This window comes from Scyliorhinus torazame, chromosome 24, assembly GCF_047496885.1.
Source record: "Scyliorhinus torazame isolate Kashiwa2021f chromosome 24, sScyTor2.1, whole genome shotgun sequence".
Classification (NCBI taxonomy): domain Eukaryota; kingdom Metazoa; phylum Chordata; class Chondrichthyes; order Carcharhiniformes; family Scyliorhinidae; genus Scyliorhinus; species Scyliorhinus torazame.
This window is the reverse complement of record NC_092730.1, coordinates 38,997,173-39,063,795: the sequence shown is the minus strand read 5'-3', so window position 1 is coordinate 39,063,795 and position 66,623 is coordinate 38,997,173. Positions and strand designations below refer to the sequence as shown.

General features: G+C 46.0%; 6 non-coding genes across 6 annotated transcripts; 4 read left to right on the top strand and 2 right to left on the bottom strand.

The window, feature by feature from the left end:
- Positions 1–10,079: 10,079 nt before the first annotated feature.
- On the top strand, positions 10,080–10,151 carry trnag-ucc (transfer RNA glycine (anticodon UCC)). Its single transcript has one exon. It is a non-coding gene; the product is annotated as a tRNA-Gly (tRNA).
- Positions 10,152–10,434: 283 nt separating this feature from the next.
- On the top strand, positions 10,435–10,506 carry trnaw-cca (transfer RNA tryptophan (anticodon CCA)). The gene has a single exon. It is a non-coding gene; the product is annotated as a tRNA-Trp (tRNA).
- A 3,211-nt stretch (positions 10,507–13,717) lies between these two features.
- On the bottom strand, positions 13,718–13,789 carry trnam-cau (transfer RNA methionine (anticodon CAU)). Its single transcript has one exon. It is a non-coding gene; the product is annotated as a tRNA-Met (tRNA).
- A 7,790-nt stretch (positions 13,790–21,579) lies between these two features.
- trnal-cag (transfer RNA leucine (anticodon CAG)) lies at positions 21,580–21,662 on the top strand. Its single transcript has one exon. It is a non-coding gene; the product is annotated as a tRNA-Leu (tRNA).
- A 7,374-nt stretch (positions 21,663–29,036) lies between these two features.
- Positions 29,037–29,119, top strand: trnal-cag (transfer RNA leucine (anticodon CAG)). The gene has a single exon. It is a non-coding gene; the product is annotated as a tRNA-Leu (tRNA).
- A 37,130-nt stretch (positions 29,120–66,249) lies between these two features.
- Positions 66,250–66,331, bottom strand: trnas-gcu (transfer RNA serine (anticodon GCU)). The gene has a single exon. It is a non-coding gene; the product is annotated as a tRNA-Ser (tRNA).
- Positions 66,332–66,623: the final 292 nt, after the last annotated feature.

Below are 66,623 nucleotides of genomic sequence, written 5' to 3'. Positions count from 1 at the left end.
TTTGTCTCCAATAGCACTCAATTCGGAAGACCCAGGAGGCAGCTTGTGTTCTGGGTTTGTGTGATGCGATTCAGACTTGCAAGTTGGTTAAAAATAAATAATACTATGCCTACAAATGCATCTCGAGTTTTATTGAGTCGAGACTGACGTGTATAGAATTCAATGTTTTGTCAAAGCAATTCCACTATGCTGCCGTGCTGCCCTTACCTTGTCCTTATTACCCCTCTGTGGGGTATTCCTGGACGTTATTGTATACACTTTTCCCCTTCGCTCTGTTAAAGGAATTGGAAACATTGAAAAACTCCTGGTTCTATCTTTATCAAATGATATGACTGTGTTAATAAAACATAACCCATTTCTGTCAGTGGAGATGTGATATTGGCACCAATAAAACTCACACACCACAGCAGATGCTGTCTGTTTCCCTCAGAGAAAGTCAATTGAAGAGCTTTAAGATTTCGTTACTTTGAGCTTCACAGTGATGTGAAATGACAAATGTCCGGATCACACTGGAAGCAACACTTTGATACTAATTTACTGAAAAGAAAAGGCGGATGCACGGTGATAGCGACATGTTTACTTTTGGTGTGAGTGAGAATATAAATAGCAGAGGTTGGTTTATGGGTTATGGGCCCAGCACGCTTCCGCTGCGCCACTCCGCTCCTTAGGTCCGCCGTGTTCGCAATTACTGCTCTGAGGCAGCCAGATAACTATTTTTTTAAAAACGAGAACCCAAGTGTTGTGAAGCTCACTTTGGCTGGACAATAACCCGGAGCTTCAGCACGGCTGTAACAGACAGAGGAAGACACACAGAAAAGCAGGAAGAGACTAACAGGACACACACACACAATGACACACAGAAGAGGTGCAGTGCAAACTAGCAAGATACTGAGATGGACAAACTGGTTATTTAGGAAAACGGGGTTTTCTGTTGCACAAAGATAGGCAATTAAATGTATTTCTGCTGTGTAACTGTGCTTTCTGCTGTGTAACTGTGCTCTCTGCTGTTCAATTGAGCTCTCTGCTGTGTAACTGTGCTCTCTGCTGTGTAACTGTGCTCTCTGCTGTGTAACTGAGCTCTCTGCTGTGTAACTGAGCTCTCTGTTGTGTATCTGTGCTTTCTGCTGTGTAACAGTGCTTTCTGCTGTGTAACTGTGCTCTCTGCTGTGTAACTGAGCTCTCTGCTGTGTAACTGAGCTCTCTGTTGTGTATCTGTGCTTTCTGCTGTGTAACTGTGCTCTCTGCTGTGTAACTGTGCTCTCTGCTGTGTAACTGTGCTCTCTGCTGTGTAACTGTGCTCTCTGCTGTGTAACGGAGCTCTCTGCTGTGTAACCGTGCTCGCTGCTGTGTAACTGAGCTCCCTGCTGTGTAACTGTGCTCTCTGCTGTGTAACTGAGCTCTCTGCTGTGTAACTGAGCTCTCTGTTGTGTATCTGTGCTTTCTGCTGTGTAACTGTGCTCTCTGCTGTGTAACTGTGCTCTCTGCTGTGTAACTGTGCTCTCTGCTGTGTAACGGAGCTCTCTGCTGTGTAACCGTGCTCGCTGCTGTGTAACTGAGCTCCCTGCTGTGTAACCGTGCTCGCTGCTGTGTAACTGAGCTCTCTGCTGTGTAACTGAGCTCTCTGTTGTGTATCTGTGCTTTCTGCTGTGTAACTGTGCTCTCTGCTGTGTAACTGTGCTCTCTGCTGTGTAACTTAGCTTTCTGCTGTGTAACTGAGCTTTCTGCTGCGTAACTGTGCTCTCTGCTGTGTAACCGTGCTCGCTGCTGTGTAACTGTGCTCTCTGCTGTGTAACGGAGCTCTCTGCTGTGTAACCGTGCTCGCTGCTGTGTAACTGAGCTCCCTGCTGTGTAACCGTGCTCGCTGCTGTGTAACTGAGCTCTCTGCTGTGTAACTGTGCTTTCTGCTGTGTAACTGAGCTCTCTGCTGTGTAACTGAGCTCTCTGCTGTGTAACTGAGCTTTCTGCTGTGTAACAGTGCTTTCTGCTGTGTAACTGAGCTCTCTGCTGTGTAACTGTGCTCTCTGCTGTGTAACTGAGCTTTCCGCTGTGTAACTGAGCTCTCTGCTGTGTAACTGAGCTCTCTGCTGTGTAACTGTGCTCTCTGCTATGTAACAGTGCTTTCTGCTGTGTAACTGAGCTCTCTGCTGTGTAACTAAGCTCTCTGCTGTGTAACTGAGCTCTCTGCTGTGTAACTGTGCTCTCTGCTGTGTAACTGTGCACTCTGCTGTGTAACTGAGCTTTCTGCTGTGTAACAGTGCGTTCTGCTGTGTAACTGTGCTCTCTGCTGTGTAACTGTGCTCTCTGCTGTGTAACTGTGCTCTCTGCTGTGTAACTGAGCTCTCTGCTGTGTAACTGTACTCTCTGCCGTGTAACTGTGCTCTCTGCTGTGTAATTGTGCTCTCTGCTGTGTAACTGTGCTTTCTGTTGCGTAACTGTGCTCTCTGCTGTGTATCTGTGCTCTCTGCTGTATAATTGTGCACTCTGCTGTGCAACTGAGTTCTCTGCTGAGTAACTGCGCTCTCTGCTGTACAATTGTGCTCTCTGCTGTGTAACTGTTCTCTCTGTCCTGGAACCGTGACTGTGCCGGTGACAGATCTTAACCGTGGTTGGGTCAAATCATTCCCTGTTGTGTAAATGTGTTCCCAGTTGTGGAAATATGATCCGTCTGAATCAGAACCTTTCTCCGCCATTACTGAGAAATTTCAATTCCAGATTCATCAAATCTTGTCATGAAAGATTAGTTCAGGCCTGTGGATTCCCCGTCCCGGGACAGAACCTTGTATTCCTGTTATCAAAACAGTTCGGTCAGCTCAAAATTCTCAGATGGAAGCGCCCAATATGGGGCTTGAACCCAATATGAAACAATATAGGGCTTGAATCCACGACCGTGGGATTAAATGTCCTATGCTCTACCGACTGAGCTAGCCGGGCTGCTGTCAGAAATATTATTGACCCTCTTCCTGAGGAGATTAGAATTTGCTAAGCAGCGAACTTTGTGTCAAACCTTTTTCTAAAAATCGATTAATTCTTCAATCACAGTCGTTGGGAGCAGGGCTCGAACCTGCTGGGTGAGTCCAACACCTTAACCACTCGACCATCGCAGCTCGGTTCAATAGGTCATTCATTAAACATTATAAAACATACAAAACATTATAAAACCGGCCAGGAATCACTCCAGGAAGGTCTTGCATTCCTGCGATGAACGGTGCCCCGGTTTTTTAGTGAGGAGCGGTTGAATCTACCTTACAATTGACCATTGGATTTGGAGAGAAGCCTTGAGAGACTCGAAAATCCCAGTTCCCGAAACGCACAATTTCACTGATTCAATTGTATGCGGAAGAAAATCAGTTACTTTGGAAATATCCTAGAAGTTCATTTTTGCTTTAAATGGAACAGCACCGAACTTCCCAGTCCAGCTCCAAATTAAAGCAATTCAATCACAGAAACTGGCAGCACAGAAGGAGGCCTGTGCAGACCGAATGGTCACGTGATTACGTGTCCCGCATCTAAAATGATCAGGTGTTCTCCCCGGATCGCGCTCAGAGCACAAGCCTGGAGCAGCTGCTCAAACAGTAAATAAATTATTTTTTGTTACACGTCCTTGGTCGCCAGTCTTTGAGAGATCAGAATTTCTCCATGGTGTCAGGAGTGGGCAGTATGGCACAAGCGCTTCGCCACCTATACCCGCTGCTGACATAGAATCAGAGAATCCCTATTGTGCAAATGAAGACCATTCGGCACAACGAGTATGTACTGACCCTCCGAAAGCTCACGCACCTGCCCTCTACTGGAATATTGGGTCCGATGGAGCAACTCTGGCCCCCATTCCAACACCTGAAATCCGTCCCTCCCCTCTCATGAGTGGGTGCAGGATTGGAGGGTCAGTGCAGACTCGATGGGCCGAATAGCCTCCTTCTGCATTTTACTGGTTTCTATGGAAACAGATATGATCACAGTATTTATTCACATGGGATAAACATTGGCTCGCACGCCACTGGCGGTGGCCGCGTGGCCTAATGGACAAGGCGTCTGACTTCGATGAATCTAATGATGATATCAGATACCTGTCGCGGTCGTTTTATACAGAAATCCGGTGGAACTTGCTGACAGCCGAGTTTCCCCTCTTCAGCTCATAGTTCCACCTTTCCATCCAAGCATTGCAGGGCTTTTTATGGAAATTAATTCCTTCTAACATTGTTTTCATTCAATTCGCTCTCATCCTAGTATTTTGTTTATCCCCTGATGAATCCACAGTATCTGTTTGACTTGGATAAAGAATAGAATAAAATATTATGTATCAATCGGTTCACTACAATTCTGTGGAGGAAATTCTAATGTCGTCAGGAAGACAGACAGAGTCATAGATGTTGGCAGCATGGAAAAAGCCCTTCGGCCCAGCTTGTCAATGCCGCCCATTTTCTTTCACGAAGCTAGTCCCACTTGTCCGCATTTGGCCCATATCCCTCTATACCCACCCTGCCCATGTAACTGTCGAACTGATTTTTAAAAGATAAAATGATACCCGCCTCTACCACTGCCAGAGCCGTTCCAGATGCTCCTCATTACCTTATTTATGCTCCTCATTATTTCATAGACCTCTATGACATCATCCATAAGCCTCCTACGCTCCAGGAGAAAAAGTGCCAGCCTATCCAGCCTCTACCTTTCACTCAGACCATCAAGTCCTGGTAGCACCCTTGTAAACCACTTCTGCACTCTTTCTAGTTTAACAATATCCTTCCGAAAATAGGGTGACCAGAACTGAACACAATATTCCATGTGTGGTCTTACCAATGTCTTGTGCAACTTGAACAAGACGTCCCAACTCTTGTATTCAACATTTTGAGCTTAAAACCTCGCATTCCGAATGCCTTCTTCACCACCCTATCCACCTGCGACACCACCTTCAAGGAGCTGTGAACCTGTACTCCGAGATCTGTTTGTTCTGTAATTCTCCCCAACTCCCTACTAGTAACTGATTAGGTCAATCCCTGATTTGAGCTACCAAAATACATCACCTCACATTTATCCAAATTAAACTCCATCTGCCATTCATACGCCCACTGGCCCAAGATGTTTAATAATGAGCTGAATCAACTGTTTTTTGTTCAGAGGGATGAAAGATTATCTCACTGGATTGGGAGTCCAGAGGCCTGAAATACTCTTTGGGACAGGGAATAAAGCTCACCGTTCAAATTCACTGATTCAGTTGATTTTCAGGGGCGTTGACAGGGTGGATGCTGAGAGGTTGTTTCTCCATGTGGGAGAGTCTAGGACCAGAGGGAATGATCTCAGAACAAAGAACAAAGAACAAAGAAATGTACAGCACAGGAACAGGCCCTTCGGCCCTCCAAACCCGTGCCGACCATACTGCCCGACTAAACTACAATCTTCTACACTTCCTGGGTCCGTATCCTTTTATTCCCATCCTATTCATGTATTTGTCAAGATGCCCCTTAAATGTCCCTATCGTCCCTGCTTCCACTACCTCCTCCGGTAGCGAGTTCCAGGTACCCACTACCCTCTGCGTAAAAAACTTGCCTCGTACATCTACTCTAAACCTTGCCCCTCTCACCTTAAACCTCGGCCCCCTAGTAATTGACCCCTCTACCCTGGGGAAAAGCCTCTGACTATCCACTCTGTCTATGCCCCTCATAATTTTGTATACCTCTATCAGGTCGCCCCTCAACCTCCTTCGTTCCAGTGAGAACAAACCGAGTTTATTCAACCGCTCCTCATAGCTTATGCCCTCCTTACCAGGCAACATTCTGGTAAATCTATTCTGCACCCTCTCTAAAGCCTCCACATCCTTCTGGTAGTGTGGCGACCAGAATTGAACACTATACTCCAAGTGTGGCCTAACTAAGGTTCTATACAGCTGCAACATGACTTGCCAATTCTTATATTCAATGCCCCGGCCAATGAAGGCAAGCATGCCGTATGCCTTCTTGACTACCTTCTCCACCTGTGTTGCCCCTTTCAATGACCTGTGGACCTGTACTCCTAGATCTCTTTGACTTTCAATACTCTTGAGGGTTCTACCATTCACTGCATATTCCTTACCTGCATTAGACCTTCCAAAATTGCTACCCTCTGCCTTCTATGGCCTAGCCAGTTCTGTATCCACCTTGCCAGTTCACCCCTGATCCCGTGTGACTTCACCTTTTGTACTAGTCTACCATGAGGGACCTTGTCAAAGGCCTTACTGAAGTCCATATAGACAACATCTACTGCCCTACCTGCATCAATCATCTTAGTGACCTCCTCGAAAAACTCTATCAAGTTAGTGAGACACGACCTCCCCTTCACAAAACCGTGCTGCCTCTCACTAATATGTCCATTTGCTTCCAAATGGGAGTAGATCCTGTCTCTAAGAATTCTCTCCAGTAATTTCCCTACCACTGACGTAAGGCTCACTGGCCTGTAGTTCCCGGGATTATCCTTGCTACCCTTCTTAAACAGAGGAACAGAGTAAGGAGCCGCCCAATTAAATCAGAAATTATGAGTAATTTGTTCTCTCAGAGTATAGTGTATCTGTGGAAACATTGTTTCTAAGCGAATACTTGTCGAGGCTGGGGAAGTTACTATGTGCAAGATTAAATCAGTAAGGGAATCAAGGGTTATGGGGATAAGGCGGGAAAGTGGGTTTGAAGATTATATCATGTCAATCATAACCTCTTTGAATGGTGGAGCAGACAGGATGGGCCGAACGGCCTACTTCAGCTCCTCCGTCTTACAGTGTAATGAGATCATCTGATGAACTTGTTTTCACGGCTGGGCGTCCGGTTCTGGAAAGGCAAAATCTGCCAGCAGTGCCCCAGATGAAGCTGGCGTCTGTTTTGGAGCTTCTGAAGCCGCAAGTTTTCATGGTGCCAAACTCCTGCCCAAAGCTGGTGTCGTGATTTAAATCGATTATCAGACAGAGGATTAGGAATGTCGGTATAGAGATTGGTGCAAGAAGATTCACTTCTCAGGCCTGTTGAACTCCGAATCTAAACTCCATCCTAGTTCCGGATACACTGAATGAATCATCAGGTCACCCTCAATAAGTGACCCAACACGGAGATGCAGGAAATGGATCATCGAGGAGGATGGATTCAGACCCGCAGATGCAAAGCACAATGGATTAGCAACGCATCACCGTCACCTCTCGGCCAACTCGCCAAATGACCTGACTTCACCAAACCACCTCATGGACCTTTAACATCTGCAACAACTAACGGAAGAAGGTTGTATTTTTCCATTGATCCAGATGTGCAGCCAGTTGTGAAATGTTGGAAATATAGTCTCTGTCAGCAAATTACATTTCCAACATATCAGCTGAAGGATTGTTCTGAACGGACTGATGGGAAACACTTCAACACCATGGGAGTGGGCACGTGAGCAATAGGTCAGAAGGTGAGAGCATTGAGGGAGAACTCACACACTGTATCAGAGAGAGACTAAATCCCACACTCACACACTGTGTCAGAGAGAGACCTCTCCTGTGGAAATGTGCTCTCTGCTGTGGTACTGTGTTCTCTGCTGTGAAACTGTGCTCTCTGCTGTGGTACTGTGTTCTCTGCCGTGAACTGTGCGCTCTGCTGAGAAACTGCGATCTCTCCAGTGGAAATGTACTCTCTGCTGTGAAACTGCTCTCTGCTGAGGAAACGTGGACCAGATGTGATGCAGCTGAGGATGCTGAGTGATGTAACGTGGACATGGTGAAGTTACTGGCCAGAAATTTCCGAATTCTATTTTTGTTTTTAATGGACTGCTACAATCCACGTGTTTATTCTAGGACACAACAATGAATAAAAATGAATCAGTGCTGAGCAGATTCTAACATCCCACACCTCCAGTTTGTTTTAATTGAGAACCCCGTCCTCGATGGAAGCTTTTGCTCTCCGGATCACACCACGCCACCTGGCAATACAGCAGCGATACCTCCAAGATCTGATCTGTAACAGAATCACAGAACAATAGTGTCCCCTTGTGACTGAGGGGAACAGGTGCTCCTTATCCGCCCTGTCTATACCTATCATAATCTTGTATACCTCGATGAGATCACCCCTCAGTCATCTCTGTTCCTGCGTGAGAGAGAAAACAAGCCGATCCAACCTCTCTTCATATCCTAAATGTTCCATCCCAAGCAACATCCTGCTGAATCACCTCTGCACCCCATCCAGTGCAGTCACATATTTCCTATAATGTGGTGACCTGAATTGCACACGGTACTCCAGCTGTGACCTCCCCAACATTCTATACAACTCCACCATGACCTCTCTGCTTTTGTAATCCATGCCCCGATTGATAAAGACAAATATCTCAAATGCCTTTTCCACCACCCTATTAACCTGCCCTTCTGCCTTCAGAGAACTCTGGACAAACACTCCAAGGTCCCTTTGTTCCTCAGGACTTCCCAGTGTCAGGCCATTAACATTAATCCTATAATAATAATATAATATTCTTTATTGTCACAAATAGGATTATATTAACACTCCAATGAAGTTACTGCGAAAACCCCCTACCAAATGATCACATCTAATTTTTCAGCGTTAAATTCCATCAGCCACTTTTCTGCCCATTTGACCATCCCGTCTGTATCTTCCTGTAACTCAAGACACTCAACCGAACTCTGAGCTTGAAACTCAGTGAAAGGATTTCACCCTCCTCTCGGAATCTGATCACCACCTCAATCCCAACATTCAGCTTGGGTGGGCAGACAAGACAACGTCCTTCCCGCAAGCCCCCCAGCACAGACTGGATAATATCCCAAACTCGTATCCTGGTATTGTCACATTGCTCCACCATCTTGTTCTCTTCACAAAACGCCAGGAATCTCAGACCAATTCTTCAGACCTTTGATTCTCTCTTCAAACAACATCTTGTCCCTGATTAAGTCCATCCTGGGAAGAGGGGCTCGGTATTCCGAGTTTCTCTGCAGGCATCCGGTTGCTGCTGATGGACCAAACGAGGCCTCACTCCTGAAAGAAAGCCTCTCTCACAGCCCTGCGAGCATGTCTCCATTCGATGGTGTAGTCAATACCTGCAGAGTAGATAACAATGGAGAGAAGTGTGAGCAATTTCAGCGTCACAATTCTCTGGACACAGAGCATTCAAAATATAATATTACTGAAAATACTGAACTGATCCTCTGGGAGCAGGACTCAAGTCAAAGGGAAAAATCCAGTGGGTTTCTAGTGGAAAGATTTAACAACTGGATGATGGCAGCTAAAATCAGTACTTGCGTTGCAATCTCTGTAGATATTCTACTGAATTTAAACCTGCAAAAGGCATATTTTCCGACTAGAAATCCAACACATTTCCCCCTGTTGTGGAGGAAGTTCTCAATCGCACAGGTGGTCAAACGGAATAAGGCTGGGCTGGGATTTGAGTCCAGATTTTTCTTTAGGGAACAGACACTTTACCGGACGAAGCTACAGAGTCTGAGGATGTTCAGCTAATCACAAGGGCTCTGGCTTTGATTGTCGCTGATTCGGCCAAACATTTACAATCTATCATTAATTGACCGTGAGAATGGGCGGTGAGGGGATTCTGGAACCGCTGCAAGTCCATATGGTGTATGTACACACACAGTGCTGTTAGGGAGGGGTTCCAGGTTTGGATGGTGCCTCGCGGAGGAAAAGTCAATTTCAGGAGTGGGATTCGAGCCCTGACCTCCAGAGGAGACTGCGACCTGCGCTCGGCCATCCTGACGTATTCGAAAGGTTAGGTGCGTTTCGACCGAAATCTGGTGCTCTTTCCGAGGGTCGGTACCGGTTCCATGGGCCGAATGGCCTCCGTCTGCACTGGAGGCATTCTATGATTACTTAAACAGGGTGAAAATGGCAGCATCAGGACACAGGACAAGTTAAGGTCTAAGGCCAGAGTAAGTGTCCTGTGTAATGACACATAGAATGTACATTTATTGTGGACTGGTGCCATCTCCTGGCTGAACCGGAGCCGTGCGACACGGACACTTTCATTCAGGAGCATTTTAAATTGGAGTGAAATAACTGACGCAAAGTAAGTACTTGATAAGAAACAGTTAATCAAACTGATCTCAAGAACCAAAAGGACACGTCGGCAGTCAGTGAGCGATGGTGGTATAGTGGTGAGCATAGCTGCCTTCCAAGCAGTTGACCCGGGTTCGATTCCCGGCCATCGCAATAATAAATTATTATTTATTATTTATCCTACCTTCCATCTCCTATTACAGTGGATCACCACAACCCCATGAGGGGACCAAACAGAGACACAACAGACACGTTTCAGACCAGGATTGGATTTGAAGCCACGTGTACAGAGCACAATGGATTGTTGTGCATCCACAGCTGCTTTACTTCAGGGTCCTTTAATATCCCTCAATCGAACTTCTTTGCGTTTCTTTCGCACAGTTGGGTATAAATAAAACATAAATCTATGAGGAGAAACCCGCAATGGTCCGCACTTGGGCTTGTGGCGCAAATGTAGCGCGTCTGACTCCAGATCAGAAGGTTGCGTGTTCAAATCACGTCAGGCTCAGGAGGATTTTCTGCCGCTGGTTCCAGGAATTTCTCTCTGTGGGAATGTTCCCGAAACGACTCCGTTCAAAGCCACAATGCTGGTAAATGTTTGCGGATATTTCAGATTGACCCGCTCAGTTTATATTTTTGAGCAGTTTAATCAAACATGCGGAGACTCGGATAGCTCAGTCAGTAGAGCATGGGACTCTACCTCCCAGTTGGCCGCGTCCATATTATTATCTGAGAATATTGAACCAACTGTGCTAACATTGTGCTACCGTGCTGCCCAAACAGTTGGTTCAATCTCACTGCTCGTGGATGACACCAGAACAACTGGGCAGTTAAAAACAAGGATGTCGCTCTTTTTCGGGCGGAGATGAGGAGATTTCTCCCTCTCAGAGAGTTGTGCGACTTTGGAACTCTGCCTCAGAAGGCCGCGGAAGCGGGACATTGATTATTTTTAAGGCGCAGATGGGGAAATTCTTGTTCAGCAAATAAATCAAAGGTTTATCGGGGTTGCATACAACCATTGCATTCAGCCAGTTACCTGGGTGCACAAGCGTGCGGTTTTTTAAAAATGTCGTTTTCATTTCTTTACTTGTTCTCCACTGATATATTCGCTGCAATAACCTCTCTAGGCACAAAGCACGGTAGCACAAGTGGCTAGCACTGTGGCTTCACAGTGCCAGGGTACCAGGTTCGATTCACTGTCTGTGCGGAGTCTGCACCTTCTGCCCGTGTCTGCGTGGGTTTCCTCCGGGTGCTCCGGATATCTCCCACAGTGCAAAGACGTGCATTAGGTGGATTGGATAAATTGCCCTTAGTGCCCATATGGGACCAGTCTTCATAAATAGAAGCGTCATTCCGGCCCTGGGTCACTGCCCGCCTGGAATTTGCTCATTCTTCCCATGTGTGCGTGGGTTTCACCCCCGCAACCCAAAGATGTGCAAGGTACGTGGATTGGCCACCCTAAATTGGCCCTTAATTGGAGAAAAAAAATAATTGGGTGCTCTAAATTTATACAGAACTAAATAAATAGACACGCCGAGCACAAAGGCAAGGCCGCTCTGGAGATTCTTCATAAAATGCTGCAACAGAAATAGACAATGTTGGATAACTCGGCTGGTCTGGCAGCATCTGTGGAGCGGGAAACAGAGTTACAGTTTCCAGTCCAGTCTGACCCTGCTTCCCATTCTCTGGTTCCCGCTCCACAGATGCTGCCAGGTCTGCTGAGATTTTCCAGCTCTGGGCGACTGACATGGGCACGGTGGGCGGAATGGCCGCACCCTGTGCTGGAACCATTCTATGATTCTATAATTCTAATCTGTTCTCGTAATTGAAACCTTCTATGTCTGTATCATTCTGGTGAATCTGCATTGCCGCCGCTACATTAAGGTTCTGAATACATTTTTGGACTCCCCTCATTCCCTCCTCCAGCAGATTTTTGCCGGGTAAATATCCTGATTCCCTAAACTCCTCATTCTCTCGAACAATGAAATGTCGCTTGGCTTTGACACTACCCAATAGACAGAGTGGTTCCGACCTCACTACCCGATCAATGCATCTCAATCCGAACAAGACGGATTTTTATTTCTCGCGCTTCCAACACAACTCGATGCAATCCGGCCTCACAACTTGGACTGGATTGTCACATCAGTGATTGCAGATACTTTGGAAAAATGAGTCCCACTGGGGGAAAGCAGGATGAAAAATCGACAATGATGGGTTTCAAACCCACGCACGGAGAGCTCAATGGATTAACAACCCGTCCCCTTAACCACTCGGCCACCTCATCCCGCAAGCGCGTTTGTCAAATCAAACGTTTATCAGGTACAAATAACCATTGTATTCAGCCAGCTGCGCGGATGCACAAGCGTGCGTCTGTTTTTACTTGAGGAGAAATTCAGAATCCCACACCATGATCAAACGACCTTTAAATACCCTGTCCGTTTCTTCACGTGTTCTGCACTGATATATTCGCTGCAATAACGTCCCTGGAGCTCAAACCTCCTCCCGATTTCAGTCAATGACACCATCCGGGGTCGTCCGGATTTTTGAACCCGGGACCTCTGGCATTTTATCGCAGCTGAGAATTAATGTCAATGTCAGGAGTGGGATTGAACCCCCGTCTCCAGAGGAGACTGACACCTGATGTATCCAAACGGTTCGGAGACGATTGGGCCGTGTTGGGGTGCTTTTTCCGAGGGTCAGTGCAGCCTGGATGGGCCAAATGGTCTCCTTCTGCACTGGAGGGATTCTATGATTACTTAACCAGGGTGCAAACGGCAGCATCAGGACACAAGGACAAGGTAAGGTCTCAGGCCAGAGCAAGAGTCCCATGTAATGACACACAGAACATCAGAAATAAATACTTTTATTGTGGACTGGTGCCATCTCCTGGCTGACCGGGAGCCGTACGACACGGACACTTTCATTCAGGAGCATTTTAAATTGGAGTGAAATAACAGAAACATAGTAAGACGTTGTTTACGAAACAATTTATCAAACTAATGCAAAGCATCAAAAGGGCTCAACATTCGGCAGTAAGTGATCGGGGGATACTGGTGAGCATCGCTGCCTTCCAAGCAGTTGATCCGGGTACGATTCCCGGCCATCGCAATAATAATTTGATTGGAGGCGTTTGCGTCTTCTCCTGTGTTTCGAGCTGAGGAAGAGAGCTGGAGAAAGTGAGGTGGCTGGAGGCAGGAATCTCCGCTTGTTCTAAATAGTCTGGTTGGATTGTTCACATCCGTCCGAGTGGCGAAACTGTGATCTCGGTTTCTATAGTGGTTTATTATTGGATATTGTTATATATGCTTATTACCCCTCTGTGGGGTATTCCTGGAAGTTATTATCTAAACTTTTCACGTTCTCGCTGTTATAGGGTTTGAAAACACTGAAAAACTCCCGGTTCGATCTTTACCAAATGACATGACTGTGTTAACAAAACATAACCCATTCCAGTCAGTGGAGATGTGATACTGGCACCAATAATACTCACACAACACAGCAGATGTTGTCTGTTTTCCTCAGTGAGAGTGAATTGAAGAGCTTCCCTATTTTGTTACTTTGAGCTTCACAGTGATGTAATGCTGTCTGCTTCATTCCTGGCGCAAATGTCCGGATCACACTGGATGCAACACTTTGATACTAATCTACTGAAAAGAAAAGGCGGATGTGCCGCAGGGTGATAGCGTCATGTTTAATTTTGGGGTGACTGAGAATATAAATAGCAGAGGATGGTTTCGATCCATCGACCTCTGGGTTATGGGCCCAGCACGCTTCCGCTGCGCCACTCTGCTTTTTAGATTCGCCGTGTTCGCAATTGCTGTTCTGCGGCAGCCACGTAACTATTTTTTTCTTAAACGAGAACCACGTGTTGTGAAGCTCACCTTGGCTGGGCAATAACACGGAACATCAGCACGGCTGTGACAGACAGAGAAAGACACAGTAAAGCAGGAAGAGACTATCAGGACACACACACAATGACACACAGAAAAGGTGCCGAGCAAACCAGCAAGGTACTGAGATGGAAAAACTGGTTATTTATCAAAAAGGGATTTTCTGTTCCACAAAGATAGGCAATTAAATGTTTTTCTTGCTGTGTAACTGAGCTCTCTGCTGTGTAACTGTTCTCTCTGCTGTGTAACTGAGCTCTCTGCTGTGTAACTGAGCTCTCTGCTGTCTGCTGTGTAACTGTGCTCTCTGCTGTGTAACTGAGCTCTCTGCTGTGTAACTGTGCTCTCTGCTGTGTAACTATGCTCTCTGCTGTGTAACTGAGCTCTCTGCTGTGTAACTGTGCTCTCTGCTGTGTATCTGAGCTCTCTGCTGTGTAACTGTGCTCTCTGCTGTGTAACTGAGCTCTCTGCTGTGTAACTGAGCTCTCTGCTGTGTAACTGAGCTCTCTGCTGTGTAACTGAGCTCTCTGCAGTGTAACTGTGCTCTCTGCTGTGTAACTGTGCTCTCTGCTGTGTAACTGAGCTCTCTGCTGTGTAACTGTTCTCTCTGTTGGAACCGTGACTCTGCCGGTGACAGAACTTCACTGTGGTTGTGCTAATCATTCCCTGTTGTGTAAATGTGTTCCCAGTTGTGGAAATATGATCCGTCTGCAGCAGAACCTTCCTGCGCCATTACTGAGATGAAATTTCAATTCCAGATTAATTAAATCTTGTCACGAAAGATTAGTTCAGGCCTCTGGATTCCCAGTCCAGGAACATAACCTTGTGTTCCTGTTACCAAATCAGTTCGTTCAGCTCAACACTCTCAGATTACAATATGGAAGCGCCCAACGTGGGTCTGGAACCCACGACCCTGGGATTAAGAGTCCCATGCATGAGGGCAGCACGGTACCATTGTGGATAGCACAATTGCTTCACAGCTCCAGGGTCCCAAGTTCGATTCCGGCTTGGGTCACTGTCTGTGCGGAGTCTGCACATCCTCCCCGTGTGTGCGTGGGTTTCCTCCGGGTGCTCCGGTTTCCTCCCACAGTCCGAAGATGTGCAGGTTAGGTGGATTGGCCATGGTAAATTGCCCTTAGTCTCCAAAATTGCCCTTAGTGTTGGGTGGGGCTCCTGGGTTATGGGAATAGGGTGGAGGTGTTGACCTTGGGTAGAGTGCTCTTTCCAAGAGCCGGTACAGACTCGATGCAATTCTATGATAATCTATGATGCTCTACCGACTAAACTAGCCGACCTGATGTCCAAAATACCATTAACCTTCTTCCTGAGGATATTAGAATTTGCTAAGTAGCGAACGTTGTGTCAAACCGTTGACTAAAAATCGATTAATTCTTCAGTCACAGTCGTTGGGAGCAGGGCTCGAACCTGCTGGGGAAAGTCCAACACCTTAACCACTCGACCATCGCAGCCCGGTTCAATCGGTCATTCATTAAACATTATAAAACCGGCCTGGAATCACTCTAGGAAGTTCTTGCATTCCTGCGATGAACGGTGCCCCGGTGTTTATGTGCGGAGCGGTTGAATCTACCTTAAAATGACCAATGGATTTGGAGAGAAGCCTTGAGAGACTCGAAAATCCCAGCTCCCGAAACGCACAATTTCACTGATTCAATTGTTTGCGGAAGAAAAACAGTTAAATTGGAAATATCCTCGAAGTTCATTTTTGCTTTACATGGAACAGCACCGAACGTCCCAGTCTCGATCCAAATTAAAGCATGAGTGGGGTGCAGGATTGGAGGGTCGGTGCAGAGTCGATAGGCCGAATGGCCTCCTTCTGCATTGTACTGGTTTCTAGGGAAACAGAGAGAATCACAGTATTTATTCACATGCGATAAACATCGGCCCGTATGTCCCATGCGATGGTCGCGTGGCCTAATGGCTAAGGCGTCTGATTTCGGTGAACATAATGAAGATATTGGAAGCTCGAGTCCCACCGCGATCGTTTGATATAGAAATCCGGTGGAACTTGCTGTCAGCCGAGTTTTCCTTTCTCCGCTCAAAGTTTCACCTTTCCATCCAAACGTTGCAGGGCTCTTTTTGGAATATAATTTTTGGGAACATTGTTCATTCAATTCGCTCTCATCCTAGTATTTTGTTTATCCCCTGATGAATCCACAGTACCTGTTTGACTTGGATAAAATATAGAATAAAATATTATGTATCAATCGGTTCAATACAATTCTGTGGAGGATATTCTAATATCATCAGGAAGACAGACAGAGTCAAAGAGTAGTGGATGTTGGCAGCATGGAAACAGCCCTTCGTCCCAGCTTGTCAATGCCGCCCAGTTTCTATCACTAAGCTAGTCCCACTTGCCCGCATTTTCCCCATATCCATCTACACCCAACCTGCCCATGTAACTGTCTAACTGATTTTTAAAATCAAAATGATACCCGCCACTACCACTGCACTGCCTCTGGCAACCCGTTCAGATGCTCCTCATTACCTTATTTATGTTCCTCATTATTTCATAGACCTCTATGACATCACCCATAAGCCTCCTACGCTCCAGGAAAAAAATGTCCCAGCCTATCCAGCCTCTACTTTTCACTCACACCATCAAGTCCTGGTACCATCCTTGTAAATCACTTCTGCACCCTTTCTAGTTTAACAATATCCTTCCGAAAATAGGGTGACCAGAATTGAACACAGTATTTCCCGTGTGGTCTTACCAGCATGTCTTGTACAACTTGAACAAGACATCACAACTCTTGGATTCAATATTTTAACCTTAAAACCAAGCATGCTGAATGCCTTCTTCACCACCCTGTCCACCTGCGACATCACCTTCAAGGATGTGTGAACCTGTTCTCCTCGATCTGTTTGTTCTGTAATTCTCCCCAACTCCCTACCATTAACTGAGTAGGTCAATCACTGATTTGAGCTACCAAAATGCCTCACCTCACATTTATCCAAATTAAACTCCATCTGCCATTCATCGGCCCACTGGCCCAAGATGTTTAATAATGAGCCGAATCAACTGTTGTTCAGAGGGATGAAAGATTATGTCACTGGATTGGGAATCCAGAGGCCTGAACTAATCTTTGGGACAGGGAATAATTCCCACCATTCAAATTCACAGATTTAATTGCTTTTCAGGCGGGTTGACAGGGTGGATGCTGAGAGGTTGTTTCTCCACGTGGGAGAGTCTGGGACCTGAGGGATTAATCTCAGGGTAAGGGACCGCCCAGTTAAGCCAGAAATGATGAGTAATTTCTTCTCTAAAGAGATAGTGTATCTGTGGAAATATCGTTTCTCAGCGAATAGGATTGTCGAGGGTGGGTCAGTTAATATGTTCAAGATTTAATCAGTAAAGAAAACAAGGGTTATGTGGATGTGGCGGGATAGTGGATTTGAGGATTATATCAGATCTGTCATAATCTCTTTGAATGGTGGAGCAGACAGGATGGGCCGAATGACCTACTTCTGCTCCTCCGTCTTACAGTGTAATGAGGTCATCTGATGAACTTGATTTCACGGCTGGGCGGCCGGTTCTGGAAAGACAAAATCTGCCAGCAGTGCCCCAGATGAAGCTGGCGTCTGTTTTAGAGATTCTGAAGCCGCAAGTTTTCATGGTGCCAAACTCCTGCCCAAAGCTGGTGTCGTGATTTAAATCGATTATCAGACAGAGGATTAGGAACATCGGTATAGAGAATGGTGCAAGAAGATTCACTCCTCAGGCCTGTTGAACTCCGAATCTAAACTCCATCCTAGTTCCGGATACACTGAATGAATCATCAGGTCACCCTCAATAAGTGGCCCAACGCGGAGACGCAGGAAATGGATCATCGACGAGGATGGATTCAGACCCGCAGATGCAAAGCACAATGGATTAGCAGCGCATCGCCATCACCTATCGGCCAACTCGCCATATGACCTGACTTCACCAAACCACCTCATGGATGTTTAATATCCCCAATAACTAACGGAAGAAGTTCGTCTATGTGCATTGGTCCAGATGTGCAGCCAGATGTGAAGTGTTGGGAATGTTGTTTCTGTCAGCAAATTACATTTCCATATCAACTGAAGGATTGTTCTGAATGGACTGATGGGAAACACTTCAACACCATGTTAAACATGTTTCTACACATTGTAAATAAAACACCGCGGAAAGTCTGAAAGATACAAACATTTGATCGCATCATGATGAAGATCAGTCAGACGCCTTAAACATCCCGTCAATGTCGGAGTTCTGACGATTCTAATTTGTTATCCAGAGAATCCCTGCAGGACATTCGGCCTCTTGCGTCTGCACCGAACGTCCGAAAGTAACCGGAGGCACCCGGAGGAAACCCACGCAGACACCGGGTGAACGCGCAAACTCCGCAAAGGCAGATCCCTGGAGGTGTGAAACAACTGTGCTAACCACTGTGCTACCGTGCTGCCTACAGTGCAGGTAGGTTTCGAATCTGTGCGGGGGAACCCCAGTTGATTGCAAGTACCAAGCCACAGCCACTCCGCTAACTGAACTACGTTTAACAAGACATTCATTGACAATTTATGCGATATAAACCCAACCTGGAATCACTCCAGGAAGTTATTGCTTTCATGCGATGACGAGTCTCCCAGTCTGTCTGTGAGAAGGGATAGAATCTCCGCGGAAAAAGACCATTGGATTTGGAGTCTGCCATAATATCCACTCATGTATATAATGAGATGCAGACAGTCAGTGATGGACACACAGGATGACCAGTAAGCACAACACAGTGCAGCCAATCACCAAACAGGACACTACCACTATAAAGCCAGAGGGCACTAGGTTTCCCGCTCTCTCTGGACCCAGCCACTGAGACAGTCAGAGTCCACGAGCTAGCAAGTGCAAACACCATGCGGTAGCTAGTAAGTCTGATCAGGCTACTACAAGGTCTCCAGTCAGTTCAGTATAGTGTCGACCCACAGCTGAATATGTGTATCAGTTCTATCGTTGAATAAAACAGTGTTGGATTTTCTCCAGTGTTCGACGTCTGTTTTTAGCTTCCCTGCATCGAGTGCAGTCCACATTGAGCCTACCTGCCTAACACATCATGGTACCAGAGTGATACTGATCTTTACGGACCTACCTCGAGTGAATCAGCATTGACCAGGAAGCAGCCATCCGGTGAAATGGAAAACACCAGCCTTCTCCGCAGCTCCGCATCTCCGGCAACCTTGGCGCCAATTGGAAAATCTTCAAGCAAAAGTTCCTCCTGTACATCGAGGCCTCCGACCTCGAAGCAGCATCGGATGCCAGGAAGATCACATTATTTGTCTCCACCGTGGGGGGCCACGCCATCCACATCTACAACTCCCTTACGTTCGCTGCCGGCGAAGACAAAACAAAATTCAAAACAGTCCTGCTGAAGTTTGACAGCCACTGCGACACTGAGGTGAATGAGAGCTTTGAATTGTACTTTTTCCAGCAGAGGCTTCAGGGTAAGAATGAACCTTTTCAGTCCTTCGTGACCCATCTCCGCATCCTAGCGCAGTCATGTAACTATGACTCGACGGCAGATTCCATGATCCGGGATCAGATCGTTTTCGGGGTCCACTCCGACTCCCTTCGGCAGCAGCTCCTGAAAGTCAAACAGTTGACCCTCTCAGTTGCTATCGAGACATGCGTTATCCATGAGCATGCTAAGAATCATTACTCCCACATCAGGGCGGCAGAAACTGCAAAACTGGCCTCCCACGAGGTGGAACGGGTGCAGGCCATTGTTCAAATGCAGGGCTTGAGCATCGAGGAGAGTGGTCACTTTTTGCGCTTTTCCCAGGTCCCTGCGCATGTGCGCCGTTACCGAGGGGACGACGAGGCCGAAAACACGACTGCACAGGTGCGTACGTCGACCGACCGCACTGCGCATGCGCGATGGCGCACGGAATGCCCTGTCGGTGGCGTCATGACATCTCCGAATTGTGGGTCCACCCACTTAAAGCGGAAATGTCCGGCAAAAGGACGCCGGTGTCTACAGTGTTTCAAGCTTGGCCACTATGCAGCCCTTTGCAGATCTGCTCCACCGCTCAGCAGCCAGCGATCCCAGCTGCGGCGCAGAAGTGTCCGCTCAATACAACAAGGCATGCCAGATTCCGATCCCGACAGCCCAACAGACCCTGATGCTGAGTGCGTCAGGTCCCCATACCGGGTGGGCATCATAACTACACATGCGCTGCCTTCCACCACAACGCGGAACGCCTCTCGATCCTCAGTGTGGATCGACGAGTGGTGTGCTGTCCACACAATTAATGAAATGAAAACGAAATGAAATGAAATGAGACAAGGCTTGCATCCGATTCAAACTTCACACCGGCGCATCAGCGAACCTCATCTCAAAATCCGGCCTCGACACCATGCGCGCCAGACCAAGCATTCTTCCACCGGCCTGCCAGTTCCTTGACTACAATGGCAATGCCATAGCTGCCACTGGTTCCTGTCAACGAGGGGTATCCAACAAGGCGATCAAGGCAACACTGTGGTTTGAAATCGTCGGGCCTGACAGAGCGTCCCTGCTCGGTGCTCGAGCTCCTGAACCTGGTTCAGCGAGTCCACGCCACGTCATCATCACCGGCGACGGCCTCGCCAGCAAGTTGCAAGCCTATTTATATTCTCACTCACACCAAACGGAAACAAGTCGCTATTTGTCAGCAGCACACCTGCCTTCTTCTTTATAACAGGAAGATCCAATACCTCCTATTCAATGGAAAAGCATTGGTCTCAGGACATGAGATTCCAGCTTAAATATGCACAGCAAGATCCCACCGGCAGAAGCCCAGCTTCTGTGATTTCTTCTGTGACGTTGTTCTGATGGGAAAGTGGGAAGTGACTGGATTCATCTTCATAGAATGAAGTTCGGGGCGGCAGATTAGCCTCTCTGGGAACATTGATCACGCTGTTAGAGATTTCTTCAAACTTTGCCTCAAGTCCGACCACGAAAAGAATGTGCTACGAGCCGAATGGCGCAGCGGAAAGTGCCGGGCCTATAACCCAGAAGTCGATGGATCGAACCATCCTCTGCTATTCATGTTCTCAATCACACCAAACGGAAACAAGTTGCTATTTGTCAGCAGCACATCTGCATTTTTCTTTATTAGTATCAAAGTTTTCGGAAACAAGTTGCTATTTGTCAGCAGCACATCTGCATTTTTCTTTATTAGTATCAAAGTTTTGCTTTCAGTCTTATCCACTCTTTCACAACTGTTCTTCAGCTAACCACAGTGCAGTCGAGGTGACTAAGTTGATTTCTTCCAGAACACTCTTCTGCCCCTTCGACTGGACGAACGTTCACCTGATTGGACACTTGAGGGGTTCTTCGGCTACTTGTCTGTGAAAGGAGCACCGGAAGCAGCTGTGGATAGAGATTGCAGTTGCCAGAATGCAACTCTCCAATTGGATACTTCACGTCCTCAGATCTTAGACTTTCAATACCTTCGTCTGAGGAACAGGTAGAGCGGGAAACCGGGCCTTGTTGATTAGAGCAAACTGATCAATGCAGCAATGAGAAGCTCCTTAACCACCAGCGGTTTGGACAAGGATGGCACTCAGATACAGGACTCTGGCTGGGGGTCAAAAGTAGGGAAAGCATGTCTTGTTTGAAATGGAATCAAGATGAAGACAGACTTTAAGTCGATTTGTGCACGGATCTTAATTTCTGCGTCAATGCATCAGGATGGCCGAGCGGTCTAAGGCGCTGCGTTCAGGTCGCAGTCTCTTCTGGAGGCGTGGGTTCGAATCCCACTCCTGATTTTGTCTTTTCCTCCACGAGGTTAAATTTCTCCAGCAAGATTTTCAACCTCAGGAAGATCCAATACCTCCCTTTCAATGGAAAAGCGTTGGTCTCAGGACATGAGATTCCAGCTTAAATATGCACAGCAAGATCCCACCGGCAGAAGCCCAGCTTATGGCTCGACAATCTGTTTCGGTGAGTCTGGTTGAGGAATTCATATTGATCCAAAGAGAAGGGAGAAATTCGTCTTCTCTTGTAAATAGTCTGGCAGGTTGGATTGTTCACATCCGTCCAAAAGGGGACGTTGGGAACTCGACTTCTATTGTGATTCATTGCTCGATAAAGCTTCATTTCCTTATTGGCCCCCTGTGAGTTATTACTGGATATCGCTTTATATCTATATTGCCCCTCTGTTCGGTACTACTGGATAATGCTTCCCGTGCAGTTTTGACTAAGGGTCACCTGGACACGAAACGTCAGCTCATTTCTCTCCCTCCAGATGCTGTCAGATCTGCTGAGACTTTAAAGCATTTTCTCTGTGGTTCCCTATGTGTGAGCTTTACAATGTTGTAATGTGTCATGCTGTCTCTTTCATTCTTGGGACTAATGTCGGGATGAGACTGCAAGAAAGTTTCTGATAGCTATTTGCTGCAAAGCAAACAGGAACGTGTGTTATGTTTACTTTTGTTGTGAGGGAGAATGCAAATAGCAGAGAATACCCTCGATTCCTCGACCTCGGGCTAATGGCCCAGCACGCTTCCGCTGCGGCCCTCTGCTCCTTAAACCAGGAGCTACAACATTACTGCCCTGCGGTAGCCACACAACTATTCACATCCTCATTTTTTTCTTTCAACAAGAACACACGTTTGAGCACACTGATTCTGGTCAGCATAGTTCAGATACTGTACTTTCCTGCGGGATAGTTGTTCTGTGAAGGTGATGTGATTTCTTCTGTGACGTTGTTCTGATGGGAAGTGGGGAGTGACTGGAATCATCTTCATAGAATGAAGTTCGGGGCGGCAGTTTCACCTCTCTGGGAACATTGATCACGCTGTTAGAGATTTCTTCAAACTTTGCCTCAAGTCCGACCACGGAAAGAATGAGCCACGAGCCGTGTGGCGAAGCGGGAGTGTTCTGTGCCCATAACCCAAAGGTCGATGGATCGAAACCATCCTCTGCTATTCATATTCTCAATCACACCAAACGGAAACAAGTTGCTATTTGTCAGCAGCACATCTGCCTTTTTCTTTATTGGTACCAAAGTTTTGCTTTCAGTCTTATCCACTCTTTGACACCTGTTCTTCAGCTAACCACAGTACAGTCGAGGTGACTAAGTTGACTTCTCCCAGAACACTCTTCTGCCGCCTCTACTGGATGAACGTTCGACTCTACTGGAAGAGTCGATTTCGGCGGGAGAATCAGCTGGTGAGTCAGTTTCAGCGGGAGCAGTGCGGAAGTAGCTGCTGGGTGGTAAGTCTGTCCATTAAAAGCACTTGCCTTTGCAGGGGCAGGCCAGTCGATTTAGGCGGGAGAATCAGCTGGTGAGTCAGTTTCAGCGGGAGCAGTGCGGAAGTGGCTGCTGGGAGGTAAGTCTGTCCTTTAAAAGCACTTGTCTTTGCAGGGGCAGGCCAGTCGATTTCGGCGGGAGAATCAGCTGGTGAGTCAGTTTTAGCGGGAGCAGTGCGGAAGTGGCTGCTGGGAGGTAAGTCTGTCCTTGAAAAGCACTTGTCTTTGCAGGGGCAGGCCAGTCGATTTCGGCGGGAGAATCAGCTGGTGAGTCAGTTTCAGCGGGAGTAGTGCGGAAGTGGCTGCTGGGAGGTAAGTCTGTCCTTTAAAAGCACTTGTCTTTGCAGGGGCAGGCCAGTCGATTTCGGCGGGAGAATCAGCTGGTGAGTCGGTTTCAGCGGGGGCAGTGTGGAAGTGGCTGCTGGGATGTAAGTCTGTCCTTTAAAAGCACTTGTCTTTGCAGGGGCAGGCCAGTCGATTTCGGCGGGAGAATCAGCTGGTGAGTCAGTTTCAGCGGGAGCAGTGCGGAAGTGGCTGCTGGGAGGTAAGTCTGTCCTTTAAAAGCACTTGTCTTTGCAGGGGCAGGCCAGTCGATTTCGCCGGGAAAATCAGCTGGTGAGTCAGTTTCAGCGGGAGCAGTGCGGAAGTGGCTGCTGGGAGGTAAGTCTGTCCTTTAAAAGCACTTGTCTTTGCAAGGGCAGGCCAGTCGATTTCGGCGGGAGAATCCGCTGGTGAGTCAGTTACAGCGGGAGCAGTGCGGAAGTGGCTGCTGGGAGGTAAGTCTGTCCTTTAAAAGCACTTGTCTTTGCAGGGGCAGGCCAGTCGATTTCGGCGCGAGAATCAGCTGGTGAGTCAGTTTCAGCGGGAGCAGTGCGGAAGTGGCTGCTGGGAGGTAAGTCTGTCCTTTAAAAGCACTTGTCTTTGCAGGGGCAGGCCAGTCGATTTCGGCGGGAGAATCCGCTGGTGAGTCAGTTACAGCGGGAGCAGTGCGGAAGTGGCTGCTGGGAGGTAAGTCTGTCCTTTAAAAGCACTTGTCTTTGCAGGGGCAGGCCAGTCGATTTCGGCGGGAGAATCAGCTGGTGAGTCAGTTTCAGCGGGAGCAGTGCGGAAGTTGCTGCTGGGAGGTAAGTCTGTCCTTTAAAAGCACTTGTCTTTGCAGGGGCAGGCCAGTCGATTTCGGCGGGAGAATCAGCTGGTGAGTCAGTTTCAGCGGGAGCAGTGCGGAAGTGGCTGCTGGGAGGTAAGTCTGTCCTTTAAAAGCACTTGTCTTTGCAGGGGCATGCCAGTCGATTTCGGCGGGAGTGGAGCTGGCTGGTTAGTCAATTTCAGCAGGAGCTGAGAATTTAAAAAAAAAATTAGTGTTTTAGGCGGGAACAGGAAGTCGACCCGCGGACGTCTGGGAAGACCCTCACCAATAAATTCTGGTGGAGAGGAAACCTGAGACACTACACGTGTAGTGTCTCCCACCTGCCCTCCTCCTCTGACCTAATAATAAAACCCATTGGTCTGAGGTAAGTACCATATTTTATTATATTATTATTATTTTTTATAAAAAATTTAATTTAGTGGTTAGCCAGATCTTGGTAGAAAGTTAGAGTAATGGCAGGGAAGGGAGTGCAATGTTCCTCCTGCAGGATGTTTGAGGTGAGGGATGCAGTTAGTGTCCCTGCTGATTTTACCTGCAGGAAGTGCTGCCATCTCCAGCTCCTCCAAGACCGAGTTAGGGAACTGGAGCTGGAGTTGGAAGAACTTCGGATCATTCGGGAGGCAGAAGGGGTCATAGATAGCAGCTTCAGGGAATTAGTTACACCAAAGATTGGTGATAGGTGGGTAACTGTAAGAGGGACTGGGAAAAAGCAGTCAGTGCAGGGATCCCCTGCGGCCGTGCCCCTGAGAAACAAGTATACCGCTTTGGATACTTGTGGGGGGGGGGGGGGACTTACCAGGGGTAAGCCATGGGGTACGGGCCTCTGGCACGGAGTCTGTCCTGTTGCTCAGAAGGGAAGGGGGGAGAGGAGCAGAGCATTAGTAATTGGGGATTCTATAGTCAGGGGCACAGATAGGAGATTTTGTGGGAGCGTGAGAGACTCACGTTTGGTATGTTGCCTCCCAGGTGCAAGGGTACGTGATGTCTCGGATCGTGTTTTCCGGGTCCTTAGGGGGGAGGGGGAGCAGCCCAAGTCATGGTCCACATTGGCACTAACGACATAGGTAGGAAAAGGGACAAGGATGTCAGACAGGCTTTCAGGGAGCTAGGATGGAAGCTCAGAACTAGAACAAACAGAGTTGTTATCTCTGGGTTGTTGCCCGTGCCACGTGATAGTGAGATGAGGAATAGGGAGAGAGAGCATTTAAACACGTGGCTACAGGGATGGTGCAGGCGGGAGGGATTCAGATGTCTGGATAACTGGGGCTCTTTCTGGGGAAGGTGGGACCTCTACAGACAGGATGGTCTACATCTGAACCTGAGGGGCACAAATATCCTGGGGGGGGGGGAGATTTGTTAGTGCTCTTTGGGGGGGGGGTTTAAACTAATGCAGCAGGGGCATGGGAACCTGCATTGTAGTTTTAGGGTAAGGGAGAATGAGAGTATAGAGGTCAGGAGCACAGATTTGACGTCGCAGGAGGGGGCCAGTGTTCAGGTAGGTGGTTTGAAGTGTGTCTACTTCAATGCCAGGAGTATACGAAACAAGGTAGGGGAACTGGCAGCATGGGTTGGTACCTGGGACTTCGATGTTGTGGCCATTTCGGAGACATGAATAGAGCAGGGACAGGAATGGATGTTGCAGGTTCCGTGGTTTAGGTGTTTTAGTAAGCTCAGAGAAGGAGGCAAAAGAGGGGAGGTGTGGCACTGCTAGTCAAGAGCAGTATTACGGTGGCGGAGAGGATGCTAGATGGGGACTCTTCTTCCGAGGTAGTATGGGCTGAAGTTAGAAACAGGAAAGGAGAGGTCACCCTGTTGGGCGTTTTTTATAGGCCTCCTAATAGTTCTAGGGATGTAGAGGAAAGGATGGCGAAGATGATCCTGGATAAGAGCGAAAGTAACAGGGTAGTTATTATGGAAGACTTTAACTTTCCAAATATTGACTGGAAAAGATATAGTTCGAGTACAATAGATGGGTCGTTTTTTGTACAGTGTGTGCAGGAGGGTTTCCTGAAACAATATGTTGACAGGCCAACAAGAGGCGAGGCCACGTTGGATTTGGTTTTGGGTAATGAACCAGGCCAGGTGTTGGATTTGGAGGTAGGAGAGCACTTTGGGGACAGTGACCACAATTCGGTGACGTTTACGTTAATGATGGAAAGGGATAAGTATACACTGCAGAGCAAGAGTTCTAGCTGGGGGAAGGGCAATTATGATGCCATTAGACGTGACTTGGGGGGGGGGGGGGATAAGGTGGAGAAGGAGGCTGCAAGTGTTGGGCACACTGGATAAGTGGGGCTTGTTCAAGGATCAGCTACTGCATGTTCTTGATAAGTATGTACCGGTCAGGCAGGGAGGAAGGCGTCGAGCGAGGGAACCGTGGTTTACCAAGGAAGTGGAATCTCTTGTTAAGAGGAAGAAGGAGGCCTATGTGAAGATGAGGTGTGAAGTTTCAGTTGGGGCGATGGATAGTTACAAGGTAGCGAGGAAGGATCTAAAGAGAGAGCTAAGACGAGCAAGGAGGGGACATGAGAAGTATTTGGCAGGAAGGATCAAGGAAAACCCAAAAGCTTTGATAGGTATGTCAGGAATAAGTGAATGACTAGGGAAAGAGTAGGACCAGTCAAGGACAGGGATGGGAAATTATGTGTGGAGTCTGAAGAGATAGGCGAGATACTAAATGAATATTTTTCGTCAGTATTCACTCAGGAAAAAGATAATGTTGTGGAGGAGAATGCTGAGGCGCAGGCTAATAGAATAGATGACATTGAGGTACGTAGGGAAGAGGTGTTGGCAATTCTGGACAGGCTGAAAATAGATAAGTCCCCGGGACCTGATGGGATTTATCCTAGGATTCTCTGGGAGGCCAGGGAAGAGATTGCTGGACCTTTGGCTTTGATTTTTATGTCATCATTGGCTACAGGAATAGTGCCAGAGGACTGGAGGACAGCAAATGTGGTCCCTTTGTTCAAAAAGGGGAGCAGAGACAGCCCCGGCAACTATAGACCGGTGAGCCTCACGTCTGTAGTGGGTAAAGTCTTGAATGGGATTATAAGAGACAAGATTTATAATCAACTAGATAGGAATAATATGATCAGGGATAGTCAGCATGGCTTTATGAAGGGTAGGTCATGCCTCACAAACCTTATTGAGTTCTTTGAGAAGGCGACTGAACAGGTAGATGAGGGTAGAGCAGTTGATGTGGTGTATATGGATTTCAGCAAAGCGTTTGATAAGGTTCCCCATGGTAGGCTCTTGCAGAAAATACGGAGGCTGGGGATTGAGGGTGATTTAGAGATGTGGATCAGAAATTGGCTAGCTGAAAGAAGACAGAGGGTGGTGGTTGATGGGAAATGTTCAGAATGGAGTACAGTCACAAGTGGAGTACCACAAGGATCTGTTCTGGGGCCGTTGCTGTTTGTCATTTTTATCAATGACCTAGAGGAAGGCGCAGAAGGGTGGGTGAGTAAATTTGCAGACGATACTAAAGTCGGTGGTGTTGTCGATAGTGTGGAAGGATGTAGCAGGTTACAGAGGGATATAGATAAGCTGCAGAGCTGGGCTGAGAGGTGGCAAATGGAGTTTAATGTAGAGAAGTGTGAGGTGATTCACTTTGGAAGGAATAACAGGAATGCGGAATATTTGGCTAATGGTAAAGTTCTTGAAAGTGTGGATGAGCAGAGGGATCTAGGTGTCCATGTACATAGATCCCTGAAAGTTGCCACCCAGGTTGATAGGGTTGTCAAGAAGGCCTATGGAGTGTTGGCCTTTATTGGTAGAGGGATTGAGTTCCGGAGTCAGGAGGTCATGTTGCAGATGTACAGAACTCTGGTTCGGCAGCATTTGGAGTATTGCGTACAGTTCTGGTCATCGCATTATAGGAAGGACGTGGAGGCTTTTGAGCGGGTGCAGAGGAGATTTACCAGGATGTTGCCTGGTATGGAGGGAAAATCCTATGAGGAAAGGCTGATGGACTTGAGGTTGTTTTCGTTGGAGAGAAAAAGGTTATGAGGAGACTTAATAGAGGCATACAAAATGATCAGGGGGTTAGATAGGGTGGACAGTGAGAGCCTTCTCCCACGGATGGAAATGGCTGGCACGAGGGGACATAGCTTTAAACTGAGGGGTAATAGATATAGGACAGAGGTCAGAGGTAGGTTCTTTACGCAAAGAGTAGTGAGGCCGTGGAATGCCCTACCAGCTACAGTAGTGAACTCGCCAACATTGAGGGCATTTAAAAGTTTATTGGATAAACATATGGATGATAATGGCATAGTGTATGTTAGATGGCTTTTGTTTCGGTGCAACATCGTGGGCCGAAGGGCCTGTACTGCGCTGTATTGTTCTATGTTCTATGTTCTATGTTCACCTGATTGGACACTGGAGGGGTTCTTCGGCTACTTGTCTGTGAGAGCAGCACAGGAAGCAGCTGTGGAGAGAGATTGCAGTTGCCAGAATGCAACTCTCCAATTGGATACTTCACGTCCTCAGATCTTAGACTTTCAATACCTTCGTCTGAGGAACAGGTAGAGCGGTATATCGGTACTTGCTGATTAGAGGAAACTGATCAATGCAGCAATGAGAAGCTCCTTAACCACCAGCGGTTTGGACAAGGACGGCACTCAGATACAGGACTCTGGCTGGGGTTCAAAAGTAGGGAAAGCATGTCTTGTTTGAAATGGAATCAAGATGAAGACAGACTTTAAGTCGATTTGTGCACGGATCTTAGTTTTTGCGTCAACGCATCAGGATAGCCGAGCGGACAAAGGCGCTGCGTTCAGGTCGCAGCCTCTTCTGGAGGCGTGGGTTCGAATCCCACTCCTGATATTGTCTTTTCCTCCACGAGGTTACATTTCTCCAGCAAGATTTTCAACCTCAGGAAGATCCAATACCTCCCTTTCAATGGAAAAGCGTTGGTCTCAGGCCATGAGATTCCAGCTTAAATATGCACAGCAAGACCCCACCGGCAGAAGCCCAGCTCATGACTCGACAATCTGCTTCGGTGAGTCTGGTTGAGGAATTCATATTGATCCAAAGAGAAGGGTAAAATTCGTCTTCTCTTGTAAATAGTCTGGCAGGTTGGATTGTTCACATCCGTCCAAAAGGGGACGTTGGGAACTCGGCCTCTCTCGTGATTCATTGCTCGATAAAGCTTCATTTCCTTATTGGCCCCCTGTGAGTTATTACTGGATACCGTTATATATCTATATTGCCCCTCTGTGGGGTACTACTGGATAACGTTTCCCGAGCAGCTTTGACTAAGGGTCACCTGGACACGAAACGTCAGCTCATTTCTCTCCCTCCAGATGCTCTCAGATCTGCTGAGACTTTAAAGCATTTTCTCTGTGGTTCCCGATGTGTGAGCTTTACAATGTTGTAATGTGTCATGCTGTCTCTTTCATTCCTGGGACTAATGTCGGGATGAGACTGCAAGAAAGTTTCTGATAGCTAATTGCTGCAAAGCAAACAGGAACGTGTGTTATGCTCACTTTTGGTGTGAGGGAGAATGTAAATAGCAGAGAATACCCTCGATTCCTCGACCTCGGGCTAATAGCCCTGCACGCTTCCGCTGCGCACTCTGCTCCTTAAACCAGGAGCTACAACATTACTGCCCTGCGGTAGCCACACAACTATTCACTGCCTCATTTTTTTCTTTCAACAAGAACAGACGTTTGAGCACACTGATTCTGGTCAGCATAGTTCAGATACTTTACTTTCGTGCTGAATGGTTGTTCTGTGAAGGTGATTTGATTTCTTCTGTGACGTTTTTCTGATGGGAAAGTGGGGAGTGACTGCAATCACCTTTATAAAATGAAGTTCGGGGCGGCAGTTTCATCTCTCTGGAAACATTGATCACTCTGTTAGAGATTTCTTCAAACTTTGCCTCAAGTCCGACCACGGAAAGAATGAGCCATGAACCGTGTGGCGAAGCGCGAGTGTTCTGTACCTATAACCCAGAGGTCGATGGATCGAAACCATTCTCTGGTATTCGTTTTCTCACACGAAACGGAAACAAGTTGCTATTTGTCAGCAGCAAATCTGCCTTTTTCTTTATTAGTATCAAAGATTTGCTTTCAGTCTGATCCGCTCTTTCACACCTATTCTTCAGCTAACCGCAGTACAGTCGAGGTGACTAAGTTGATTTCTCCCAGAACACTCTTCTGCCGCCTCGACTGGATGAACATTCATCTGATTGGACACCGGAGGGGTTCTTCGGCTACTTGTTTGTGAAAGCAGCACCGGAAGCAGCTGTGGAAAGAGATTGCAGTTTCCAGAATGCAACTCATCAATTGGATACTTCACGTCGCTGAGAACTTAGACTTTCAATACCTTCGTGTGAGGAACAGGTAGAGCGGGAAATCGGACCTTGTTGATTGGAGCAAACTGATCAACGCAGCAATGAAGAGCTCCTTAACCACCAGCGGTTTGGACAAGGATGGCACTCAGACACAGGACTCTGGCAGGGGTTCAAAAGTAGGAAAAGCATATCTTGTTTGAAATGAAATAAAGATGAAGACAGACGTTAAGTCGATTTGTGCACGGATCTTTGTTTCGGTTTCAACGCATCAGGATGGCCGAGCGGTCTATTGTGGAGGCGTGAATTCGAATCCCTCTCCTGATATTGCCCTTTCGTCCACGAGGTTAAATTTCTCCAGCAAGATTTTCAACCTCAGGAAGATCCAATACCTCCCTTTCAATGGAAAAGCGTTGCTCTCAGGCATGAGATTCCTGCTTAAATATGCACAGCAAGACCCCACCGGCAGAAGCCCAGCTCATGACTCGACAATCTGCTTCAGTGAGTCTGGTTGAGGAATTAATATTGACCCCAAGAGAAGGGTAAAATTCGTCTTCTCTTGTAAATAGTCTGGCATGTTGGATTGTTCACATCCGTCCAAGAGGGGAAGTTGGGGACTCGGTTTCTATTGTGATTCATTGCTCCATAAAGCTTTATTTCCTTATTGGCCCCCTGTAAGTTAATACTGGATATCGTTATATATCTATATTGCCCCTCTGTGGGGTACTGCTGGATAACGTTTCCCGTGCAGTTTTGACTAAGGGTCACCTGGACACGAAACGTTAGCTCATTCCTCTCCCTCCAGATGCTGTCAGATCTGCTGAGACTTTAAAGCATTTTCTCTGTGGTTCCCTATGTGTGAGCATTACAATGTTGTAATGTGTCATGCTGTCTCTTTCGTTCTTGGGACTAATGTCGGGATGAGACTGCAAGAAAGTTTCTGATAGCTATTTGCTGCAAAGCAAACAGGAACGTGTGTTATGTTTACTTTTGGTGTGAGGGAGAATGTAAATAGCAGAGAATACCCTCGATTCCTCGACCTCGGGCTGATAGCCCAGCACGCTTCCGCTGCGGCCCTCTGCCCCTTAAACCAGGAACTACAACATTACGACCCTGCGGTAGCCACACAACTATTCACTGCCTCATTCTTTTCTTTCAACAAGAACACACAAAGAACAAAGAACAAAGAAATGTACAGCACAGGAACAGGCCCTTCGGCCCTCCAAGCCCGTGCCGACCATACTGCCCGACTAAACTACAATCTTCTACACTTACTGGGTCCGTATCCCTCTATTTCCATCCTATTCATGTATTTGTCAAGATGCCCCTTAAATGTCACTATCGTCCCTGCTTCCACCACCTCCTCCGGTAGCGAGTTCCAAGCACCCACTACACTCTGCGTAAAAAACTTGCCTCGTACATCTACTCTAAACCTTGCCCCTCTCACCTTAAACCTATGCCCCCTAGTGATTGACCACTCTACCCTGGGGAAAAGCCTCTGACTATCCACTCTGTCTATGCCCCTCATAATTTTGTAGACCTCTATCAGGTCTCCCCTCAACCTCCTTCGTTCCAATGAGAACAAACCGAGTTTATTCAACCTACCCTCATAGCTAATGCCCTCCATACCAGGCAACATTCTGGTAAATCTCTTCTGCACCCTCTCTAAAGCCTCCACATCCTTCTGGTAGTGTGGCGACCAGAATTGAACACTATACTCCAAGTGTGGCCTAACTAAGGATCTGTACAGCTGCAACATGATTTGCCAATTCTTATACTCAATGCCCCGGCCAATGAAGGCAAGCATGCCGTATGCCTTCTTGACTACCTTCTCCACCTGTGTTGCCCCTTTCAATGACCTGTGGACCTGTACTCCTAGATCTCTTTGACTTTCAATACTCTTGAGGGTTCTACCATTCACTGTATATTCCCTACCTTCATTAGACCTTCCAAAATGCATTACCTTACATTTGTACGGATTAAACTTCATCTGTCATCTCTCCGCCCAAGTCTCCAAACAATCTAAATCCTGCTTTATCCTCTGACAGTCCTCATCGCTATCCGCAATTCCACCAACCTTTGTGTCGTCTGCAAACTTACTAATCAGACCAGTTACATTTTCCTCCAAATCATTTATACATAGTACAAAGAGCAAAGGTCCCAGCACTGATCCCTGTGGAACACCACTGGTCTCAGCCCTCCAATTAGAAAAGCATCCTTCCATTGCTACTCTCTGCCTTCTATGACCTAGCCAGTTCTGTATCCACCTCGCCAGCTCACCCGTGATCACCTTTTGTACTAGTCTACCATGAGCGACCTTGTCAAAGGCCTTACTGAAGTCCATATAGACAACATCCACTGCCCTACCTGCATCAATCATCTTTGTGACCTCCTCGACAAACTCTATCAAGTTAGTGAGACACGACCTCCCCTTCACAAAACCATGCTGCCTCTCACTAATACGTCCATTTGCTTCCAAATGGGAGTAGATCCTGTCTCAAAGAATTCTCTCCAGTAATTTCACTCCCATGAAGTAAGGCTCACCGGCCTGTAGTTCCCCGGATTATCCTTGCTACCCTTCTTAAACAGAGGAACACCATTGGCTATTCTCCAGTCCTCCGGGACATCCCCTGAAGACAGTGAGGATCCAAAGATTTCTGTCAAGGCCTCAGCAATTTCCTCTCCAGCCTCCTTCAGTATTCTGGGGTAGATCCCATCAGGCCCTGGGGACTTATCTACCTTAATATTTTTTAAGACACCCAACACCTCGTCTTTTTGGATCTCAATGTGACCCAGGCTATCTACACACCCTTCTCCAGACTCAACATCTACCAATTTCTTCTCTCTGGTGAATACTGGTGCAAAGTATTCATTTAGTACCTCGCCGATTTCCTCTGGCTCCACACATAGATTCCCTTGCCTATCCTTCAGTGGGCCAACCATTTCCCTGGCTACCCCCTTGCTCTTTATGTACGTGTAAAAATCCTTGGGATTTTCCTTAACCCTATTTGCCAATGACTTTTCGTGACCCCTTCTAGCCCTCCTGAGTCCATGCTTAAGTTCCTTCCTACTTTCCTTATATTCCACGCAGGCTTCCTCTGTTCCCAGCCTTTTAGCCCTGACAAATGCCTCCTTTTTCTTTTTGAAGAGGCCTACAATATCTTTCGTTATCCAAGGTTCCCGAAAATTGCCGCATTTATCCTTCTTCCTCACAGGAACATGCCGCTCCTGAATTCCTTTCAACTGACACTTGAAAGCCTCCCACATGTCAGATGTTGATTTGCCCTCAAACATGCACCCCCAATCTATGTTCTTCAGTTCCCGCCTAATATTGTTATAATTAGCCTTCCCCCAATTTAGCACATTCATCCTAGGACCACTCTTATCCTTGTCCACCAGTACTTTAAAACTTACTGAATTGTGGTCACTGTTACCGAAATGCTCCCCTACTGAAACATCTACCACCTGGCCGGGCTCATTCCCCAATACCAGGTCCAGTACCGCCCCTTCCCTAGTTGGACTCTCTACATATTGTTTTAAGAAGCCCTCCTGGATGCTCCTTACAAACTCCGCCCCGTCTAAGCCCCTGGCACTAAGTGAGTCCCAGTCAATATTGGGGAAGTTGAAGTCTCCCATCACCACAACCCTGTTGTTTTTACTATTTTCCAAAATCTGTCTACCTATCTGCTCCTCTATCTCCCGCTGGCTGTTGGGAGGCCTGTAGTAATCCCCCAACATTGTGACTGCACCCTTCTTATTCCTGACCTCTACCCATATAGCCTCACTGCCCTCTGAGGTGTCCTCCCACAGTACAGCTGCGATATTCACCCGAACCAGTAGCACAACTCCGCCTCCCCTTTTACATCCCCCTCTATCCCGCCTGAAACATCTAAATCCTGGAACGCTTAGCTGCCAATCCTGCCCTTCCCTCAACCAGGTCTCTGTACTGGCAACAACATCATAGTTCCAAGTACTAATCCAAGCTCTAAGTTCATCTGCCTTACCCGTAATTCTTCTTGCATTAAAACATATGCACTTCAGGCCACCAGACCCGCTGTGTTCAGCAACTTCTCCCTGTCTGCTCTGCCTCAGAGCCCCACTGTCCCTATTCCCTCGTTCTCCCTCAATGCTCTCACCTTCTGACCTATTGCTCCCGTGCCCACCCCCCTGCCATACTAGTTTAAACACTCCCGTGTGACACTAGCAAACCTCGCGGCCAGGATATCTATGCCTCTCCGGTTTAGATGCAACCTGTCCTTCTTATATAGGTCACACCTGCCCCGGAAGAGCGCCCAGTGGTCCAGATAATGGAAACCCTCCCTCCTACACCAGCTGTTTAGCCACGTGTTTAGCTGCTCTATCTTCCTATTTCTAGCCTAACTGGCACGTGGCACAGGGAGTAATCCCGAGATTACAACCCTCGAGGTCCTGTCTTTTAACTTTCTGCCTAGCTCCCTGAACTCCTGCTGCAGGACCTCATGCCCCTTCCTGCCTATGTCGTTAGTACCAATATGTACAACGACCTCTGCCTGTTTGCCCTCCCCCTTCAGCATGCCCTCTACCCGTTCGAAGACATCCTGGACCCTGGCACCAGGGAGGCAACATACCATCCTGTAGTCTCTTTCACGTCCACAGAAGCGCCTATCTGTGCCCATGACTATAGAGTCCCCTATTACTATTGCTCTTCTGCGCTTTGACCCTCCCTTCTGAACATCCGAGGCAGCCGTGGTGCCACTGCTCTGGCTGCTGCTGTTTTCCCCTGATAGGCTATCCCCCCCAACAGTATCCAAAGGGGTATACCTGTTCGAGAGGTGGACAACCACAGGGGATTCCTGCACTGACTGCCTGCCCTTTCTGGTGGTCACCCATTTCTCTGCCTGCACCTTGGGTGTGACCACATTTACATAACTGCGATCTATTACGCTTTCTGCCACCTGCATGCTCCTAAGTGCATCCAATTGCTGCTCCAACCGAACCATGCGGTTTGTGAGGAGCTCCAGTTGGGTGCACTTTCTGCAGATGAAGCCATCCGGGACGCTGGAAGCCTCCCGGGCCTGCCACATCTCACAGTCAGAACACTGCACTCCTCTAACTTACGTTTCGTCAATTAATTAAAATTTAAATTTTTTAAAAAAAAGTTTTTTTTAAATATATTTACATTTTTTTTTCAAAGTTACTGTTAACTATCTGTTTCCTAGCACTAGATTTCTAATATAAATGCGAAAGCTAAATATAGTACTCTCCGATCTCTGGCTTAGATATCCCTCTAAATTATAATTAAGTAATAATGTTTAATTAGTTACCAATGCTTAATTTTTTAAATTTAGTGTAGATTCCCAACCAGCCACTCAGGTCACAGCTTTTCTGTGATGTCACTTCAGTTTCCCCCGACACACACAATTTGAAAAAGGTATAAAAGTAAAAATGAGTAAAAATCACTTACTTACCTCCTTACCTTCTGAGTGGCTTAGATGTTCTCAGGTTCTCTCCCTGACAGAGACTGCTCCTCCACCTCCGAACCTTGACCTGCACAATGCTAATAATATAATATAATAATAATATTATATGGCACTTACCTCACACCAATGGGTCTTATTATTAGGTTAGAGGAGGAGGGCGGGTGGGAGACACTACACGTGTAGTGTCTCGGGTTTCCTCTCCAACAGAATTTATTGGTAGGGGGGGTGGGGGGGGCCTTCCCAGAAGTCCGCGGGGCGAAAAAAATAAAACAGAAGAGAAGTGTTTTTTTAAAAAGGATACACTTACCTCCCAGAAATCACTTGCGCACCGCTCCCGCTGAAATCGACTAGCCTGTTCCTGTGAAGATAAGTGTTTTTAAAGGATACACTTACCTCCCAGAAATCACCTGCGCACCGCTCCCGCTGAAATCGACTGGCCTGCTCCTGTGAAGGTAAGTGTTTTTAAAGGATACACTTACCTCCCAGAAATCACTTGCGCACCGCTCCCGCTGAAATCGACGGGCCTGTTCCTGTGAAGGTAAGTGTTTTTAAAGGATACACTTACCTCCCAGAAATCACTTGCGCACCGCTCCCGCTGAAATCGACTGGCCTGTTCCTCTGAAGATAAGTGTTTTTAAAGGATACACTTACCTCCCAGAAATCACTTGCGCACCGATCCCGCTGAAATCGACTGGCCTGCTCCTGTGAAGGTAAGTGTTTTTAAAGGATACACTTACCTCCCAGAAATCACTTGCGCACCGCTCCCGCTGAAATCGACTGGCCTGCTCCTGTGAAGGTAAGTGTTTTTAAAGGATACACTTACCTCCCAGAAACCACCAGAATTTATTGGGGGGGGGGGGGGTCTTCCCAGAAGTCCGCGGGGCGAAAAAAATAAAACAGAAGAGAAGTGTTTTTTTAAAAAGGATACACTTACCTCCCAGAAATCACTTGCGCACCGCTCCCGCTGAAATCGACTAGCCTGTTCCTGTGAAGATAAGTGTTTTTAAAGGATACATCGACGGGCCTGTTCCTGTGAAGGTAAGTGTTTTTAAAGGATACACTTACCTCCCAGAAATCACTTGCGCACCGCTCCCGCTGAAATCGACTGGCCTGTTCCTGTGAAGGTAAGTGTTTTTAAAGGATTGTTGAGCACACTGATTCTGGTCAGCATCGTTCAGATTATTTACCTTCGTGCTGAATGGTTGTTCTGTGAAGGTGATGTGATTTCTTCTGTGACGTTGTTCTGATGAGAAAGTGGGGAGTGACTGGAATCACCTTCATAGAATGAAGTTCGCGGCGGTAGTTTCGCCCCTCTGGGGACATGGATCACGCTATTGCAGATTTCCTCAAACTTTGCCTCAAGTCCGACCACGAAAAGAATGTGCTACGAGCCGAATGGCGCAGCGGAAAGTGCCGGGCCTATAACCCAGAAGTGGCTGGATCGAACCATCCTCTGCTATTCATGTTCTCACTCACACCAAACGGAAACAAGTTGCTATTTGTCAGCAGCACATCTGCCTTTTTCTTTATTAGTACCAAAGTTTTGCTTTCAGTCTTATCCACTCTTTGACACCTGTTCATCAGCTAACCAGAGTACAGACGAGGTGACTAAGTTGATTTCTCCCAGAACACTCTTCTGCCGCCTCCCCTGGATGAACGTTCACCTGATTGGACACTGGAGGGGTTCTTCGGCTCCTTGTCTGTGAGAGCAGCACCGGAAGCAGCTGTGGAGAGAGATTGCAGTCGTCAGAACGCAACTCTCCAATTGGATACTTCACGTCGCTGAGATCTTCGACTTTCAATACCTTCGTGTGAGGAAAAGGTAGAGCGGGAATTCGGACCCTGTTGATTAGAGCAAACTGATCAATGCAGCAATGAGAAGCTCCTTAATCACCAGCGGTTTGGACAAGGATGGCACTCAGATACAGGGCTCTGGCTGGTGTTCAAAAGTAGAAAAAGCATATCTTGTTTGAAATGAAATAACGATGAAGATAAACTATAAGTCGATAGGTGCACGGATCTTAGTTTCAGCGACAACGCATATGGATCGCCGAGCGGTCTGAGGCGTTGCGTTCAGGTCGCCGTCTCTTCTGGAGGCGTGGGTTCGAATCCCACTCCTGATGTTGCCTTTTCCTCCACGAGGTTAAATTTCTCCACAAGATTTTCAACCCCAGGAAGATCCAATACCTCCCTTTCAATGGAAAAGCGTTGGTCTCAGGACATGGGATTCCTGCTTAAATACGCACAGCAAGACCCCACCGGCAAAAGCCCATTTAATGAGTCGATAATCTGCTTCGGTGAGTCTGGTTGAGGAATTAATATTGATCCCAAGAGAAGGGTAAAATTCTTCTTCTCTTGTAAATAGTCTGGCAGGTTGGATTGTTCACACCCGTCCAAGAGGAGAAGTTGGGAACTCGGTTTCTATTGTGATTCATTGCTCGATAAAGCTTTATTTCCTCATTGGCCCCCTGTGAGTTATTACTGGATATCGTTATATATCTATATTGCCCCTCTGTGGGTGACTGCTGGATAACGTTTCCCGAGCAGCTTTGACTAAGGGTCACCTGTACACGAAACGTCAGCTCATTTCTCTCCCTCCAGATGCTGTCAGACCTGCTGAGACTTTAAAGCATTTTCTCTGTGGTTCCCTATGTGTGAGCTTTACAATGTTGTAATGTGTCATGCTGTCTCTTTCATTCTTGGGACTAATGTCGGGAAGAGACTGCAAGAAAGTTTCTGATAGGTATTTGCTGCAAAGCAAACAGGAACGCGTGTTATGTTTACTTTTGGCGTGAGGGAGAATGTAAATAGCAGGGAATACCCTCGATTCCTCGACCTCGGGCTAATGGCCCAGCACGCTTCCGCTGCGGCACTCTATTCCTTAAACCAGGAGCTACAACATTACTGCCCTGCGGTAGCCACACAACTATTCACTGCCTCATTTTTTTCTTTCAACAAGAACAGACGTTTGAGCACACTGATTCTGGTCAGCATAGTTCAGATACTTTACTTTCGTGCTGAATGGTTGTTCTGTGAAGGTGATGTGATTTCTTCTGTGACGTTGTTCTGATGGGAAAGTGGGGAGTGACTGGAATCTTCTTCAAAAAATGAAGTTCGGGGCGGCAGATTCGCCTCTCTGGGAACATTGATCACGCTGTTAGAGATTTCTTCAAATTTTGCCTCAAGTCCGATAACGGAAATAATGAGCCACGAGCCGTGTGGCGAAGCGGGAGTGTTCTGTACCCATAACCCAGAGGTCGATGGATCGAAACCATTCTCTGCTATTCGTATTCTCACCCCCACAAAACGGAAGCAAGTTGCGATTTGTTAGCAGCACATCTGCCTTTTTCTTTATTAGTGTCAAAGTTCTGCTTTCAGTCTGATCCGCGCTTTCACACCTGTTTTCAGCTAACCGCAGCGCAGTCGATGTGACTAAGTTGATTTCTCCCAGAACACTATTCTGCCGCCTCGACTGGATGAACTTTCACCTGTTTGGACACTGGAGGGGTTCTTCGGCTGTGAAAGCAGCACCGGAAGCAGCTGTGGAGAGAGATTCCAGTCGCCAGGATGCATCTCTCCAATTGGATATTTCACGTCGCTCAGATCTTCGTCTCTCAATACCTTCGTGTGAGGAACAGGTTGTAATGAAAAAATATGTCATTTAAAATGGGGGAGAAGGTTAAGCGGGAAACCTTGCTGACGCCACTTAAATATGAGACATAAGAACATAAAAACATAAGAACTAGGAGCAGGAGTAGGCCATCTGGCCCCTCGAGCCTGCTCCACCGTTCAATGAGATCATGGCTGATCTTTTGTGGACTCAGCTCCACTTTCCGGCCCGAACACCATAACCCTTAATCCCTTTATTCTTCAAAAAATTATCTATCTTTATCTTAAAAACATTTAATGAAGGACCCTCTACTGCTTCACTGGGCAAGGAATTCCATAGATTCACAACCCTTTGGGTGAAGAAGTTCCTCCTAAACTCAGTCCTAAATCTACTTCCCCTTATCTTGAGGCTATGCCCCCTAGTTCTGCTTTCACCCGCCAGTGGAAACAACCAGCACGCATCTATCCTATCTATTCCCTTCATAATCTTATATGTTTCTATAAGGTCCCCCCTCATCCTTCTAAATTCCAACGAGAACAGTCCCAGTCTACTCAACCTCACCTCGTAATCCAACCCCTTCAGATCTGGGATTAACCTAATGAATCTCCTCTGCACACCCTCCAGTGCCAGTACGTCCTTTCTCAAGTTAAGAGACCAAAACTGAACATAATACTCCAGGTGTGGCCTCACTAACACCTTATACAATTGCAGCAGAACCTCCCTAGTCTTAAACTCCATCCCTCTAGCAATGAAGGACAAAATTCCATTTGCCTTCTTAATCACCTGCTGCACCTGAAAACCAACTTTTTGCGACTCATGCACTAGCACACCCAGGTCTCTCTGCACAGCAGCATGTTTAAATATTTTATCATTTAAAAAATAATCCCTTTTGCTGTTATTCCTACCAAATTGGATAACCTCACATTTGTCAACATTGTATTCCATCTGCCAGTCCCTAGCCCATTCACTTAGTCTATCCAAATCCCTCTGCAGACTTCCAGTATCCTCTGCACTTTTTGCTTTACCACTTATCTGAGTGTCGTCTGCAAACTTGGACACATTGCCCTTGGTCCCCAAATCCAAATCATCTGTGTAAATTGTGAACAGTTGTGGGCCCAACACTGATCCCTGAGGGACACCACTAGCTACTGATTGCCAACCAGAGAAGCACCCATTAATCCCCACTGTTTGCTTTCTATTAATTAACCAATCCTCTATCCATGCTACTACTTTCCCCTTAATGCCATGCATCTTTATCTTATGCAACAACCTTTTATGTGGCACCTTGTCAAAGGCTTTCTGGAAATCCAGATATACCACATCCATTGGCCCCCCGTTATCTGCCGCACTGTTAATGTCCTCAAACAATTCCACTAAATTAGATGGCACGACCTGCCCTTTATGACCCCATGCTGCGTCTGTCCAATTGTACAATTTCCATCCAGACGCCTCGCTATTTCTTCCTTGATGATAGATTCCAGCATCTTCCCTACTACCGAAGTTAAGCTCACTGGCATTTAATTACCCGCTTTCTGCCTACCTCCTTTTTTAAACAGTGGTGTCACGTTTGCTAATTTCCAATCCGCCGGGACCACCCCATAGTCTCGTGAATTTTGTTATATTATCACTAGTGCATTTGCAATTTCCCTAGTCATCTCTTTTAGCACTCTGGGATGCATTCCATCAGGTCCAGGAGACTTGTCTACCTTTAGCCCCATTAGCTTGTCCATCACTACCTCCTTGGTGATAACAATCCTCTCAAGGTCCTCACCTGTCATAGCCTCATTTCCATCAGTCACTGGCATGTTTTTGTGTCTTCCACTGTGAAGACCGACCCAAAAAACCTGTTCAGTTCCTCAGCCATTTCCTCATCTCCCATTATTAAATCTCCCTTCTCATCCTCTAAAGGACCAATATTTACCTTGGCCACTGTTTTTTGTTTTATGTATTTGTAGAAACTTTTACTATCTGTTTTTATATTCTGAGCAAGTTTACTCTCATAATCTATCTTACTCTTCTTTATAGCTTTTTTAGTAGCTTTCTGTTGCCCACTTTAGATTTCCCAGTCCTCTAGCCTCCCACTAATCCTTGCTACTTTGTATGTTTTTTCCTTCAATTTGATACTCTCCCTTATTTCCTTAGATATCCACGGTCGATTTTCCCTCTTTTTACCGTCCTTCTTTTTGTTGGTATAAACCTTTGCTGAGCACTGTGAAAAATCACTTGGAAGGTGCTCCACTGTTCCTCAACTGTTTCACCATAAAGTCTTTGCTCCCAATCTACCGTAGCTAGTTCTTCTCTCATCCCATTGTAATCTCCTTTGTTTAAGCACAAAACACTAGTGCTTGATTTTACCTTCTCACCCTCCATCTGTATTTTAAATTCCACCATATTGTGATCGCTCCTTCCGATAGGATCCCTAACTATGAGATCCTGATTCAATCCTGTCTCATTACACAGGACCAGATCTCGGACCGCTTGTTCCCTCGTAGGTTCCATTACATACTGTTCTAGGAAACTATCGCGGATACATTCTATGAACTCCTCCACAAGGTTGCCTTGACCGACCTGGTTAAACCAATCAACATGTAGATTAAAATCCCCCATGATAACTGCTGTACCATTTCTACATGCTTCTGTTATTTCTTTGTTTATTGCCTGCCCCACCATAATGTTACTGTTTGGTGGCCTATAGATTACTCCTATCAGTGACTTTTTCGCCTTACTATTCCTGATTTCCACCCAAATGGATTCAACCTTATCCTCCATCGCACCGATGTCATCCCTTACTGTTGCCCGGATGTCATCCTTAAATAACAGAGCTACACCACCTCCCTTACCATCCACTCTGTCCTTCCGAAAAGTTTGATACCCTCGGATATTTAACTCCCAGTCGTGACCATCCTTTAACCATGTTTCAGTAATGGCCACTAAATCATAGTCATTCACGATGATTTGCGCCATCAACCTTATTCTGAATACTACGAGCATTCAGGTAAAGTACACTTAAGTTGGCTGTTTTACCTCTGTTCTTAATCTTAACACTTCAATCAGTAACCTCTCCTAAGTTATATTTCCTCTTAACATTTCTCCTAATTTTCCTTGTCGTCGAACCCATATCTTCCTGTAACAAACTGCCGCGTCGCTTACCATTAATGTTTTCACTTTCCGTTTTATTTCTTTTAGTATTCCTGGTCCTATTCACTGAGCTCCCCTCAGTCACTGTACCTTGCACTGCCCTATTTTTGATTTTTGACTGTGGCTTCTCTGCCTGACACTTTCCCCCTTACTGCCTTTTATTTCTGTCCCTGTTTTACTACCTTCCAACTTCCTGCATCGGTTCCCATCCCCCTGCCACATTAACTCTCCCCAACAGCTCTAGCAAACACCCCCCCCCCCTAGGACATCTGCTTTCCAGCTAAGAAACACATGAGGTGGTACGTTTCTACCATAATTTACACATTTTTGACGTTAAAACTCTTTTAGCAAATAATCAGGTCATAGAGTATAGGTCCAAGCCAGATAAGGTTAGAAATATAGAGGGCGACCTGCCGTTGACACCAGCTGACCAGTAGAAGTGCAGAGGCGAACTGCTTCGTTCAACACGAGTTCATATCCAGTATTGAGACTGAGAAAAAACATCACTAAAGACAGATATCAGAAAAGTTGCTGACGAAGCAACAAATAAATGTATTACCTGCCAAACAAAAGTATTACATGTCAAGCAGAATAAGCTAGTTCAACGACAGGGAGCTTGCATTAGCTACAGTCGGCAAGCAACAGTTACATTTCAATAAATGCCATGTAGAAACTAAGGCTGCGCAAAGGGCTATATAATACCTAATAATTCAGCAGCCAGCTCTCATAGCTACCCTCGGTCATGGGAAGGACTGAACACGGAAGCCGAGCAGAACAGCGAATCCATCAGGAAAAAAACAAAAGTTACAGGAGAAAATTGTCAAGGCAGACTTGAAGGTCTAACAACTGACCAGGAAGATGCAAAGAAAAGATCTTATTACTTTTCTGTAAAAACAGTGATTACATCTTTTAATTTGAAATTAAAACTAACTTAAATTGATAACCTGAAAGAGGGTTTATTAGAAAGTTTACTTCACTCTACTTAGAAAAGCCGGACCCGTGAGTGAAGCACCTGAGTGGAAAGTAAATAGAATCTTCTTTGAAGATATGGGTTATGCCGTGGGATAACATGAAACACTGGTTTGACCCGAATAGCCCCCACCTAAGTCTGCATAGGAGTCAGGGAGTGAGAATCCCTGTTCATCATTTAGAATATCTTGACCCTTTTCTGGTACAGGGGGAATTCTAAGAATAGTGGTGAGGTTTTAACTTCATGGCGCACACCTTGGAGGCCTAAAAATATTAGAAGTTTCTGGGTAAAGCGAGGCTAGAATATTAGAAGTTTCTAGTTAAGCAGGTGGAGGTTTGAATATTAGAAGTTTCTAACCTACACAGGGAGGAATATTAGACGTTTCTAATTCCCAAATAATTGTTAGACTATTAGAAGTTTCTAACCGGCACAACGGCTAGAATATTAGAAGTTTCTAGTCTATGTGTGAGGCGAACTTTACCTGCTGAGTTTAATGCGGAATGTCATGTGTGATTGTCTTTTGGAAGGATATTCTGTGGATCGGGGGCGGGAGGGGGGGGGGGGGGGGGAGGACGACACATGAAACTCTGTTGGGTGCGAGCGTCAGAAGACTAGAAGATACTGACCCTGAGTAAAAGCCTGCAAGACATCTTAGTAAAGGTACTGGGATTCTTGCATCCATTACTGGTAGAAGGAGGACAAAAATAAATCTTCCTTGGAGTCAAGCAGATTGTGAGGGAAAGCTGAGAGAAATAGGGACGCCGACAAAACTTTAGAGACCAAGATCAATCGACCTTTAACTAAAACAAGAAGATAGTGCCTCAGTACCCCTGGATAGGTCCCAGATAGGGTGCATATCCTGAATGTCGGAGTGCACCTGAAAGGGACAACCAGGAACAGAAATTTAGAAGTCCAGGAAATGGCAATTAGGGTAATCCTCTTGCTCTGAAACACGGTCAAGAGAGATGAAGCAACGGGGCGAGAGTACGGGGCGAGAGTGGAAGAGATTAAAAGAGGCAAAAAAAACTCCTGGATAAGAGAGGCTTATCAGAACGGAGGGGTCTCAATTTTTGTTAGAGTACCTAAAACCCGATGGAATAGACATCCAAGGTCTCGGTGGATAAATGAGTGTGTGTGTGTTTAATCAGGATTTGTGAATTTCCCTTTGGTGTTTCAAGTTTATAAAATGTTGTATTTTGCAAAACCGAGTTTCACATCAATTAGAAGTTATAAACGGCAGGTAGAAATGTGATCAATATTATGAGGTAGTAAATCAGTATGTTCAGAACTAAATTGGTCACAGCATAAACACAAAAGAGGTTTTACTCGGGAGCAGTCAGAGCTCTGTGCAGGAAAGTACTTTGAAACTAACCGGTTGAAATTGACACGGCACAGCTCCAGCAGGTCCCTAGTGCCCGAAGACTCAAAATATAGTCAGGAGCAGGAAAAATGATGTTTAGAATGTTAAATACATGGTAGAAGGAGCTTTAGGGAATGAAGATATTAGACCAGAAGTTAGATTAGGAGAATTACTTTCAGTATCAGGAAATGAGAATCTGATGGCAGGGAAATATTTAATAAAATTCGACGCAGGAAAAATTGGGATATTAAATACCAATCGATAGCACAGAGGCAGTTTGGGTGAAGCTACCAACTAAAACCAGGTAAAAGGTAAAGAAAAGATCGTTCAGAATTTGGGTGAACATATAGTTGAATTAGAGAAGCATGGCGTCTGGAGCAAAAAGAATTGTACCAGAACTAAAACATCTGACCCAGCTAAATAATAACCAAGGGATTATGATAATCCATAGGCAACCTTTCGGCAGCAACGAAGAAACGTAATCTGCAAGGATTGTATATGGGATGGTATGATAATGACAAAATGGCATTACTGCAGAGACAACCTAGCTAACGATGATGTAATTCTGAAAGGATGTGCAGGATTGTGGAGAAGTGACAAATTTATTATCCCAATTAGTGAGGGACTATATAGTTTAAAAGATGTTGGGATGACCCGGGGACATAAAATTAGCCTAACAGTGTTCAGAGACTGTAAAACCGCAATGGTGCCATGCCAGAAGGTAGACCATACCCCAAACCGGTTGGACAAGGAAAAAAGGAATGGTGTACGAAATTAATGATTGACCCGGGCTATGGATTTGGAAAAAATATGAACCAAAACTTTCCCGATACAGTGAAGGGAGTTCTGTGGATAAATTGAAAACCCCAGACAATGGACAGGCTTTAGAGGAAAGGAATGTTTGGTTATGAGTGTCAGGGAATTACTGCACTCACTAGTATTATGTGATGAAGTAGAGTGGGATGACAGTGAATTAAAACCTGTTAGCAGCATTGATAGGACAGATGATGAAGTTAAAATGTCATGTTCAGAACTTACCTTTCATAAAACTCCTGTCATAATCAGAAATAAAGAAATTGAAGTGAAGGCAGTAGCAATATCCGAAATGTATCAGGGGAGGTTTCAACTAGATTGGACCACTGAGCGAGCAAAAGAGGAGGGATTTGTGATTCTTCGAATCTCACTCAGTGGTGCAATGATAGAAGGAGAAGGCTTAACTGGCCTTAATTGTATGAAGTACATAAATGAGCAAAAACCAAGCCAGCAAAAACCCCCAAAAGAAACAGATGGTAGCAAAGGACATCCGGAGGTCCTGGAGAGGGCACTTCTGGAGTATCCGAACATGAATAGAAAATACAAATGAACAAATAGGGCCCTCTCCAACCTTGGCCTGTTCGTTTGATTTTTCAGATGGATAGAATGATACAGACACATTTGTTTGGAAGGAGAAATAGGACTACAATCAAGAGGGATACAAGGATCGGGTTTAAAGAAGGAATGGAAGAAGCTAGGACTAGGAGTAAGCTAGATTGCTTAAAATGGGGGCAACAAGGTTAATGGGGATTACCGTGATTAGTATCGGAATATTAGTATTCTAATTGCATTCGGGAAATCGGGTGAAGTAATGGGATATGGAAAAATAGATACCAGCTTCAATCAGATAAAACACCGAATAAAAATAAGAATAAGCAAATGTTTAAATATAACGGAAGAAATCATTAATTTCTAAGACATCCAGGAGATAGGGCTCAACAGCAGTATGTTAGAATCAAGCAACGGTGTCAGTAACAAAATGTTCAGTAGAATGTTGGGAGCACTTACAAGCAGCCTGGAATACGTACTAAAATTGTCAGACCGGTTAAAGATTTTTAGACAGTATTCGGGAAAACTAATGATACTAACTGGGACCCCGAGAAAGGGCAAGATAAGATAAGAAATGCGTTGCAAAATAAAACCACAAGTAGGAGTAATTTGGGAAACGATTTAATAGACGTGGGCTTAAAAATTAAAGAAACATTTAAAACAGCAATTAAAATTATAGCAAGTCCATTTAAATGGTTTTGGAATATGTTAACCTTGGTTCAAAACAATTGGTACTTGTTTGTATCAATTGCGGGAGGGGTAATTGCCGCAGCATTGCTGTGGAAATTGGGAAATTTTAAATTTTGTCAAAACCTATGTTGCAAATGTTGAAATAAAATTGCTCAACGGAAAGAGAGAAAATGATACAATTGGTTACATATTTGAGGAACGTAAATGACAAAGCCAGGAAGAAATCTTTTCGAGTTAGGAATAAACCGAAGTATCAAATGATTACTGAGCACTGAAACCTTCGGTGACACATCTCTGACTGGACATGTGGCCTGGACACCAGCTGATGGTGACGAGTGTGATATAAAATAGTTACTTTAGAGATATTAGTTAATGTAATGTAGAAATAAGCCATTTTGATTCTTTCAAGTAAAGACAAAGGATTTTAGACCGCATGGGAAAAAGCAGGAAGAGGTGTGTCTATGAGAGTGATGCTGAATTGATAGGGGCCGGAGAAAGGGATTGGAAGTGAGCCAATCAGAATAGATCAAACAGGTCAGGAGGGACATAGGATGACCTATGGGTGTCGAGTATGTGAAACTTGATGCCATTTGAATGTATCAGTACTGATCTCTTTGTCTGGGACATTCACTTAGTCCCGGAGCTGCAGAGAGCAACATGTTATCTGTATCATTGTGGACTAAGTTTAGCTTGCAAGCTGAATAAAATAACTAATGTTATACCTGCAAATCCATCCCGACTTTTATTGAGGCCAGACTGACGGATAAAGTAATTTGGGATTCAACATTTGGTGCCGAAACCCGGGATTTCTCAGGGCGATCCTGATCCAACTGCGAAATCAGAATTAGACTGATTATGAACAGGAGGATGGGGAACAAAGGGCCCTCAATGTAGAACTGGAAAACGAACGCGCATTGATTGTTCCCCTCTTCTTATCGTCTGATTAGTCTGGTCACTCGCGGTTGGCACAGAAAGACCGCCTCGACGAAATCACAGGTCAGTCTGGGGATTAGCAATTTAATTGATGGGATTTCATATTGTTGATTCGGCTTGTGTTAGGGTTTTGGGTTGATGTGACATCTCAAATGATGATTCAATTCCAAGTATAAGGGTTCAGAGGCTGGTGGGACTTCAGTAGTGAAGGTTCAGTCTATTATATGGGTTCAGGGGCTGATGGGACTTCGGTAGTGAAGGTTCAGTCCAGTATAACTGTTTTTAAATCTGAAGATTGTTCAACTCTATGTGTGAGTGTTTTAAATATATAGTTGATTAAGCTAAAATTGTACCCTTGGACTGTGGTGGCGAAAAACGCAGTTCCGAGGACTAATTGAGATTGTGGGGAATGCTGCATATTGTTTGAAGCAGAAGTCTCTCAAAGGGTTAACAGCAGCAGGCAAATTCAAAAGACAGACAGTGCTTATCACTCAGGCTTTGAGGTAACAGCAGCAGCCTGTAGTGTAATCGGATACCTTTCCTTTGAGTCAGTGAACACCAGCAAAGTTACGTTTTGAATTATTTAAAGGAAACCAGTGGGTTTCTCCACCTCTTTGATAAAAGTTATTATTTTCGAAAGCAATTGATTGAAATTGCCAGAATCTTAAGTTTTACTTACTTGAAATAATGTTTATCTCATTTTATCAGGAGATTAATAGAAACTTAAAGGAGGTCACGGACAGCATTTTTTAAAAAAGTGTAAATCTGGAGATGATAGTTGATTTTGCCAACATTTATGTGAATGTAAAAGAAAAAAATTGTTAAGATAAAGAATAATTAAGTTGTAAATGTTATACAAGTTTGTGTTAAGCAAACCGTAAATTTAGTTCTGAGTTGAGATCAGAGCTTAGCTTGCAAGTTGCAGTAATTCAATTTGAATTTTCAAACATTTTTAAGTTTAGAAAAAAAACCACTGTTAGAACCTTTTCAACCAAGTAGGGACAGGAAAGGCACGTGTGAAACAAAAGATGAGCTACGTAGTTCAATGGCTGGCCTTGAATTGACAGAAAAAGAAAAATTCAATAATTTGGAATAGTCAGTAAAAGTTCCGTCCACACCCATAGCATGGTCTGCGCTCATTCCAGAACCACCAGAGTACAATAATATATACCCAGTCATTGCTCCCCAGATTCCAAATATGCCAGAAACTCAAGCCCTTTTGGATGATAGTGTGGGTGATAGTGTGGGTCCTGATTTACCAACTTCACGACCAGAAGAGCAAAAGGAACTCTGTCCCACAAGCCCAGTTAGCTCTAGGACAAGATCTCGGACAGCGAGAGAGGGCCTTGACCCTCACCAGAAACAATTTAGCATATCACCTAAGTCTCTCCAAACTAAGGAGAAACCACAAGATTCGGGAACAAAGGAAGCTGAAACAACTTCTTTTGAAGAGAAAGAACTCCCCCTAGTGACAGGGAGAGACGTTGAAGTCTTGGAACAACCAGGGGAAATAGCTAGAGTGCCCCCTGGTGACATTCGGAGACAGTTACCGATTAGGAAGATGCGAAACCCCGACGCAGTGACTGCGGGAGCGAACCCCACGATAGACGTTTACTTCCCATGGACACCCAGTGAGATGATGGCTATTATGGCTACAATCCCAGATAGAAAAAAATCTCCTGTTGCCTTCGTGGATTCCTTGAGAACTACCATCTCAATTTATCAAGCTGATTCAAGGGACCTCTGGGCCCTAGTCCAGCAGATTTTAACCCCAGCAGAGTACCGCAATTATCTTAACCACCTGAATTATGCTAGTCATGCCGCACTTCAGCAGGCCTATGCGTTAGACGACGATAGAAGGACACAGATCTTGAATGCGTTGAATAGCACATTTCAAAGGCCCATAAATCTTTCTGTTATCTTAGACCTAAAACCTAAGAAGACTGAAGAGCCAGAGGAATTTCTGGAGCGTTTTAATGAAATCTACCGGGGGCAGTCAGGCGATTTGCTGTATCAAAATGGTCAGAATTCCCCTCAATATTGTGCTATGTTAATGCATTGCCTACCACTTTCTGTGGTTACTGCTGTGAAATGTAATAACATGAATTGGACAGAGAACGACCCTTCCCAGATGGCAAGGGCAGTCAGATTTTATTGGAAGGAGGGTGTAGGCCAAGAAGGAGGCTCAGTTACAAAGGTTAAGACTGAGTATGTAATGAAAAAGGATGATTGGCGATCCCAACAAGCGGCAGAAATGGTAGTTTATCAGCAGGAGCCCCAATATTGTGACTTTGGGTGGGTGGATCAGCGAGGAGGAGGATACCAAACCCACCCAAAGGGACCCTCAGCTCCTTTTTATGGCCCACCGAACGCATCGACAGCTTTACAACCGCAGCCCCCTCTGAGGGGCCATTGGTCTACTGGGAGAAGAGGACGAGGCAGATATAGAGGGAGCAATGCATGTTTTAATTGCGGCCGTGCAGATCACTGGCAACAGGAATGCCCCTTTAAAAGACAGGACAGGTGTGTGAGTATCCTATTTCTGAGCCTGTGACAGTCACTTACGAGAATAAGTCTGCAGATCATCAGTTTGTAGTGACTACTCGATTGGACTGTAACTTGTTGGCCCGAGATTTACTGTGTATCTTCCAGCTACAGCTAGAGTGCGGAGATGAGGGGGTAACGGTTACATCATGGAGGATGAGACAACAGTGCTCTATTTCTATCACCCCCCCAGTGGTGGACGTTAGACATTGAACAGTCACTGCATCACATTACCCTGGCCTATGACAGAACTGGACGAAACAGGGAGTTGGAGGACAAATACCGGCCATTAATTGAGACCGAATGGCCAGTCAAGGTTACAGCCACAGTCATCGGAAAAGAAGGTACAGCCGATTTTGTTACAATATCACCACAGTTATGGCCACAGTCAGCTTCGGTAAGCCCTCATATTACACGTCAGGTCCACGACCAGTACCATGCCAGGGATATGGGGCGAATGGTCAGGAGGGCAGTGGATCATTCGGATCCAACAGAGTACGCACTTCAAGTCATGCCGGACGGCACTACCATAAAATATTTTGAGGTCCCTGAAACGATTAACACTCAACTGCAGCATCACAGGGGAGATGATGTGTTGGAATATGTCAATCCACAGGTCTGGGCGGAATACCCATCACAAGTGGGAAAGACAAATGTTACACCTATAAAGGTAATGATTAAGGATCATGTAAAGCTACCTTCCATTCAGCAATACCCCCTGAGACCCCAAGCTGCTCCGTCTATAGACAAATTAATTCAAGAGCTGTTGCAACAGGGTATTTTGGTCCCTTGCCAATCAGAATGTAACACCCCCATACTTGCTGTGCCTAAACCAGCCAAACCAGACCAGTACAGGATTTACGTTCAATCAATGCCATCGCATAGCCGTTACTTGCTCTCACCCTCCAACAGGATATTACGGTGTATAGCTCCCACTCGGTCATCGCACTACTGAGGCAACTGCAGACTCAGCATCTTACCGCAGCTCGTCAGAATAGGTATGAGGTATACCTTTTGAACAATCCACGTCTGACATTTAAATATTGTACCACTATCAATCCAGCCTGTTTTCTTAGCGGTCCCCCCGTCAATGAGGACGCGCCTGGTCACGACTGTTTAGCCTTGATTCAGGAAACTACAACAATAAGGGACGATCTGAGTGATATTCCGTTCGAACAACCTGACATGATTATGTATGTTGATGGCAGTGCATTAGTAAGCCCCACTGGCCGGAGACTGTCCGGTTAAGCAATCATAGATCAGGATGGTCTGATTTTAGAAGCGGCAGCTTTCGAGACCCCTTACTCAGCACAACAAGCCGAACTTTTTGCCCTCACCCGTGCATGTATACTTGGGGGAGATCGCCGGGTAAATATCTACACTGACTCCCGATATGCTTTCGGGGTAGTTCATGACTTCGGACAACTCTGGAAGAATAGGGGATTCCTTACCTCGGCAGGCACAGAAATATCCAACCGGGGTTTAGTTAATGACTTACTGCAGGCCCTCCTTATGCCCGCGCAGATTTCCGTTATTAAATGCACTGCTCACACGAATGGTAGAACCCCAGTTGACGTTGGTAATGAAAGAGCAGATTGTGCAGCGCGAACAGCCGCGCAAATTCAGCAAGTGATGGTGCCTAAGATGTTAAGTCAGACTAAACGATCTACTATAAATATGTCTGCTTCTGACAAGTCAATGCCAACCATCCAATACGTCATATGGTTACAGGAGGACGCTCCTGAGAGTGATAAACAAATGTGGAAACGGTTAGGTTGTACATATGATTCTGTTTCCTCTTTATGGACCACGCCTGCACATCAGACTTGTATGTCTGATGTGCTGGCTTTATGGGTCATTGAATGTGTACACTTTGCAACTCATTGTGGGGCTCGAGGGACTAGTGATTTGTTGCTGGACACTTGGTGGCACCCTAAAATGCAGGGGTTGGCCCAAAGTATCAGTAATCGGTGTTTGATTTGTCTGCAATATAACACCGGAAAAGGTATCCCTTGTGGGATGGGGCAAACCCCGTTGCCCAGTGGTCCCTTTGAGACGCTCCAAATGGATTACATTGAGTTGGAAAGGTGTCAATGTTATAAATATGTTTTGGTCATTGTGGATGTGTTCAGCAGATGGGTCGAGGCGTATCCGACTATCGATAATAAAGCAGCTACTGTGGTTAAAGTATTGATGCGGGAAATCATTCCCCGGTACGGTATACCAGCCCAGTTAAGTTCTGATAATGGGCCTCATTTTATTGGACAAATTAACAAGAAGCTTTGCTCCCAGTTGGGCATACGCCAGCAGTTACACTGTGCTTATAGACCGCAGGCGGCCGGGTTGGTTGAGAGACACAATCAGACCCTCAAAACTAAATTGGCTAAATTAAGAGCAGACACGGGACTGACATGGCTTAAGTTGCTCCCCGTTGCCCTCTTCCAGCTGCGGGTTACACCTGCGGGACCGGCCCGGCTCTCTCCTGCCGAAATTCTTTATGGCAGGCCTCTTAGAACTCCCTGGAGCCTGCAGGTTCCCAGACTGGTTCAGTTTCACCATATGACTGAAGAGATGACCACCTATGTCCTAGCCCTCACGCAGGTGCTCAAGGAGCTCCATGGCCAGGTCCGCGCGGCTCACCAGCCATTGCCCCCAGTACCTAGCTCACTTTCAGTCCAGCCCGGTAGTTATGTCATGGTCAAAAATTGGACTAGGAAGGGGTCGGAGCCGCGATGGGACGGGCCCTTCCAAGTTCTCCTTACCACCCCCACAGCAGTTAAAGTGGAGGGGCGAAGTGCTTGGGTCCACCTACATCACTGTAAATTGAGTCCATCTCCATTACTGTAAAAGGTCGGATACTAACCTGCCTCCCTTCTCCAGTGCTATTTTACAGGTGTGGAGCATGATGGAGTGGCTACGCATCGTCTGTATGATATTTGGCCTCACTCCGCTTGGCGTGTTATTGGCGATGGACATGGAAAAGGGGAATATTATGTATCTGTGTAGCCCCAACCAATCTACAAGGATACATCACCTCTGCAAAGGTGATGTTCTTCGCTGCCCCCATATACGAGGACATGGTATCGACTCATGGAAGATCATCAAAGTTAAGGAGAATGCAGGAGTCATGAAGCAGTTGCACCGGTCCCGGCGATGGGAAGGGAACATTATATGGACATTGCCTTGTTTTTGGAGTACATGTAAATTCGATTTTGGATGTGTTAAGGGTGGTGCAATAAAGGTAACATCAGGCTGTCAGAAGAGCGTAGGAAGAGGCTATGAGAAAGTGAAAGGGACTAGAGAGAGGACGGGGCGTATGACAAGGGAAGTACAGCTAGAACGTAGGTTACCGGGAGATACACTTAAGTTAATTAAAGGCCAAACTGAGGAAAACCCGGGTAGTATGAATCTCTTCTATCAGATTTACCATCGCTTGTATGGCCAGGGACGGGTTGTCTGCTACCCAAACCCCGCAGCGGTGTCTAGGTTATTTTCTGTTTCACCGCTTTGGGGCACTCCCCAAACGGTGGTTCATTGTCAGCGTTCCGAGCCACTGCCCGATCAGGTCACTCTTCCTTACGATCCGGGTTCAGCACCACCGGCTATTTGCCCTCCCCTTCCTCGGGATAATTCCCATTCACAGTACGATAGGCTGCGGCGGTGGAGGGCGTACATACCTAGCCACTTCACTCCCAATAGGGATTCCCGGTCGTACGAGAATTGCTTCAGCAGTGAAGGATACGGCTGTTTGCTGGTAGAAGTGGACACAAATATAACATGTCTGTTCCCCACCTGTACGGACAGGAGGTGCCATATCACCCAGGCGTCTGGCCAATGCATTTGTTACAACACCACTTGTGTTCCATTGAACGCCGGCCTCCAGCTCCTTTGTGGCTGGGCGAATGTCTCTCATATCACTGTTGGGACTAGGGCTTTCCGCATTGCTGGGCGGCCCGAATGGGCATTTCAAAGTTGGATAAACTGGGCTACTGGGGGGTCCTTACGCAACCGATATGCTGATTGTGATGCTAGCCTGCACACGGAGCAAGGATACTACTTTTTATTTAATGGTACAGCGACCAACGTTTTGTCACCCCCATTTCCCCGCCGAATTGCTATAGGGACCCTAGTCCCTACCACAGTCCCCTGCCCTTCGGCGTGGAACCTGCATAATCAGTTAGCACGCCGGGCAGTCTCTGCTGAATTTTGCGAGAACTGGAAAAAACCTCAGGTTCTTGCACCCAACCGGGGCCACTCAGCCGGGTGGGGCATTCTGAGCGTATTGACACTGGGAGGTGTGGGGGGTTCCTTGGCTGTCAGTGATAGGAATTATTTTATTTGCGGCCTTACCATCTTGGGAAATGAAACCTTGGGAGCCCTCGGGGCAATAACCAAGGAGTTGTCTCAGATACGGTTGTTTGCAATGCAGAACCGGTATGCTCTTGACTATCTTCTGGCTCGTGAGGGTGGGGCATGCGCCATAGTGCAGGGCAAGTGTATCATGGGAGTTCAAGGCTTGACCGCTAACATCACTAAATTTATGGATCGCATACGGGATCACTTGGACGGGATGCAGGGTTCTGGCTCTTGGGGTAACTGGGGATTTGGAGGTTGGAAGGACTGGTTGATAAATATGGCCATGTATTTAGTGGTAGCTATCGGCTGCATCTTTGTGAGCCTAGCCATCCATAAATGTGTGATGGGTAGCATGCGGGGTGCACTGGATCAGATCAGCGCCTCAAAAAATTTAACTGTTAAAATCCATGAGGGTGAGGCAGATGAGGGGGGGGGGGGGGGAGGGGGGCTAAGACAGGAATTGGAAATGCAGCGACGGATCTTTTTAGATCGGGAACCGTAGCTATGGATTGGATAGTCTGGTTATCATGGAATGATAAAAGGAGGGAATGACGAATGTGATATAAAATAGTTACTTTAGAGATATTAGTTAATGTAATGTAGAAATAAACCACTTTGATTCTGGCAAGTAGAGACAAAGGATTTTAGACCGCATGGGAAAAAGCAGGAAGAGGTGTGTCTATGAGAGTGATGTTGAATTGATAGGGGCCGGAGAAAGGGATTGGAAGTGAGCCAATCAGAATAGATCAAACAGGTCAGGAGGGACATAGGATGACCTATGGGTGTCGAGTATGTGAAACTTGATGCCATTTGAATGTATCAGTACTGATCTCTTTGTCTGGGACATTCACTTAGTCCCGGAGCTGCAGAGAGCAACATGTTATCTGTATCACTGTGGACTAAGTTTAGCTTGCAAGCTGAATAAAATAACTAATGTTATACCTGCAAATCCATCTCGAATTTTATTGAGGCCAGACTGACGGATAAAGAAATTTGGGATTCAACAATGGATGATCTGAGTTCTCCACGGGACGTGTACTACATGATGGATTTTTTAAGGGTCGCGACAGACAGCAGTGACTGACGAGGAACCCCCACAATTTACGAGACAATAGTATTATGACATTTTTGTTTGTTTGAGCTTGATGTTGTGGTGGGAAATTTACAACCAATGTATTAAACGAAGTTCCCTTGAGGCATTATGATAGTTATTAAAAAGTAATGTCGTGCATCTTTTTAAGAATTGTTATGTATGTATGAAAAATAATTTGACATGGGCTTGAGATAACAGATGCCAACTGACAAGGAACAAATGCTGGACTTTGGTAGTTGATTTTAGTTAGAGGTAGACTTACAGCACTATACTACAACAGGCGGCAGATAGCTGGGCAATAGAAGAATTGGAACTAGGATAGCATTGGATGCTGTCAAAAGCATGAATTATTCTAAAGAACAAGTGACATCTACAGATACAATTGACATGCTTAGAATTAAACGCAACAGCACAGAATCTGACAGAGTTAATTAGAACTTAAGACAGGAGCACAACTTGTCATACAATAGCGAAAACCAGCAGTTAATCTCAGTCTGTCTGATGATGACGGAGCTAAAGCTGCTCAACAGTTTGAACAAATTTTGTTTACTCAACAACCACAAAGGGTGTGAGTTTTCTGTAAAATGGGACTGTTTTAATACAAGGGGTTAAACAAGGGGTTCACTTAAAGTGTAGTAAGGGTAATCTCGTGGGTAATTTACCAAAGTACCAGCACATATCATATCACGGGGAATATTGATGTTGTTAATACCATGTGTGATTTATATACTCTCATTATTGGTCACAAGTGCTGGCTTATAAAGCACTCTGTTAAGACCAGGAAACGATGTGTTGATATTATATTTTGTCTTTCAAATTGTGATTGCTAAAACATATGTAAAGCTGTAACACACAAACTGTTTGTGTGATTAGTTGCAAAGCAAAGTGTTGAGATAAGGCTTACTTTTGTAACTTTGTACTTGACAACAGGGAGGAATAATGTTTATATGGAAGACGATAAAGTGATGATTCGATGTGAAGAAAGTGGGCTCAATTGAGTTGGACACCCACCAGTTGGATGTATTAAATGTATTGCTCCTTGTAATAGAAACAGGGTTGTCAACCATTTTTGGTTGGTTATGTGGCGACTGTTATAAGGGCAAATATACGCTTCATGTGTCTCAAGACATGATAACGGAGGAAAGGGATCTTGAAGAGACATGGCAGTCAGTTACAATAGCATGTCTGTCAAATGTTTCCGGACGTACTTGGTTCAGGGACATGTTAGTTACCCATGAGAGAAAATCAGGGTTGGAAGTGAGTTCAAAGACACCTTTTAAATTGATGAGGCACGGAAGTAAGTGATTAATACATGATATAGTCGTTTACGATACCAATGAGGAACATAAAGCAATTTGGATTCAACAGGAATGGGACACTCGACTGCCAGTGACAGATAAACAACCTTTTTGGTTATTGATGTATTGAGTGGCTTACTGATCCTAAGGGACACGAGGCAGCTTGTACGGTGCTGCTATCCCAAGAGATAAAATGCTTTGGAGATAGTGTAATACACGAAAAATAGCTATTGTGTTACCTTTCTGAACAGATGCCACGATAGTCCACGGTGATTACAATTAAGGAATAACCTGTCTGTCAACTGTGGTATAAGCGATGGATAAAAGCACACGATGGGGTTGGGACACGATTTGAAACCAGGAAAATTGAATATTGAAAGCACAGATATAGGATACGATGGTATAAAATGAGTAGGGGGATAAGAATTAAAAGAAGGGGGCCATGTTTCAAATGCCAAGAGGGGGTGTAATGCAAAAATGGAAAAATATGTCATTTGAGCCATGAAAGTAAGCCTGGAAAAGCCTGAGATTTTAAAAGAAAGGGAAAGGTCCCACAAAGGGTTAACAGCCGCAGCTTGTTTGAAATACAGATAGCTTCACAGGCGTTAAAGAACACAGCTATGGCCAACTCATCCTGTTTTCGAAGTTAAAAAGACATTCAATCAATTTAAATGTTTAAGTTATATAAAAGGGAACAGTATTTCACACTTCTTTAGAAGTGCATTATTGTAAAACACCAATTAGTCACTATTAAAGCCCCAGACATCTGCTTTCTGACTGAGCGAACCTGCTCATCCCGGTCTGTCGGAAAATGTAAGACTCCCATTCCAGCCAAATTGTTGCAAAACAATCTAATCTCTGATTTAATCCATTATCCCGGTTCATTGCTTGTGTATTCGTTCTATAAATACAGAGGGGGTGACCAAGCCCGGTAAGAGATGGTAGTAGAGTTACGACTGTCCGAACAATTGACACAGGTTCAGCTCCTGGCCATCACAGTGGTGAATTATTTAATTAGATATCGCAGGTCACGACAGAAAATGAGGGGACAGTCCTCAAATAAAATTCACAAAATATTCTCATCATCTAACTTCATCTATCCAGTTTCAACTTGTTTTCCGCGGAATCTTTAGTCAACAATAGTAAATAGAAACATGAGTAAAAGAGTGGGTTAATCGCGTCAAAAAAACGACAAACTCAAAGTTCAATTTACAAACTGTGTTATGGATACTCCTGGGGCCAGATGAATTAGCAACTAAATTATTTACACAATAACCAATAATAAAAAATATATGATTGGTGGCTCTATGGAGCAAGTGATACAGTGTAGGACTTGTATTTCGTGTTCTGCTGAGACGTTCTGACGTTATTGGTTCGAAATCCGCCAGAATCGAATTTTTAAAATAAATTTCGAGTACCCAATTCATTTTTTCCAATGAAGGGGCAATTTAGCGTCGAAAATCCACCTAGCTTACACATTTATTTTGGGTTGTGGGGGCGAAACACACGCAGTCACGGGGAGAATGTGCAAACTTCACAGGGACAGTCACATAGAGCGGCGATCGAACCTGGGACCCCGGCGCGTGATACCACAGTGCTAACCACTGCGCCAGCGTGCTGTCCAGCGGAGTCGGCTTTTGGGTGGGACCAAAGCACAGTGGTTAGCACTGCTGCATCACAGAGCCAGGGATCCGGGTTCAATTCCAGCATTGGATGACTGTGTGCGGAGTTTGCACGTTCTCCCCATGTCTGCGTGGGTGTTCTCTGGGTACCCTGGTTTCCTGTCGCAGTTCCCTCCGCTTACTCAATTCCCGAGATTGACTGGCCCGGCTAAATTGCCTCAGGTGAGGTTACAGGAAGAGGTTAGGGTTTTGGACCAAGGTACAGTGCTCATTCCGAGGGTCGGTGCCGATTCGAAGACCGTGTTACGCCGGAATTGAACCCGGGTCCCTGTCGCTGTGAGACAGCAGTGCTAGCCCCTGTGCCGCTGTGCCGCCCAAGAGCAGACTCTTGTGGAATAAGAACCGATAACGTCAGAATCCACTGGAGGGACTGTAGATTACTGAATAATGGTGAAATACACAGGATCAGGACAAGGTTCGGTCTCAGGTCGGAGTAAGAATCCTATGTAAGGACACACAGAACATCGGAATTCAATTGCATAAATATATTTATTGCGGACTCGGCAATTCTTCTGGCTGAGCGGGAGCCATGCGACAAGGACACTTTCATTCAGAAGCATATTAAATTGGAGTAAAATAACAGAAGCTTAGTCCGACTTTTTTTACAAACAGTTTATCAAACAAATGCCAGGTACCAAAAGGACTCAGGCAGTGAGCGGCGGTGGTACAGTGGTGAGCATAGCTGCCTTCTAAGCAGTTCAATCGAGATTGAATGCCGGCCATCGCGGTAAAAATGTAATCGTAAGCTTTTGCGCGACATTGTGGGTTTCAAAGTGAAGAAGAGAAACAGTTTGTAACTGTGACGTTTTACGCTGATATCTACTTGAGGTGTATAAACTGCAAAACGGTCAGGATCAAGTATATGTGGAGCTATTGCTTCCTCTTTTGCGGCATTCTCAAACCAGAGTTCTTAACCTTAGAGTAAGAGATAGCAAATTTAAAAAACATTTGAGGAAAAACTACTTGTCCCATCGCAGTAATAGTTGTAACGGATGTTTTTGCGCGACATTGTGAGTTTCAAACTGAGGAAGACTGGCCAACAGTTTCTCATTCAGAATTTATGCGCAATTCTGTAATTGAGGTGTATAAGATGTCAAACGGTGTGGATAAAGTAAACGTGGAGTTGGTGCTTCCTCTTGTGGGGCATTCTAAATTGCGAGGTCAGAATCTTACAATAAGAGATCTCAAATTTAATAAAGATTTGAGGAAAAATATGCTTTTCCCAAAACATAGAAAAATACAGCACAGAACAGGCCCTTAGGCCCACGATATTGTGCCGAACCTTTGTCCTAAATTAATCATAGAATTTGCACTGCAGAAGGAGGCCATTCGGCCCATTGAGTCTGCACCGGTTCTTGGAAAGAGCACCCTACCCAAAGTCAACACCTCCACCCAACACTAAGGGCAATTTTGGACACTAAGGGCAATTTATCATGGCCAATCCACCTAACCTGCACATCTTTGGACTGTGGGAGGAAACCGGAGCATCCGGAGGAAACCCACGCAGACACGGGGAGAATGTGTAGACTCCGCACAGACAGTGACCCAAGCCGGAATACGAACCTGGGACCCTGGAGCTGTGAAGTAATTGTGCTATCCACAATGCTACCGTGCTGCCCTTAAGAACAAATAAATCTACACTATATCATTTTACCGTAATCCATGTAACTATTCAGTAGCTGCTTGAAGGTCCCTAATGTTTCCGGTCTCTGACTGTCTACTCGATCTATTCCTCTGATCATCTTATAAACCTCTATCAAGTCGCCCCTCATCCTTCTCCGTTCTAATGAGAAAATGCCTAGCAGCCTCAACCTTTCCTCGTAAGACCTACTCTCCATTCCAGGCAACATCCTGGTAAATCTCCTTTGCACCTTTTCCAAAGCTTTCACATCTTTCCTAAAATGAGGTGATCAGAACTGTACAAAGTACTCCAAATGTGGCCTTACCAAAGTTTTGTACAGCTGCATCATCACCTCACGGCTCTTAAATTGAATCCCTCTGTTAATGAACGCTAGCACACCATAGGCCTTCTTCACAGCTCTATCCACTTGAGTGGCAACTTTCAAAGATGTAGGAACATAGACCCCAAGATCTCTCTGCTCCTCCACATTTGCAAGAACCCTACTGTTAACCCTGTATTCCGCATTCATATTTGTCCTTCCAAAATGAACAACCTCACACTTTTCAGGGTTAAACTCCATCTGCCACTTCTCAGCCCAGCTCTGCATCCTATCTCAGTCTCGTCAGCCGACAACAGTCCTCCTCACTATCTACAACTCCACCAAAGAACAAAGAACAAAGAAATGTACAGCACAGGAACAGGCCCTTCGGCCCTCCAAGCCCGTGCCGACCATACTGCCCGACTCAACTACAATCTTCTACACTTCCTGGGTCCGTATCCTTCTATTCCCATCCTATTCATATATTTGTCAAGATGCCCCTTAAATGTCCCTATCGTCCCTGCCTCCACTACCTCCTCCGGTAGTGAGTTCCAGGCACCCACTACCCTCTGCGTAAAAAACTTGCCTCGTACATCTACTCTAAACTTTGCCCCTCTCACCTTAAACCTATGCCCCCTAGTAATTGACCCCTCTACCCTGGGGAAAAGCCTCTGACTATCCACTCTGTCTATGCCCCTCATAATTTTGTATACCTCTATCAGGTCGCCCCTCAACCTCCTTCGTTCCAGTGAGAACAAACCGAGTTTATTCAATCGCTCCTCATAGCTTATGCCCTCCATACCAGGCAACATTCTGGTAAATCTCTTCTGCACCCTCTCTAAAGCCTCCACATCCTTCTGGTAGTGTGGCGACCAGAATTGAACACTATACTCCAAGTGTGGCCTAACTAAGGTTCTATACAGCTGCAACATGACTTGCCAATTCTTATACTCAATGCCCCGGCCAATGAAGGCAAGCATGCCGTATGCCTTCTTGACTACCTTCTCCACCTGTGTAGCCCCTTTCAGTGATCTGTGGACCTGTACTCCTAGATCTCTTTGACTTTCAATACTCTTGAGGGTTCTACCATTCACTGTATATTCCCTACCTGCATTAGCCCTTCCAAAATGCATTACCTCACATTTGTCCAGGTTAAACTCCATCTGCCATCTCTCCGCCCAAGTCTCCAGACAATCTAAATCCTGCTGTATCCTCAGACAGTCCTCATCGCTATCCGCAATTCCACCAACCTTTGTGTCGTCTGCAAACTTACTAATCAGACCAGTTACATTTTCCTCCAAATCATTTATATATACTACAAAGAGCAAAGGTCCCAGCACTGATCCCTGTGGAACACCACTGGTCACAGCCCTCCAATTAGAAAAGCATCCCTCCATTGCTACCCTCTGCCTTCTATGTCCTAGCCAGTTCTGTATCCACCTTGCCAGTTCACCCCTGATCCCGTGTGACTTCACCTTTTGTACTAGTCTACCATGAGGGACCTTGTCAAAGGCCTTACTGAAGGCCTTATCTTGTCGTCGTATCGTCGCCAATCTTCGTATCGTCTGCAAATTTACTGACCCACCCTTCAACTCCTTCATCCAAGTCATAAATGAAAATCACAAACAGCAGAGGACTCAGAACTGATCCCTGCGTTACGCCACTGGTAACCAGGATCCACCTTCTATCGGTTAGCCAGTACGTTATCCAACTGGCCAAATTTCCCACTATCCCATGCCTCCTTACTTTCTGCAGAAGCCTACCATGGGGAACCTTATCAAATGCCTTCCTAAAATCATGCCCTCTCTTTGCTCTCCTAATGCCTTTCTTCAGTTCTCTCCTGGCTTTCTTGTATCCCTCCAACGCCCTGTTTCCTCAGCCTTACATAAGTCTCCCTTTTCCTCTTAACAAGACATTCAACCTCTCTTGCCAACCATGGTTAACTCACTCGACCATCTCTTCCCTGCCTGACAGGGGCATACATAGCAAGGACACGTAGTACCTGTTCCTTGAACAAGTTCCACATTTCACTTGTGTCCTTCCCTGACAGCCTATGTTCCCAACTTATGCACTTCAATTCTTGTCTGACAACATCGTATTTACCCTTCCCCCAATTGTAAAACTTGCCCTGTTGCACCCACCTATCCCTCTTCATTACTAAAGTGAAAGTCACAGAATTGTGGTCACTATCTCCAAACTGCTCCCCCACTAACAAATCTATCACTTGCCCTGGTTCATTACCAAGTACTAAATCCAATATTGCCCCTCCTCTGGTCGGACAATCTACATATTGTGTTAGAAAAGCTTCCTGGACACACTGCACAAACACCACCCCATCCAAACTATTTGATCTAAAGAGTTTCCACTCAATGTTTGGGAAGTTAATGTCACCCATGACTACTACCCTGTGACTTCTGCACCTTTCCAAAATCTGTTTCCCAATCTGTTCCTCCACATCTCTGCTACTATTGGGGGGCCTATAGAAAACTCCTAACAAGGTGACTGCTCCTTTCCTATTTCTGACTTCAACCCATACTACCTCATTAGGGTGATACTCCTCGAACTGCCTTTTTGCAGCTGTTATACTATCTCTAATTAACAATGCCACCCCCCCCCACCTCTTTTACTACCCTCCCTAATCTTATTGAAACATCTATAACCAGGGACCTCCAACAGCCATTTCTGCCCCTCTTAATCCAGGTTTCCGTGATGGCCACCACATCGTAGTCCCAAGTACCGATCCATGCCATAGGTTCACCCACCTTATTCCTGGTGCTTCTTGCATTGAAGTATACACACTTCAACCCATCTCTGTGCCTGCAAGTACTCTCCTTTGTCAGTGTTCCCTTCCCCACTGCCTCACTGCACGCTTTGAAGTCCTGAATATCGGCTACCTTAGTTGCTGGACTACAAATCCTGTTCCCATTCCCCTGCCAAATTAGTTTAAACCCTCCCGAAGAGTACTAGAAAATCTCCCTCCCATGATATTAGTGCCCCTCTGGTTCAGATGCAACCCGTCCTGCTTGTACAGGTCCCACCTTCCCCAGAATGCGCTCCAATTATCCAAATACCTGAAGCCCTCCCTCCTACACCATTCCTGCAGCCACGTGTTCAGCTGCACTCTCTCCCTATTCCTAGCCTCGCTATCACGTGGTACCGGCAATAAACCAGAGTTGACAACTATGTCTATCCTGGCTTTTAACTTCCAGCCTAACTCCCGAAACTCATTTATTGCCTCCACACCCCTTTTCCTACCTATGTTGTTGGTACCAATGTGCACCACGACTTCTGGCTGCTCCCCCTCCCCCTTAAGGATCCTGAAGACACGATCCGAGACATCCCTGGCCCTGGCACCCGGGAGGCAACATACCTTCCGGAGTCTCGCTCGCGACCACAAATGGTCCTATCTATTCCCCTAACCATTGAATCTACTACAACTATTGCTTTTCTATTCTCCCCCTTTCCCTTCTGAGCCCCAGAGCCAGGCTCAGTGCCAGAGACCTGGCCGCTAGGAACTTCCCCCGGTTGGTCACCCCCCCTCCCAACAACGTCCAAAACGGTATACTTGTTTTGAAGGGGAACGGCCACAAGGGATCCCTGCACTGCTTGCCTTTTCCCACCCCCTGACTGTAACCCAGCTATTCTTGTCCTGTACCTTGTGTGTGGTTACCTCCCTGTAACTCTTCTCTATCACCCCCTCTGCCTCCCGGATGATCCGAAGTTCGTCCATCTTCAGCTCCAGTTCCCGAACACGGTCTTTGACGAGCTGGAGTTGGGTGCACCTCCCGCAGGTATAGTCAGCAGGGACACCGGTGGTATCCCTCACCACCCACATCCTACAGGAGGAGCATGCAACTGGCCTAGCCTCCATCCCCTCTTACCTTACAGAATATAGCTGCCCTGTGGAACAACTGGATCTCTGCCTTCCGACTCCCAGTCAGCAGCACTCTCTGTAAACTCCTGGCTCTCTTCACACTCTTTGCGGAAATGTAGGAAAGAAAATGAAAGGAGCACCTTTATTCCTCCTCATCTAACTCCCTCAGTCACCAAACTATCACTATAGCACTCAAATGCACCAAATCCAGCTCTCCCTCAGTCACCAAACTATCACTATAGCACTCAAATGCACCAAATTCAGCACTCAGTGCAAACAAAGTCTGCACTGTAGGGGATCACTTTTATACTGTGAAGCTAGCCTCTAAAGGCTTGTGATTCTGTCGAATTCGCTACCCCAGAGTGCGGTGGATGCAGGGACAGTGAATAAATTTAAGGAGAAGGTAGAGAGATTTTTGTTGGTATTGAGTGGAAGGGTTAGGGAGAACGGGTGGAGTTGAGGCCAGTATGGGATCAGCCAAGATCTCATGGAAGGTGTTAGGCTCAGGAGGCTAAATTGCCTTCTCCCACTCCTCGGTCATGTGTTATAGTGAGGACGTATTGTAGTTGAGATCAATCGCCCTCTTCATCTGTAACATTGCAGGTAACAGATGAGGAACACATCAACCGTGATAGAATGGCGGGGCAGACTCGATGGGTCTAATGGCTTAATTCTGCTCCTATATTTTATGAACTTATCTTTTGTGCGACTTCGTGAGTTTCAAACTGAGGAGAAGGAACAGTTTCCAACTCAGAATTTATGCGCAATTAGGGCAGGGAGTGAAAAGTAACTTTCTCAGCTTTTTATTATTTGGTTTCACCATGGACAGTGTTCGACTATTCACCGCCCGCCAATCCCTTTAACAAAAGCTAAAAATCACAGTCTTTTTTCCATATCCTCATGAAGGGGACGAAACAGAGATACAACAGACACGTTACAGACAAGAATGGGATTTGAATCCACGTGTGCAGAGTACAATGGATTATTGTGCATCACCTTAACCATGTGGTACAACCCCTTTACTTCATGGAACTTTAATATCTGATCTTGTCACAGACAAGTAGCCGAAGCACCCCACCAATGTACAATCAGGAGGACGTTCATCCACGAGAGGTGGCAGAAGTTAATAATGGGAGAAGTGAACCCGGTAACCTCGATTGCTCAGTGGGTAGCCGAAGAAGAATTGGTGGCAATGTGGGTTTAAGCCCCAAACACGTCTGCCTCCGTTCGTGCCTCCATTCGTCCCTCCTCTAACCCAACTCGATGCAAGTGGCCTGACAACTTGGAATAGTTTGTCACATCAGTGATTGCAGATCCATCGTGTAAAAATGAATCCCACTTCCGAGAAACAATAGACGAGGATGGGATTCGAACCCACGTGTGCAGAGCACAATGGATTAGCAGTCCATCGCCTTAACCACTCGGCCACCTCGTCGCACAACTTTTTGCGTCAATACGTCTTAATTCGTTTTGCATCCATGAACTGATGGCAATTATATGCCTCTTTCTATTCAGCCAGGTGTTTGACGAGGGAAATGCAGTGGTGGTGGTACAGTGGTGAGCAACGCTGCTTTTGAGACCGTTGAATCCGGTTCCATTCCCGACCATCGCAGTAATAGTTGAATCGGATATTTTTGCGCGACATTCTGAGTTTCAAACTGAGGAAGACTGGTCAACTGTTTCTCATTCAGAATTTATGCGGATTATCTAAGTGAGGTGTTTCAGAT